Source organism: Lytechinus variegatus, chromosome 8 (genome assembly GCF_018143015.1).
Source record: "Lytechinus variegatus isolate NC3 chromosome 8, Lvar_3.0, whole genome shotgun sequence".
NCBI classification, from domain to species: Eukaryota; Metazoa; Echinodermata; class Echinoidea; order Temnopleuroida; family Toxopneustidae; genus Lytechinus; species Lytechinus variegatus.
In genome coordinates this window covers 8,205,184-8,268,468 of record NC_054747.1, presented here as the reverse complement: position 1 = coordinate 8,268,468, position 63,285 = coordinate 8,205,184, and the positions used below count along the sequence as shown (strand labels likewise).

General features: G+C 37.3%; 2 protein-coding genes across 2 annotated transcripts; both read right to left on the bottom strand.

The window, feature by feature from the left end:
* Window positions 1-32,001: 32,001 nt before the first annotated feature.
* LOC121420615 lies at window positions 32,002-49,871 on the bottom strand. Its single transcript, XM_041615278.1, has 7 exons — window positions 48,800-49,871; window positions 45,714-46,061; window positions 44,040-44,287; window positions 41,497-41,628; window positions 36,646-36,838; window positions 34,970-35,027; window positions 32,002-32,320 (listed from the first exon to the last, which is right to left on the bottom strand). The coding sequence occupies exons 1-7, from the start codon at window positions 49,788-49,790 to the stop codon at window positions 32,026-32,028; spliced, it is 2,265 nt and encodes a 754-aa protein (XP_041471212.1). The 5' UTR covers window positions 49,791-49,871; the 3' UTR covers window positions 32,002-32,025.
* A 5,308-nt stretch (window positions 49,872-55,179) lies between these two features.
* On the bottom strand, window positions 55,180-56,781 carry LOC121420614. The gene has a single exon (XM_041615277.1). It carries the CDS (start codon window positions 56,779-56,781, stop codon window positions 55,180-55,182), a length of 1,602 nt encoding a protein of 533 aa, XP_041471211.1.
* Between the last annotated feature and the right edge of the window lie 6,504 nt (window positions 56,782-63,285).

Here is a 63,285-nt window from a genome sequence, read left to right as displayed (position 1 = left end):
AAACCAGTGTAATATAGGCCTTTTAAAGACTTTAACATGTTTAAGATGACAAACATGACCGTACGCAGCCGGGGCCGCCGATCGAGAGGGCAAAATTCACCAAAAGTGTGCACGAAATCCTTCAATTTCATTCTAGAAAATGCAAAAGCTCTCCCATCACAAATCCCCTCGCTCTTACGTTTCTTCGAAAATTTAGGTCTTGCAGCCCCACCCACTCCCGGGATGTTGTTTTTTTATTTTTGCAAACGTCCATGAATAACAAAAGCTGGGATGAACCAGAGAACATAGCTGCCATCTCGATCTGATTAGTAACAGGTAATGGGAAGAAGTTTTGGAATCTAAAATACATAAGTGCTATATATGAGCTGAAATATTATCAGACAAAACGCCTTCCAATCATGCCAATGAAAAGGAATAGAGGAAATACGGGGCTGTGAAAATATCTTAAGATTTTTTTTTATAGTAGAGCACTACTGTAACGCTTATTTTTTTCTTTTATATTCTTTACATTTTTATTCATATCTCGGATAATATCTTCCGGTCAAGAAGACACTTTCACACTTTTGATTTTATTTTGTTCATGTCTAAACATTATCTCTAAGTTGCATTCGTGTGGGATTCACCATTTTTACAAATTATAAATTATAATCCTCTACACATGATTATTCTGAGTGTAATTTTCTGATAACATGTCTATATTGAGTTGAAAGGATCTTGGTATTTTCTTTAGGGCACTGAATTGTTATTATTTGTTTGGCGTCACCTGTGCCTGGGAGGCGAAAAGTGAACTGAATCACTGTGATCCACAGGTCTCTCCTCCCGATATAACTGATGGGGGGGGGGATGCAGGTGGACCTCGACACCGGGGTTTCCCCCTACTCTTATACGAATAGTGCAGTGGGTTCTTAACGTGCCAAGGTGGTGACTCTCCTCTACACGGGGCCTCCATTTAACGTCCTATCCGAGGGACGGAGTGTTTTCCATTGTAACATAGCCTGCATCTATGAAACATGGGAGAGACGTTTACACACAACGCACTGACTTCAGTCATCCGCCAAGGGTGGACTCGAACCTACGATCTTTGGTTCGACTTCGACGGGCAGACGCGTTACCGACTGAGCCAACACCGCTCTCTTGTTATCACTGTATTAACTCAATTTATATTTAGTTGAAAATGAAATAATTGAAATAAGTTTCTCGAGATGTTATGGTTTCTGGGCTTGACAGCTATGACATAGATTCCATATCTTACTCGAGTAATTAGTGTTCACGCGCGTTAGTTATATCGGGTCCGGTCTGAGCGTTTCTGGGCGACCGCGCGTTTGTTAGACGACACAGCCAGCATCATAGAATTATAAACCTAATCATTGGTGGACCACTATCAATTTGCCATTCGCTTTTAGTCTGAAATGTATTCATTAACAGGTTAAACGTTATCACACTGTAATAAGATGGAAAAGGGGCTTATCAAAGCTATGTTTCACAGAGGAACTGTTCGTCAAAAGACGCGAGGCTTACTATGATAATGTATTTGCCCCGTCAGGGGCAAAATTTTTTCATTTTTGACAATGGAAATGACAATTTTCAGGCAGAAAAGTGCCTTCATTTACTTTTGTCCTAAAATAATTTATCATTTTTCATCTTTCAGGGGGCACGTTGGGGGGGGGGGCAAAATCTCGTTTTGCCCCCCCAAAATTTTATTTGGGGGGGCAAGTGCCCCCCCCCTGCCCCCCCCCGCTTCCGGCGCCCTTGGGTTTAACATGTCTGTTCATTCCTACCCAACCCGCTCATCAGGAAACCTTCATCTCACCAACCCTAAGTTATTAATAACTCATAAATCAATTCGACTTTATGGTCCTGATATTTGGAACAACTTTCCAGACAATATTAAGTCATGTTCAACAATATACTCATTTAAAGCCACTATTAAAAGAAAAAACATTGAATCATATGCATCCCCCTCTTCAAGTTAATTATTCAACTGCCCTTTACTTCACTCGCACCTGCACCTGCATTGCACCCACTTGATCAATGAAGAAATAAATTGATGTACCATTTTACGAGGCCGCCATCATTTTCAAGCTTAACTGCTCACGATGGCGGTCTCCTGCATTCATTTAAACTGTTATTTTCTTTCGATTGAATATTGTTTCTTGTTGATATTAATTTTTCATTGCTTTATTATGACTATTGCTTTATTACTTTGTGAAACTTAATTGTATCACCTTGCTGTTATGTTGCATATATTATCTTGAATGCAGAAATAAATAAAATCAAATCAAAATTATTTCCTTTTTTTTTCATTATCTCCTCAATTCATTGTTTCCTCCTTTCTTTCATTCTTTATTTTATATTTTCACTTATTCTTCATTTCGTTTTTCCCCTCCCTTCTGTGCTTCCTCCCTTCCTGTTTTTCTTCTTTCTTTCATTCAAAGAGTGAAGGAAACGTGGCCTTTCTTCATTTTCTTCTTTCCTCCTCCTTTTTTCTTACTGTTGTTCTCTCCTTTATTTTGTCTTTCACACATTTATTCATCTTCCCTTCCTTTCTTTTTTTCTTTCTATATTCCATTTAAAGAATGACGGAAACCTTTTTTCTCTCTTTTATACTTTCTTTCATCCTTCTTTTATTCTAACTTTCTTTTATTCTATTTCATTTTCCTTCATTTTCCCCTTCAGTTTTATTCTTTATTTCTTCTCAATTCATCTCTTTTCTTTCTCTCCTTCGTTCTTTCGTTCATCCTCCCTTCAAATTCTTTATATTTCTCACAAGTCTAACACTGTGTATAGCCTTCTTTGTTGATTTTTGTCGATTGTCCCGTATTTCATTTTGTGAAATCTGGTCACCCTGACTGTACCACACATGGTGAAGCCAGTTTAAATGGAGGTGAGGCAAGTTTCAATGGAGGTTTTTTAAGAATAAACTGTACCACACATGGTGAAGCCAGTTTGAAAGGAGGTGAGGCAAGTTTCAATGGAGGTTTTTTTCAAAAGAATAAACTGTACTACACATTATGCTGAAGCCAGGTTAAATGGAGGTGAGGCAAGTTTCAATGGAGGTTTTTTTTAAGAATAAACTGTACCACACTTTATGGTGAAGCCAGTTTGAAAGGAGGTGAGGCAAGTTTCAATGGAGGTTTTTATAACTGTACTCTAAATTATGTTGAAGCCAATTTGAATGGAAGTGAGGCAAGTTTCAATGGAGGTGTTTTAAAAAGAATAAACTGTACCACACATTATGGTGAAGCCAGTTAAAATGGAGGTAAGGCAAGTTTCAATGGAGTCTCCACTTAATTCCTGCACCGTGATTTCGTTTTTTGTACGAGTACGTATAGGCATATTAAGTTTTTAAAGTTTAAAAAACCTCCATTGAAACTTGCCTCACCTCCTTTCAAACTGGCTTCACCATAATGTGTGGTACAGTTTATTCTTTTAAAAAAACCTCCATTGAAACTTGCCTCACCTCCTTTCAAACTGGCTTCAGCATAATGTGTGGTACAGTTTATTCTTTTTAAAAAACCTCCATTGAAACTTGCCTCACCTCCTTTCAAACTGGCTTTACCATAATGTGTGGTACAGTTTATTCTTTTTAAAAAACCTCCATTGAAACTTGCCTCACCTCCATTCAAATTGGCTTCACCATAATTTAGAGTACAGTTATAAAAACCTCCATTGAAACTTGCCTCACCTCCTTTTAAAGTGGCTTCACCATAATGTGTGGTACAGTTTATTCTTTGTAAAAAACTGATCGAGCTCCATTGAAACCTGCCTCACCTCCATTTAAATTGGCTTCAACATAATTTAGAGTACAGTTATAAAAACCTGCATTAAAACTTGCCTCACCTCCTTTCAAACTTGCGTCAGCATAATGTGTGGTACAGTTTATTCTTTTTAAAAAACCTCCATTGAAACTTGCCTCACCTCCTTTCAAACTGGCTTTACCATAATGTGTGGTACAGTTTATTCTTTTTAAAAAACCTCCATTGAAACTTGCCTCACCTCCATTCAAATTGGCTTCACCATAATTTAGAGTACAGTTATAAAAACCTCCATTGAAACTTGCCTCACCTCCTTTTAAAGTGGCTTCACCATAATGTGTGGTACAGTTTATTCTTTTTAAAAAACTGATCGAGCTCCATTGAAACCTGCCTCACCTCCATTTAAATTGGCTTCAACATAATTTAGAGTACAGTTATAAAAACCTGCATTAAAACTTGCCTCACCTCCTTTCAAACTGGCTTCACCATAATGTGTGGTACAGTTTATTCATTTAAAAAAACCTCCATTGAAACTTGCCTCACCTCCATTTAAACTGGCTTCACCATAATGTGTAGTACAGTTTATTCGAAAAAACCTCCATTGAAACCTTCATTACCTCCTTTCAAACTGGCTTCACCATAATGTGTGGTACAGTTTATTCTTAAAAAAAAACCTCCATTGAAACTTGCCTCACCTCCATTTAAACTCGCTTCACCATAATGTGTAGTACAGTTTATTCGAAAAAACCTCCATCGAAACCTGCCTCACCTCCTTTCAAACTGGCTTCACCATAATGTGTGGTACAGTTTTATTCTTTTGAAAAAAAACCTCCTTTTAAACTGGCTTCGCTACATTGTGTGGTACACAGTTTATTCTTTTTAAAAAACTGAGCTCCATTGAAACCTGCCTCACCTCCATTTAAATTGGCTTCAACATAATTTAGAGTACAGTTATAAAAACCTCCATTGAAACTTGCCTCACCTCCATTTAAATTGGCTTCACCATAATGTGTAGTACAGTTTATTCTTTTGAGAAAAACCTCCATTGAAACTTGCCTCACCTCCTTTTAAACTGGCTTCACCATAATGTGTGGTACAGTTTTATTCTTTTGAAAAAAAAACCTTTTAAACTGGCTTCGCCACATTGTGTGGTACACAGTTTATTCTTTTTAAAAAACTGAGCTCCATTGAAACCTGCCTAACCTCCATTTAAATTGGCTTCAACATAATTTAGAGTACAGTTATAAAAACCTCCATTGAAACTTGCCTCACCTCCTTTTAAACTGGCTTCAACATAATATGTGTGGTATACCCAGTTGTTGTGTATCCGGACGGGTTGTGTGTCCGGACGATCAATTTTTAGTACAAAATGTTCGGAAATATTATAAAGAACAAAATAGAAAATGATTACAAGTAATGGATTCATATTTTTAGTGTAGTCCACAGACAAAAAAGAAGGCTTCAAAAAGATAAAGTGTCCGGACACCCGACCCCCCATCCTACAGTTTATGAAAACCTCCATTGAAACTTGCCTCACCTCCTGGAGGGCGCTCTTTAATATGCCTGTAGGTTGTGCGAAAAACGAAATCACGTTGCAGGGACTGGAAAAGGGAGTCTCTGATCTCGTCTTCGCTGTTTTCGTTTTTACAAACGGAATCACGGAGCGGAGAGCGTGTTCTGGTTTTGTTTTTGATACATAAAAACACAAATATAAAATGAGAAATCAGAGAGAGCCCAAAACATTTCTGATTTCAATATTCTGTTTTTGGATAAAAGAAGCTACTTTTTTAGGCCTTGCCGACTGACTGTGTAGGGGTAATCAAGCATCACTGACCAATCTTAGGTTGCATTATTAAGGTCAAATGTCAATGTCAAAGAACATAGTATTGTATCATTTTAACTCTTTAAGCGGAATTGTTTTTTGTGAATGATTATGGTATAGTCGGTTTCAAAGTGATATAAAAAACAAAGGGATAGGGTTACGTTCTCATTTGTATGAAGTTGAACATATATCCAAAACCATCTAAAGTCATCCTGTAACCACATTATTGTCTAAAGGTTATTGTTGATATTACGTAAAAAGTTTCCCAAAACCATTTGAGTTTGTAACAGAGCTGATATCAGATATCTTTCTGAATGCATTTCAAATAAAGAGGAAACAACGTTTTTCAATCCACTGCATTCCAATGTGATTTTGTATTGAAAATGAACAAATGAAAGATATTGTCTAGTGATGCTGAGCAAAGTGCTCAAAGAATGTGTTAGGGTAACTGGTTGTTTTGTATAGTATTTTCCTAATAGACCTTCTGGTATTGACTTGTTTTGAGGTTTTCCCAACCTGAAATATTTATCAAATCACAGAGTATATATACATTTGCAGCAATGCTTGGTAGCACGCACCTGTTGGACAAAGTTCAGTAGTAGCTGTGATAAAAGACTGAGATAGATGAATAGAGAGGGGAAATGGGAGAGGAGTGAGAAAGAATGAAAGGGTTTGATGAAGTACAAGGAAATTGATTTTGAACAAAATATGTACATTGTGAAGAAAAAACTTCATGTTGAAAAAGAAAGTCTATCCAAGCAGAAAAACCAGATGAATAAAACAATAAAACGTTTGAGGAAAATTGCACAACTAAATGAAAGTTATGAAATTTTAATCATGAAGAACTAGAAAAATCACAAGACAAATTTCTGAATGAATGTACCACTAACCATTTATTTTGCATTCATACTGTAAAAATTAATCATTTGACCAATCACTTTCTCACGAAATCAGTGTTTTACTGCAACTACTGTAATTTAGCTTTAACACAAGCTAAATCCGTATAACCCCCAAATTCGATTACTCCATATGTTTTTTATTGATATTGTTTTGACGGTTTGCATATATCCTTAACCCAAAATGTTCTTTGTTTGAATCAAGGGAGTTGATATCTTTCTACCTTTTTTCAGCAACGTAGGATCCTCTGTTCGATCGGCCATCTCTGCTATGCAATTGGTGTTCTGCATAAAAATTTGAAATAGAAGTGTAGTGTTTGATTTTTGTTTTAATTTCTTTAATTTTACATCCTGGACATCTTTTTGATGTCTGTTGAAAGGGCTCAGAAATTGTTGTCGAAACATTATATTACTATGAGGACGGTCTCATATTTAATGTACATGACTGTACAAATGTGAATTTGAATTCAGTAATTAATTTTTTTTCACTTGACATGAACATTTTTATACTTAATATATACAATGATAATATCAAATAATTACACTCTAAAAAAAATGGTTACCCAGTATTGGGTAAAATGGAGACATGCATGTTGGTTGCTTAAAATATATTTAGTAAATTTTACCTAATAGTCAGGCAGCATATGTCATGATTTACCGGCTACTTCTACAAATTGGCTAAGTCTGATTTTTCACTTTTATGAGTTTGGTTACATCACAAGGATCAATTTTCAACTTGGTGACAAATTTCTAATGGTCATCTTGACCATGTGAGGGGTCAAAATGGGGTCAATAGGGGTCAATTTTTGGAATTGCCCCGATTGTGTCGAGTTATACATCGAATTGTTTGTCTGCTTATACTGAACAAAAAAGTGTACACAATTATATACTCTTGACCACCCATAAAAAAGTTATGACCGGAAATACCAAAAGGTCAACGAACTTTCGTTACATTGTATATATATATATATGGCAAATTACACTGAAGGTGTTAAGAAAGCTATTTTCCAGGGGGTTCTTTCTTTTCTTTTTCATGTTTGTACTTTTTTTATTTTCGATTTTAATAAGTTCACCTTCAGAGGTCCTTATCCAGAAGATATTAGGGTCAAGACAAGGTCAGGGAAAGGTCAAAAGGTCAACATGTAGCTAAAATACATTAAAAGCAACTAGAATCGTAGAAGTCTCATTTTTTATGGGTTCTTTATTTTGAAAAGTCTGTATCTATAACATTAAATAAATTAATATGCTTATTTAGGAACAAAATAGATAAACAGAGATAGACGTCGAATGCGTTTAGTGTGGTATCATGGTATTGCAGGAATACCTTGAAACAACTTGACAAACACTTATGCCCTTAAAATCTTATCATTTTCATGATGTAATAAGTGCAACCAGCTCTTTCCGAATTTCTCTTGTTTTAAGGAATTTAATTCAAGTTCAATTCATTTTCAATTTACTAGTCTTTGATATGTAAAGAACATTTCCCTCATTGCTTTGTCAGAATATTTCAATCAACTGAAATTATTGTATTGTAGTAGGGTATAAGTGTAATACTATGTTAATAGAATAAACATCGATTGACCAGTGCCCCATCTCCTAAGAAAGATGCATAACATTTCATCTGGATTAACTTAAGAATAATATTATGAGGTTTGGATTGAGGATGATATTATAAGTTGGGCTCCAATTGCTCCTTAATTGATTCAAAATGTGTGACGGTTATATTATATCTGACAAAGAGGCAACATCATGCAGGCATGCGTATTATAGAAGTGTATGTCAATTAGCTGATGTGATATATTCTGACCATTATTCGATCTCTGGAGCCAAGAAAGACTACACAATTCTGGTGTTGTGCTGTTCTGAACTAATCATCGGGGCCGCTTTTGCATATTGTAAAGAGAAATTTATAGCTTTCGTGCATACTTTTGGTTAATTATTATGTATCTTTCAGTAAAAAGAAATATGCAAGTTTTCACAATTTCTGGGGGCCGCTGCCACCTCCGCCCGCTGCGGCATGGCCGTGGTTTACTTCAATGAAATTTGATGTGATTATTCTTTCTGGCAACATCCAGGTAGTGCACAAATTAGGAGAAAAAAACGACAAAAGTACAATAGGCATCTATGCATATCACTATCATGAGAACAGGTATTAAGTTTAGATTCACGTTGTATGCTCTGGAAAAAAAACTTGATAAACATTTGATAAAATAGTAGGCTTAAAAGCCGTGTTAATGACAGCACAATCAGAAATATTGTGCAGTCCTCTTTGGCTCCAGAAATGGTCAGAATATAATAACATCAGCATAATGGACACTAACGACTACAATGAGCATGCCTGAAAAATGTTGCCTCTTTGTTAGAAATAATATAATCGTCACTCGTTCCAATTAATCAAGGAACAATTGGAGCCCAACTTATCATATCATCCTCAATCCTAACCTCATCTTATTCGTAAGTTAAGTCAAATAAGATGTTGGGCATCTTTCTTTGGAGTTTGGAGCACTGATCAATCGATGTGTTTATTAGCATAGTATTACACACAGGCGCGGATCCAGGATTTCGAAGGGAGGGGGGCCCAAATTCGACCTGATTTTGGCGCCCCTGTGTACTTTTCGGAAAAATGGCGGCCCCCATAGGCGGCGGAAGCGGGGGGGGACGTGTCCCCTCCTAAATTTTAGACGGGGGACGGTCCCCACTAAATTTGTTTATGATAAACTTTTTTTTTTTTTTTGCTGGGCAATTTGTTTTCCTTGTTCCCCTAAATTCACGTGGACTCCCCCTGAAACGTGTGTTGTCCCCCCCCCTAGGTTGATGGCCTTTTTTTTTTTTTTTGCTTTTTTGTTTAGCAACTCCTAAAATTTAGGTTGATAACCTTTTTGGGGGGCGCTTGTCCAATTTTGTACCTGTGTCCATCCCAAAAATTCAAGTGCACACCCCCTACATTTTTTGGCTTCCGCCGCCAATGGCGGCCCCTCCCTCCCCCCAGGCAATCATAAGTGCCTTAAATGCATGTTGAATTATCTTATTTCATAAACACATGAATCAGGGGCGGATTCAGCCTTCGCCAATAAAGGGGCCACATTTTCCCCGATCGGCCGCTCGAAGATGTTTTTTTTTCGTTTGTTTCTTTGAAGGGGGTAGTCCTATAAGTCACCTCTTAGCTTTATTCTCTAAATCAACATAAATGTATAATATCATAATCCTTATTTTATAATGACCGCGCGAAGCGCGAGCAATTTTTTTATGAAATTGTATGTATTTTTCCTAAAATTTGAACATTCTGAAAAAAGATGTGCCTGCAATACTGCGAACGCGAAGCGCGAGTATAATTTTTTGATATACGTTTTGAACTGATTGGAAAGGTAGGCCTACCAGTCCTGTTAAAGACTGCATACAGTTAGCCATGAAGACGTTAAAGATTTCAACAATCAAATAATGCGAGCGCGAAGCGCGAGCTGAAAATTTTTGACATTTCTACATAAAGAATGGAAAACTTTAATCAGTTTTTGTAATCATGAACAGGATAGCTATACAGTATAACTAAACAATTGATGCGAGCGGAAAAATTCTAGATTTAGACCTAGAACGGGACACTCTATTCATGTTTCCTAAATCATGAAAAAGATGAGTAATGCGAGCGCAAAGCGCGAGCAGAAAATGTTTGTTTACGTTTTGAACTGATCGAAAAGTGCCTTTTAAGGACTGCTTGCATTTAGACACGAAGACATTACATATTTCATTAATCAAATAATGCGAGCGCGAAGCGCGAGCTGAAAATTTTTGACATTTCTACATAAAGAAAGGAAAAATTAATAATCAGTTTTTGTAATCATGAACAGGATAGCTATACAGTATAACTAAACAATTGATGCGAGCGGAAAAATTCTAGATTTAGACCTAGAACGGGACACTCTATTCATGTTTCCTAAATCATGAAAAAGATGAGTAATGCGAGTGCAAAGCGCGAGCAGAAAATGTTTGTATACGTTTTGAACTGATCGAAAAGTGCCTTTTAAGGACTTGCTTGCATTTAGACATGAAGACATTACATATTTCATTAATCAAATAATGCGAGTGCGAAGCGCGAGCTGAAAATTTTTGACATTTCTACATAAAGAATGGAAAACTTTAATCAGTTTCTGTAATCATGAACAGGATAGCTATACAGTATAACTAAACAATTGATGCGAGCGCGAAGTGCGAGCGGAAAAATTCTAGATTTAGACCAAGAACGGGACACTCTATTCATGTTTCCTAAATCATGAAAAAGATGAGTAATGCGAGCGCAAAGCGCGAGCAGAAAATGTTTGTTTACGTTTTGAACTGATCGAAAAGTGCCTTTTAAGGACTGCTTGCATTTAGACATGAAGACATTACATATTTCATTAATCAAATAATGCGAGCGCGAAGCGCGAGCTGAAAATTTTTGACATTTCTACATAAAGAATGGAAAAATTAATAATCAGTTTTTGTAATCATGAACAGGATAACTATACAGTATAACTAAACAATTGATGCGAGCGCGAAGTGCGAGCGGAAAAATTGTAGTTTAAAACCTAGAACGGGACACTCTATTCATGTTTCCTAAATCATGAAAAAGATGAGTAATGCGAGTGCAAAGCGCGAGCAGAAAAGGTTTGTATATGAACTGATCGAAAAGTGCCTTTTAAGGACTGCTTGCATTTAGACATGAAGACATTACGTATTTCATCAATTAAACAATGCGAGCGCGAAGCGCGAGCTGAAAATTTTTGACATTTTTACATAAAGAATGGAAAACTTTAATACAATTTACTTAATTACAGAAAAAGCGATTCGAATCTGTACTGATTCCCAATATTTATCACACACAAATCCATTATTCCATAAACTAAAGACTCTAATGCAGTATTTGACATAAATACACTTCAAAGTTTACTACTTATGTTTAAGTACGTAAATAACATGCTCCCACCTACCTTCATTCCACAATTTTTATTCTCTGAATACATCTATTCATTCATACCCTACCCGTAACTTCAAATTTCCATTTAATCAACCCCAAACTGCTTATTGCGCAGAAATCCATAAGACACCATGGTCCAGATTTGTGTAACTCTCTACCAGCAGAGTCTGTAAAACAATCTTCGTCTCTTCACTCATTTAAGGCAAACGTTAAATCTATGTTATTATCAGAATATTTGAAGTAAAATTTTTGTGTCATATCCTTTTTATCGTGAATTTATTCCTCCTTCGATTTAGTCATTACCAATATCTTCATCATGACCACCATCATCTCCATGGCCATCATCATCATCATCATCATCATCATCATCAACATCATCATCATATCACCGTCACCCTCAGCTTTATCATCTTCATCTTCATACTATAATATTGCATGAATTCATGTTTCGTATTTGAAAATATATGCCAATTCTGCTTTATAAATGTATTAATTTAATTAGTATAAGTTTGGGATTGTCATTTTTTCAAGCAATCTGCTTATGATGACAATCTTCCTGCAAATTGTGAATATCATATAGTTAATAATTTTTGCCTGGAATTATTTTTTTAGTACTCATTATTTATGATTCATGCCAAAAGTGCTAACATATTATGTTTTTTATGTTGTGAAAAATGTATTATACGAATGTTATGGATGCAGAAGAAAACAATAAATCAAATCAATTGATGCGAGCGCGAAGTGCGAGCGGAAAAATTCTAGATTTAGACCTAGAACGGGACACTCTATTCATGTTTCCTAAATCATGAAAAAGATGAGTAAGAGGGGATCTTCCTACATTAATAATGCGAGCGCAAAGCGCAAGCAGAAAATGCTTGTACACGTTTTGAACTGATCGAAAAGTGCCTTTTAAGGACTGCTTGCATTTTGCCATGAAGACATTACATATTTCACAATCAAATAAATACGTGCGCGAAGCGAGAGCTCAAAATTTTTGACATTTCTACATAAAGAATGGAAAACTTTAATCAGTTTTTGTAATCATGAACAAGATAGCTATATGATGCGAGCGCGAAGTGCGTTTTGAACTGATCGAAAAGTGCCTTTTAAGGACTGCTTGCATTTAGCCATGAAGACATTACATATTTCACAATCAAATTATTATGCGAGCGCGAAGTGCGAGCGTAAAAAAATCGAGATTTCGACCTTGAACGGGAAACTCTATTCGTGTTTTGTAAATCATGAAAGGGATGAGAAAGGGGATCTTCCTAATACGAGCACAAAGGGCGAGCAGAATTTTTCGATATTGTGATCTGAAACTGGATAACTGAATGAAAATGCGCGCGCGTGTTTCAGATTTACACCTAGAATCTAGGCATTCTAAACAATCTTTTATCATGAAAATAAAAGCGAGCGCGAAGCGCGAGCTTAGAATATTTTATATTCCGATCTGATATTTCAAACACTTTGTAGGAAACTTGTAAGGTGGATATAAATCGCACTTGATAAAGAGCTGATATGTTTCATTATTACTTTAATTTTGAGACATAGGACCTTGACATCCTTAGGACATGTTATCATATGAATATGATGACTATATATCTTCCTATTCATCTTGCTAAGCGCGAGATAAAACAAAAGTGACAATTTAATTATTAAATTGATATCTTAGTATTATTGCTAATAATGACGGAGCGGAATCTGATGATATTATGGCCTGAACACTGAACATTTCAAGCACCTTTTTATTCATGAATAGGATGCATCATTAATTAGTTGATATATTTTTAACCATTAATGCGAGCGCAAATCGCGAGCAGAATTTTTTGATAAACTGTCATGAAAAGGGGATTTTAAGTAGTTTGTTATACAATCAATATTGAGACATACATAACCTGCCAATCAAAAATGCAAGCATAGCAGCGCTAGCTGATGCGTTTTGACAATCAGACCTGAAAAGGGATATTTTGAAAACTTTATGGAATACATGAAAATAATAGGTACCTGATAAATCAAATTCGCGAACGCGCAGCGCAATTGGAAAATGTTAATATTCAGACCATAAAACTATCATTTTTACAGATCACTTTTTAAAAATCAATATGTAAATCACAAAAATTAATGAAAGTTCGATTTCCAAGGAGAAATATGTTTTGTATACTGACTTCCAAACTTGATATTCAAGCTCCGTGTTGAACAAGATATTTTGATCACTTAACAGGCAATGCGAGCGCGAAGCGCGAGCGAAAATTTTATATAGTGACATAAAATATTTTTTCCAAGTCTTCCTCTCATCTTATTTTATTCATTCGTCTCCCTCCTTTCTTTTTTCTTTTTCTTCCTTTTTCTTTCTCCCCCCTTTTTTGCTCTACCAATAGGGGGTCCGGGCCCCTCGGGTCCCCACCTGGATCCGCCTATGCATGAAGAAGATGCAATTGAATAATGGTTTTATAATGATTTGTTCATGAATAAATGTAATATCACTTTAACAAATAATCGATGCGAGCGGGAAACTCGAGCGATTTCTATTTTAACCATTTGATGCTTTCAATTCGTTTAACTTCTCATCAGAGTAGGCCCTGCTAGAATTATGTGAGCGGGATCCAGGCGCGGATCCAGGATTTCTTAGGGGCCCTAATTTCAAGTCAAGTAATAATCGTTCCGAAATATTGACTCCCATTGCCGAATGGGTAATGTCTAGTTCCACAGAAACCTCTCTTGCATTGTAGGCATTCTTCGTTCTTGTGGGTACTCCCATTATTTTTTTCTTTTCTACTTTTTGCTTCAGGGGTTGAAAAATCTTATGGGGATGACGCCCCTGTATCGCCGCGTATGAAAACTGGTAGTGCAATAACTTAATTGTATATTCTGCATGAAAGAAAATTAATATTTTATTTTGGGTAAGATATTCTTGAAAAAGATATAAATTTACATGTTTTTTTATTATAAAGGTGAGGTAGATTCAGTAGTCAGCACTCAGCATTTACTAATTGGGAGTGCACTGCCTACTTTGATCTGTAAGTGTTTGGATATATTGTATAATCTTTTGTTATTCGCTTGAATTCCATTCAAAACATTGAGTTGTCTTGTCAATCCTAATCAGCAAACATTGGCTCTTCCGCTCTTGCAACAATCATATAAAGTATCAAAAGGTTATGCATCTTATAATCTTGCTCAAATTTTATATACTCCAAATAGATTTTCAAAAGAAACAAAATGCGTGTAAACGGTGTATATAAAAAGAATATAAGATACTAAAGATAAATTACTGTAAAAACATACTTTATTGTCAGTGTCTTTATAAATATGAAAACAATGCTCTTAAGTTCGCATCATTTTGGACGATAAGTTCTTATCTCTCTCTTTCATACAATACTAGTGAAACATGAATTCCAAGGTCCCATGTATCTTGTATACATCAACTATTTCAAGATGTAACAATAAATGTAAATGATAGCAATGCAGTTTAGACCTGAGTAAATCCACGTAATATTTTCAGTGGAATTCGTTTAAAAAAATAAAACGTGATTTCCCACTGTAGGTTAGAAAAGAAAAGGTGTCGTATCATCAACTGTATATAGCTGTCTTTTACGCATTACTACATGAAACAAAAAAATATAGGAACGATATAAACCATAGAGTTATTTCAGTTATTTGAGTATTTGACGATTCGTCAAAAAATAAAAAACGCATCCGAAACTTTCACCATTACAATGAAAGTATCATTTATTCTTTTACATATTGCACACTAAAAAATAAAGGTTCAAAATTGAACCCCGAAAGGTTCTTGCAAAATCAGCACCCAATGGGTTCAAAAATTGAACCCCTGATTTGGGGTTTAAAGATTGAACCCTGCGGTTGGGGTTCATTTTTGCACCCTGCGGGTTCAAAACTGCACCCCTAAATTTCAAATTGAACCCCTATGGGTGCAATTTTGAACCCGCAGGGTGCAAAAATGAACCCCAACCGCAGGGTTCAATTTTTTAACCCCAAATCAGGGGTTCAATTTTTTAACCCATAGGGTGCTGATTTTGCATCAACCCTTCGGGGTTCAATTCTGAACATTTATTTCTTAGTGCTTGCAAGTAAACTTCAAAATTTCTGTAAATAATATCTATCAATATGTCCATCAGTGTTGTAGTCAAGGCTCAAACCTCCAAGGCCAAGGCTTTAATACCCAAGACCAAGGCATCAATCCCCAAGGCCATGCCTAAAAACCTCAGGGCCAAGGCATTTCAAACTTTCAATATATGGAACAATGAGCCAACAACAAGGCGGCAGTTCGAATATCAGTTCGGCGCCCCTACATGTAGGTCGATCATCAATTTGCCCCCCCCCCCCCTTCGAACATCATTTTGGCATCCCTTCGAACTCAATTTGCCTTCCCTAGTTCGAATATCATCCCCCCTAGCTCGAGTATCAATTTTGCGCCCCCCTAGTTCGATCATTAATTTGGCCCCCCCTTCGAATATCATTTCGCCCCCCTAGCTCGAGTATTAGTTTTGCGCCCCCCTAGTTAGAACATCAATTCGGCGCCCCCTAGTTTGAGTATCATAGGCGCCCCCCTAGCTCGAACATCGATTCGGCCCCCCTCCCCAGATCGAGTATCAATTTGGCGCCCCCACTTCGAACATCATTTCGGCGCCCTCCTAGTTCGAATATCAGTTCGGCGCCCCTACATGTAGGTCGATCATTAATTTGGCCCCCCCCCCTTGAATATCATTTCGCCCCCCTAGCTCGAGTATTAATTTTGCGCCCCCCTAGTTAGAACATCAATTCGGCGCCCCCTAGTTTGAGTATCAATTTGGCGCCCCCTACCTCGAACATCGATTCGGCCCCCTTCCTAGTTCAAGTATCAATTTGGCGCCCCCACTTCGAACATCATTTCGGCGCCCTCCTAGTTCGAATATCAGTTCGGCGCCCCTACATGTAGGTCGATCATTAATTTGGCCCCCCCCCCTCGAATATCATTTCGCCCCCCTAGCTCGAGTATTAATTTTGCGCCCCCCTAGTTAGAACATCAATTCTGCGCCCCCTAGTTTGAGTATCAATTTGGCGCCCCCTACCTCAAACATCGATTCGGCCCCCTCCCTAGTTCAAGTATCAATTTGGCGCCCCCACTTCGAACATCATTTCGGCGCCCTCCTAGTTCGAATATCAGTTCGGCGCCCCTACATGTAGGTCGATCATTAATTTGGCCCCCCCCCCTAGCTCGAGTATTAATTTTGCGCCCCCTAGTTTGAGTATCAATTTGGCGCCCCCTACCTCGAACATCTATTCGGCCCCCCTCCCTAGTTCGAGTATCAATTTGGCGCCCCCACTTCCAACATCATTTCGGCGCCCTCCTAGTTCGAATATCAATTAGGCGCCCACACATGTAGGTCCAACATCAATTTGGCGCCCCTAGTTGAATATTAATTTGGCGCCCCTACATGTAGGTCGATCATCACTTCGGCCCCCCCCCCCGTTCGAACATCTATTCGGCCCCCAGTTCGAGCATCATTTTGGCATCCCTTCGAACATCATTTCGGCGCCCTCCTAGTTCGAATATCGATTCGGCGCCCCTACATGTAGGTCTAACATCAATTTGGCGCCCCTAGTTCGAATACCATTCCCCCCTAGCTCGAGTATCACTTTGACCCCCCCAGTTCCAACATCAATTTGGCGCCCCTACGTCGAACATTAATTCCCCCCCCCCCCCCGTTCAAACATCAATTCTGCCCCCAGTTCGAACAGCATTTTGACATTCCTTCGAACATCATTTCAGCGCCCTTTTGGTTCGAACATCATTTTCTTTCCTCCTCTTCCTCTTTTTTTTCTTCTCGTCCTTTCCCTCTTCGTCTCCCCTTTTCTTCTCTTCTTTCCCCTTTCTCTCTTTCTTTTTTCTTCTCTCCTTTCTTCCCTCTTCCTCTTTCTCCTTTTTCTCCTTTTCCTCTCTCTTTTCACCCTCTTCCTCTTTTTTTCTCCCCCTCCCCTCCTTTTCTTCTCTTCCTTCCCCTCTTCCTCTTTTTTCTCTTTCTTTCCCCTCTTCTTTTCTCCTTTTTTCTTCTTTTCTTTCCCCTCTTCTTTTTCTTCTTTTCTTTCCCCTCTCTTTTTTTCTTTCCTCCCTCTTCCCCTCTCTCCTTTTCTTTCCCCTCTTCCTCTTTTTCCCCCTCTCCCCCTCCCTTTTCTTCTCTTCCTTTCCCCTTTTCTTCCCCCTTCTCTCTCTTTTTTCCTCTTCTTTCTTCCCTCTTCCTCTCTTTCCTTTTTTTCTTTTTCCTCTCTCTTCCCCCTCTTCCTCTTTTTTTTCTTCTCCCTCCCCCTCCCTTTTTCTTCTCTTCCTTCCCCCTCTTCCTCTTTTTTCTCTTTCTTTCCCCTCTTTTTCTTTTTTTCTTTCCCTTCTTCTTTTCTTTCCCCTCTTTTTTTCTTCTCTTCTTTCCTCCCTCTCTCTCCCCCTTTCTTTTCTTCTCTTCCTCCTTTCTTTCCTCTTTTTCCTCTCTCTCCTTTTCTTCTCTTCCTTTCCCCTCTTCCCCTCTCTTTTTTTTTCTCCTTTTCCTTTCCCTCTCTTTTTCCTTCTCTTTCTTTCCCCTTTTCCTCTCTCTTTTCCTTCCCTTCCTTCCCCCTCTTCCCTTTTTCTTCTTTTCTTTCCCCCTTTCCTCTCTCTTTTTCCCCTCTTCTTCCTTCCCCCTCTTCCTCTCTCTCCCCCCTCTTCTTTTCCCCCTCTCCTCTCTCTCTTTTTCTTTTTTCTTTCCCCCTTTTCCTCTCTTTTTTTTTCCTTTCTTCTTTTTCTTCTTTTTTTCCCCTCTTCCCCTCTTTTTCTCTTTCTTTCCCTCTCTCTTTTTTTTTTCGCCGAAGGGGGGGGGGGCCGAGGCCCCCTCGGCCCCCCCCATGGATCCGCGCCTGATTACACATATACCCCAGTACATTACAATATTTTCTGTTGATTAAAATATTCTGTACAAAGCAAATGGATGAAATGTTTCTTTACATATCAAAGACCGGTAAATTTGAAATGAAAAGAACTTGAATTGAGTTCCTAAATCAAGCAACTCGAAAAGAGCTGGTTGCACTTATAACGTCACGAAGATGATACGATTTTTATAGGTTTTGTCAAGTCGTTTCAAGGTATTAAATCCTGCAATAAACCATGATACCACATTCAAACTATTTGACGTCTGTCACTGTTATTTATTTTGTTCCTAAATGAGCACATTTTACCCACTTTTTATCTAATGGATAATGTCTTCTTAGAGACTTTTCAAAATGAAGAACCTACTTCTAAATTCAAACCGCTTTTATAGTGTATTTTGGCTACCAATGAAAGTTTGTTGACCTCTTGACCTTTCCCTGACCTTGTCTTGACCCCTAATATCTTCTGGATAAAGACTTCTGAAGATGAACGTATTAAAAAAATAAAAAATAAAAAAATTACACACATGCAAAACAGAAAAAACGAAAATATTAGCTTTTTATCACCTTCAGTGCAATTTGCCATATAACATACAATGTAACGAAAGTTCGTTGACCTCTTGACATTTCCTGGCATAACTTTTTAATGGGAGGTCAAGAGTATACGGTTGTGTACACTTTTTTGTTCAGTATAGCCAGACAAACAATTTGATATATGGCTCAACACAATCGGGGCAATTCCAAAAATTGACCCCAATTGACCCAATTTTGACCCCTCACATGGTCAAGATGACCATTAGAAATTTGTCACCAAGTTGGAAGTTGTTCGTTATGATGTCACTAATCACATAAAAGTGAAAAATCAGACTTAGCCAATTTTTCGAAGTAGATGACATATGCTACCTGACTATAATGTTGCGTTAAAATAGCACAATATAGGATAAAATAAAAAAAGAAATATCCATCAAACATGCTTCTTCTCTTTCTACCCAATATTAAAGCTTTACTCAGCGTTTTAAGAGTCTATAACAATGTATCATAATTGAATTGAATTGAATTTATTTCCGTTAAAAACAGATAACAATACATATAAAATGATACATATAAATTGGTAAATAGAAAACGGGAGGATGGCCCTACTCAGCAGCATCAATCATGGTGCTGCTGGTCTACCGAGGGGTCCTCAAATAGCATAAAAGAAACTTACACAAAAATGAATTATACACAATGTAAAAATAACATACCAAAACAGTAAGAAATAAAACTAATCGGTCGTAATATTTTGCCCCCCCCCCCTTCCTACGTTAACACACCCTACATTTCAATGCATAATAGGAATTGAGCAACAGAGAATAATGTACAGTCAGACCCAATTTAAGATGTGGTTACTAACTACGTAATTAAATGAACTTTAAGAAAGAGAACATTTAGCATTACGTGGCCATTCATTAAAGTATGTCTTACCCCTGTATGAAAACATTCTTCAACAATATTCAGTCCGTGGTTTCGGGAGAGAAAGATTTTTATCAGAACGGAGAGAATATTTATGACTAGAAAACTGAAATATATTATTCAAGTAAGGCGCACTAAGACTATTCAGACTCTTATGCACCATTGAAATAGTATACGCCTTGATTTTAATGATTCCCAGTTTAAGGGTTGATGGACAGTATGGTTTGATATCTATTTATACGGATTAATTTTGAGTATTATTCTGCAAGCTCTATTTTGTAATTTTTGCAATTGTTAGGTACATTTCAAAGTTGATGAATCAAAGTTCAAAGAGTACAATGTTGCATACATAGCAAAGTACAACTGAGTTTATTTTCAAACTGATCAAATATTGTCCGAGTCTCCTTCATGCGTGATGAGACGTTTTATTGTTTTTCGCCACTGGCTGGGAGCAACGCGAAAATCCTTCCGTCAGCGGACCACGAAGCAAGGACCTTTTGACAGTTTTTTCACTTTGTGTATAAGCAATATATATCAATTAACCTATTACCACTCAGTTTTCATAGATTTTAAATTAATTAGAAAAATATATCAGCATATGAATATATATATATAAGTATGCCACTAAAGCAACTATCTTTAGAACTTCAAAACAGAAGTTTGTGAGCTTTATTATTTTATTTTTTTTTTAAATTTGAAATACGAGGTTCTAATATCATCCAAAGTATATGTGATCACCTACAAGAAAACGTCTTCAAAGGAGTTTATACGGTGTCCCTAGGCAGAGTTGTAACATAATTATGCTGAATTACTTACAGCAAAGTGATATAAGATCTGTGAACTGTACCTTCAATCTTTTGGATTTATGTGGTGTTGGGGTGTTCCCTGTCCTTACGTTTAGAGTGAGCACAACAATTTAAGGCTAATACCTCGGTCAAATTTGCTGTACGGCGGCCGTACGGCGAGGCGAAAACAGCCACTCCAACATTTGTTGTACCTAAGTGGTTTGTGTTACAAGTCATGTCTATCTATGCCAGTGACCAGTCTTGGTCATGGATCTTTTCCTTTTGTCCAGAGTTATGCAGTGCAGTTGGCTATTAGCACGTTTTTATTTGTGTGCATGTTTCTTAACTTACATAAATTGGTGTTAGGCAGCTTAGGCTCTCTTGCAAATTCTTAATTCTTATCCTGATTTAATGCTTAGACGGTTCAAAAAGTTTTCTTGTAAGGGTTTTGTTATAAGCAGGTGAATGCAACATTTAAGTAGTTTTGGTTTAGATTGCAATTCTTATAGTTGTCACTTAAAGCTTAGGAATCGAAGAGGCAAGACCTCTGAGTTCTCTCTAAGAGCAGCCGCAGCAGCTCCGCTTCTAGATCAAATACAATAGTTCTCAGTCATTGTTCCTTTTCATGTATGTTATTCTCTGACCTCTCGCATATCAGATTTTGTCATTTTACAGGAAGTTCTGGAACAGTATCCGTGACAAGACAGACAAGTTGTTTTGGTCTTCTAATTGTAGGTTTTTGCTCTGCTCTGTTTGAATAAAAATTTAAAAAACGGCTGTTTTCGATTCGCCGTAGGGGAAGTGTGACCGTAGCATCAGCTAATAACCCTTGCACTATACATATCTTTAAGATTGAATCATGAAATCATACACAGTTTTCATAAACCATAGAGTCTTTTAAATTATATCAAATATCCCTCAATTATGGATACCTATATCACCATGATCTTCTTTGCTTTCCAAAGTAAAACAAAGTTTTAATAGCAGCTTAATGGCCTGCCCCACTCGGCAAAACTGAAATGTATGAAAACTGACAATTTAATTTGAATAGGCAACTTTGGGACATGTGCATTTTTTGATTTTCGTGTTATATAAATCTGTTTAAATTCAGCGCAATATATAGTAAATGTTGTCCTCTTACCCAAGTTGATTGGCAGCAAAACTATTACAGTCTTCAGTCGGGAATGTTACCATTGCAGAACAGTGGCAAGGCCAACAAATGGCACTATAACAGCGTCTTACCAGACATAAACCTCATCAATTCCATTTACTGTTTCACTTCGCGATCAAAATGGCGCTCGGGAAAGTAGCGCCGGCTGCATTAATTAGGTACTCATGGTACTGGGTAATGGCAAGAACATGATTAGTGCACTCCGCACGTCACCACCCCGTGTACGAGGTTACAATGAATTACTATTGCACACAGTGAGAATGAAATATGAAAAGAAATGACAAGCACTGCTGCACTAATAAAAAAAATGCCATAAACATCGCTCTGACACAGGGACCATGCCTTGGTAATTCATCGAAAAAACTCAGCTCCAAGGTAAATAATACATTTGTTACAGTGAACATGGTGAATGAGTCCTACAACAGAGACCGTACTGCAGTATGTTGGGTTGGACACCAGTTAAAATGTACACACTGTAATAACTGATAGGGTGCTAAAACTGACACCAGTTTGATGTATCTATATAGGTCATACCATGAGGTGTCAAAATCATACCCTATACTTTCAACATAACACCAAGGAGGGTTAAAATAGCAACTTAAGGCGCTGTAATGAATTGTACTGAACTAAACGCACATGAATACATGTTTAACTAACACCGTAATTTAAGCACCGGATTAAAATGACTGATATTTACCTTTATATGGTGACACGGCAGTTGCTCCGGCGACTTTTGTCCCGGCTTTATTTCTTAGAAGATATAGGGTTTGGATTATGTATTTGCAATATGGTTTTGTTATAGGTTTAGGTTTAGAATATGGTATACATGTAGCGTAAAATCCAGGGGTGAAATTGGCCATTCCATTAGTGTTGAATGTACAGCGGAGTTATTGTCGTGGAACCCTCTATATACACCGGTCAACATGATAGTTTTTGCGTAGCACTAGTCCGAAAAGCGTCCAACAAGCCAAGCTTCTCAGCTGGTCTCTCTTTTCATTTCACCCCTTTCTTTTTTTAACGTACACAAGAATACACATGCTTTTAAGAATGTTAAGTATTATAAAATGATGAAATAAGTATCATAATTTCTTCATATAATTTACATTACCCAATTTTTGCAAATGTAAGGTCGTTAGTTTTGTTCATTTTTGTAATTGTATTTATGTATTTGTATTTATGTATTTTTGACTTGTACATGTATTTGAAAAATGGAAAGAAAAGAAATGAAATAAATCAATAAATCTAATTGTTGACAAAAAAAAAAAAAATAAAAAATGATAGATGTTTGATGGGTGGGTAATTATGGAGTTTTACCTCTTTAGGGGATTAATTTAAACTTCGATAACATGATATTGAGCATAGAATGACCATGCAGTTCCAAAATATAAAGTTCCTTTTCATTTCGAGGTAATCAAGAATTACTTCATGTTCTCATATCTTAGTTATCGTGTTGTTTGAGGCGATTGCAGTCGAACGAATGTAGACAAATTATTCAAAAAGAAAGTCTCTTAATATTTATGATGTGTATTATTTTTTCCATTGCATTAATTGGTTTCTTTTATTTACAGAATATACTAATCTTAATATCCATAAAATAATTACCCTTATTCACCGGATACATATTCACAATACCCGTTTTAAAGATCATTCCACGTATGTCTAGTTAAAACTAATAATGTAATGAAATGTGTACGACAATTTCCCTGTGATTTGGAACTCCATCCCTAGAGATGTAATTGAAAGCAAGTCTGTTAGGTCATTAAAAAAGATTGAACCAGTTTCCATTTCTTAAACATGTATATTTATTTTTTTCTTGGAGATTGACACCTTTTTTAGGTTGATTTTTCGGTCTCTGTTTTTAATTGTCGTTTATATATCACATTTAATTCTTTATCTTATTGTTTCTATATACCATGTCATGTTATCAATGCTCTGAGAACTGCGCTTACACAAGGCAACTTGGCTTTATTTATGCCGTTCCCCATTTCATTTTCATTTTTTACTCTTGCTTGTAAATAAATTGTTTCTCATAATTTGCTTAATTTTTTCTTGTCATGAGTTCTTTTTATCAAATACTTTGAGGGGGGTGATAGCAATATATACACATGGAAGGGCTATGCATACAGGGGTATACACACATCAACATGATATTATTTTTTATCACACTTGGCAGCTTGATGGTGACAGTGAATGCCTATGACTATTTTTAATGGTCGTTTTAATGGTTTAATTGTGACATAAACTAATGAGTTGGGATGATTTATTTTCAGTGGTTGGAGGACTACTGTATATACTTTTAAAAAATCGTGTTTCCTTTTTATAAAACCAAAATGTAATTTTTTTATAGGTGAAACGTATTCAACGAAAACATTTCTTACTGGTGAACATTAAACATGTAAACAAATGTTCATTAACATTTGAAATACTAACTTTATTGTTTACTATCCAATATCAAACCACAAATTTTGCAAATAAATCTGCAAGGAATTTTCCTCAATGAATAAATTATAATGTTCACAAAATGTAAAAGGAGGTGATGGATCCATTATCACATACATTATCATTATCTTTTCGTCATATTCTCTCCCATTGATCTCTCTCTCTCTCTCTCTCTCTCTCTCTCTCTCTCATCCTGCCCATATTCTATCTCCCTCCCAACCCCTTATTCTCTTGTTAGGAAAAAGGAAATAGTTTTCTTCTAGAAAAATGATGCTTCTGAGGGAGCGAATTCGCATAAAATGATTCCGTGTGAGCTCTCTCTCTCTCTCATGTTCTCCCATTCTATTTAGTTGGACATTATTCATATTTATCATTTGTTTCATTAAATCTCGAAGTACAACATATTTCACGCTGCATTCATTCACTCTGTTTATTTCCATATATGAAAGAAGGTTCAAAATACAGTAGTACAAAAAACTCGAACGTTCATAAGTATAACAGTTGTAGAAATACGTTATACATGTACATCCTAATAGTATAAACATAATAAATTACAATTCATACTCATATTAATATGAGCGTGAATAAACATTTAACCCCACAACAAAGCTTTTGGCATTAATACCACATCAAAGATGCAATAAAATTAGATGCATTGTAATTAATAAACATGTTGCCGAAGGTATGATACATGAAATACATACAAATAAAATGTGTTCATATCAGTATGAGTACGAATAAACTGTGCACAATATCAATATAACTTAAGAAATAACGTTAAGGCTACCGTATATCTATCATTAACCATTCCCAATTTTTGTTAACCACTCACAAACACACACTCAAACACAAAATAATAACAATCAAATGCATTTTCTTGATGTGCTTTTTAAAAGCCACTGGTAGTAATGTTAGGATTTTCCTTCAGAAGTTTCACAGGTTATGCACGTAAGGCAATATAAATCTAATCACGCGTGCGATCTCTATCAATCATACTTTAAAAAAGGAATTATTTCACGACTTTCTTATTTGTCCCCATTTCTGCTCAAAGAATAAAAAATAAAGACTTTAAAGCCTGATGAAATGACACTTTAACCCTACACCTCAACTGCGATGAAACATGTAACGTGTGCACTCATTCTATTTAAATCTTATTTGTTAATTCATTTACATTGTATTAAAAATTCATTTGCGCAAATAGCTATAATCTTGATGAATACAGATCAATAAATTACAAACAAAATGAATAAATGATTTTGAAAATCAATATGATCATGTGATTATAACGGGGACGTTCATATCCATACATTGTAGTAACGTACTTGAAAAGTGACCAACGCCTGAGGGGGCAGAATTTAAGAGATGCTTTTATCAGTACAGTGATTTTGCAAGGTACCAGTTGTGCAAAATAAAATCATTTGTCAATATACTACACACGTGATAATCATCATAGCCAATACAAATTATTATCAATGAATATCGCTACACAACATCATACTTTGACAAAGGTAACACGTTAGGGACGAGAGCAAAAATGTCACAGCACAGTTAATCTACATTGGGTTTTTCAGTTTACAAGTTTATATTTTCTTTATAAACCGCAACCTACTTTGTATGGCTGGTAAGCTATCTTCTCTTTCTGTTTGTGGTAACTCCCGTAGGAACTCGGCAGGACAGCATTTTTGCTGGTAAACACCAAGCTCGTATATAACCAATTACCTATGAAACATTTTACGTCTAGGTTAATCATTCATAGTGGCTGACGTTATAGATGACAGATATCACTCTCGGGCCTTTTTATGAAAGTGGAGACAATGGCAGAGCTTGAATTCGAACTCACAACCTTGCGGTTATGAGTCCAACGCTCCAACCACTGGACCACACGACCCGTGACAAGCATTGTGTCCCATACCGGAAGTCGAACCCGGGCCACGGCGAGCGGTGAGATCTTGATAGTTGATATCTAAGTAAATGACAAATAAATGTTCTTATACATAAAATCATATTGTGGGTACTTGTTGCCTTTTTACAAAAGTAGGGTATAGTAAAGCTATCATAAATTTTCAACTATAATATGTATATCCCATTTATGCAAAAGAGAATATAAGGTATAATCAATGCATTTATATCTATTAATATCAAAACCGATTTCAGTAGATAATGTGAAACTATTCCAGATTTGAATTCTTATCATGATGACAAGGGCCTCTTGCACCCATAATTCTCAATCTGAAATTGATTGAAAAAAATAATTAACTGAATCCCTAGAAGCCCAGTACAACTCATATCCACATTCCAATATGTGACTTAGATTTTTAGGAAGTTTTAGGTTTTTTGTAAAAAAAAACTTGCCGAGTCCCAACCGCGACCAAAAAAGCTCAAGATCTTCTTCCTGGAGGATATGCATTCGGAGCGTTCCATCAACATTTTATGTCCCACAAGTAGTCAGATCTGACATCTTTCCTTGATTCTGATTGGCTGAGAAGCACTGTTCCTATGCCAACTGTCGGGTTGGATAAAATGGTACTTGGTTGACAAAACACCCGCCCAATCCTTTCATGAAAAGCTCACCAGAGCTGACATGCAGTCAAATGGGTGAAAATATTTAACTAAATTCACTGAGCAAAATTTACATATTTACAAATTTACATCGTTCACATTTTTTTGTGAATTTTGAGATCTTCAGTATAAGCTATAAGTTTATCGAGGCAACGTCCCATGCCTCCCCATCGGCTGCGAATGGCCATGAATAGGTATTTACCTAAAGCATCGTTAAAATACAATTCTTGCGTTATCAATTTTTATATACCTTCTAAAAAAATCATTCAATTCAATTACAGATGGTATTTATTACGATTATCAAATATATTTATAGCTACCGCACATGAAACGAGCTGAAGCTAGATAATTTATGTTTACAGGCTTTTATAGGCACAATAAAATGACACAGTAAAAACATTATAAAAACCGCACATTTAAAAAGTTTAGGTAAAAAATCGTAAAATAAATAATTGAATATAACATGATATGAATCGTACGTTAAAACAAAAAGACGAACTGAAGGAGAGGAGACTGGCATTTTGCACACAATTTTGATGATGACAAAAGTGACTGTATGAGGGGAGAGGTGACCATAGTCTAAGCCTTTTCTAGTATAAGTATGTCAACCGGAAAAGGCAGTTGACTATTTTCAAATCTTGTGTTCTATTTTTTAAATTGTTGATGTTTTTAGAACGAAGTAAAATGTTGGTTTATTTTTTTTCGAGATAACCTTGTCTTACACAGAGGATGATTTGATTTTTCTGCATTCTTTTTACCCCTTGCCAATCTTCTCTCTTCAAGTGTTGGTTAATACATATTTGACATGCATTTGTGTGTATATATCCAAATGCCTAAGATAATTTTATAAATTCTCCGTGTATTCTTTGAATAACAACTGCTATGAAAGACTGGAGCACAAATATTGTAGAATGTATAACCTATATACATGTATATATATTGCCAACTAATCCCTCTTACGTGTTTCATATCATTATTCTAAAACAAGATTATATATACATTTATGAGTAGAATCATTATTCTGAAACAAGAACGTGAGATAATTTTTAAATAACAAAGAGAAATAAACATGAAAATATGACAAATAATGAAGAATACAAGGCTGAAAATGATATTTTGCTTTTTGAAAATAAAAGCATATTAAGTGAAGGAAATGCTTAGCTTTATGTACAGGTCGATCTTAGAATGTATTCTGAAATATTCCTACTAGACAATGCATAACTCAACAAGTTACTTATTCATTTAATAAGTTTCACTCACTTGGGTAACGTAGGAAAGCATGTTTATACATATTGACATATTTGAGACACAGCATCCAATTCACGCATAATAGAAATGATACGAAATATCTAAAACAAAACAAACATCTTAATTTTTGTGAAAGACTTGTGTTATTTCATTTCAACCGCTGTAAGTTAAAAAAAATAGAACCCCTTTGCCATTTTTGGGATAGAACATTAAGTTCTTTTAATGATGGTGAGGGGAGGGGTTGGCAATCACTGATGAACAATCTCAACGTGCATACATGTGACTCTTTATAGGGCATTGCAATGGAGGCAAATTGAAACTGAGGTCCCATCCGTAGACCAGCAATTGATACTGCTGAGTAGGGCAATCCTCCCACTTGTATTTGTCAATTTCACATGTATCATTGTATATTTATTTGTTTTTAACGATGAAAAAAAAACAATTTAAATTTAATTTTCAGGTGGATAAATTGATTTGAAGAAAAAAAAACACAGATTGCATTATAAGATTTGAAGTTTTACTATATATTATAACACTGACACTAAGTTTCAGGGCTTGCCTCTCATACAAGCATGCAGCTTTTCTTGGATTTTTTGACAAAGGCAGTTCGATCTATTGAGCAAAATTTGAATTTCCTCTCTTTTCTATTTTGTTATCAATTTTCATGATTGACATGCTTTGTGGTATATTTCACAATGTACAGAAAAATCAATAGATACAGTACAAAATATTAATTATGACAACATTCAATGCCTCTCTGCGTATCAAAATTTAGTACATATCCAATAAGAAAATAATACAAAATGTGTATTTCATCATTTGAAATACAGTACAGAAATCATGAATTAATGGGGTTCCAAGAATTTCATTAACATAATCAAATACATTATTATTACCACATGATTATTTCAATGGACTGCATTGACTATATAATACAATTCATTAAATGCAAATAAAAACCTTTCAATCAGCTGCGTCAATTAAAACAGGCCTGCCCTTACACACACTCACACACCTTCACATACCCCTACTCCCATAAACACAACGAATCAATATCAGTTGATCTTACACACACAGACACACACTCATCCGTGTACGTTCGCAAAGGCAGTTCGACCTTTTGATAAAGTTCAAATTTGTTCTCTATTCTATTTTGTTATCAATTGTCATGATTGGCATCCTTTGTGATATATTTCACTATGTACAGAAAATCAATAAATACAGTACAAAATATATATTACGACAACTTTCAATATCAAAATTTAGTACATATCTAAATAAGAAAATAAATATAAGTGTATTTCATTATTTAAAATATCATACATAAATCATGAATTAATGAGGTTCCACGAATTTCATTAACATTATCAAATACATGTTAATAAACTTCAGATCAGATTATTTCAATGAACTACATTGACCCTATGATACAATACATAAAATGCAAATAAAAACCTTGCAATCAGCTGCGTCAATTAAAATATGCACGCCTTTACACACACACACACACACCCTCACATACCCCTACTCCCATAAACACAACGAATCAATATCATTTGATCTTACACAAACAGACATACACTCATCTGTGTACGTTCGCAAAGGCAGTTCGACCTTTTGATAAAGTTCAAATTTGTTCTCTTTTCTATTTTGTTATCAATTTTCATGATTGGCATGCTTTGTGATATATTTCACTATGCACAGAAAATCAATAAATACAGTACAAAATATATATTACGATAACTTGCAATACCTCTCTGCGTATGAAATTTAGTACATATCCAATAGGAAAATAATACAAAATGTGTATTTCATCATTTGATATACAGTATAGAAATCACGAATTAATGAGGTTACAAGAATTTCAAATCCATTATTATTAATACATGGTTATTTCAATGAACTGCATTGACTCTATGATACAATTCATAAAATGCAAATAAAAACCTTGCAATCGTGTCAATTAAAATATGCCTGCCCTTACACACACACAAATACGCACCGCTACTCCCATAAACACAACGAATCAATAACATTTGATCTTACACACGCAGACACACACTCATCCGTGTACGTTCGCACACCCCTTCTCGGCTACAAACGTCATATTAAACTCACCCTCTTGTTTGTCTTTCTCTCATTCTATCTGTTTCTTTCCCTATGCTCGTAAGCTAATGAGCAAGATTTTCCTGCACAATCTCGTGAACCGTGAGACTTAAAATCTAAAAAAAATTAACCACTTTCTATTCAAACAAGTGGAATGCCTCTGGCCGTCTCACCTGCATCACGCGGTTCAATATAGCAGCAGTGCTGACTTTGAATACTACTCTAACTCGCACAAGATGTTCAGTGATACATGGTTACTCTTATGTCCACTTTTTATGAACGAGACCAATAAACTTACAGAGATATGATGGTTATTCAACAAAAAACCCCAACATGGCCAAAGTTCATTGACCATACATGACCTTTGACCTTGATCATGTGACCTGAAACTCGCACAGGATGTTCAGTGATACTTGATTACTCTTATGTACAAGTTTCATGAATAAAATCCATTAACTTTCATAGTTTTGATGGTAATTCAACAGATAAACCCAATTCGGCCAAAGTTCATTGACCTTTGACCTTCGTCATGTGACCTGAAACGCGCACAGGATGTTCAGTGATATTTGATTACTCATATGTCCAAGTTTAATGAACTAGACTAATAAACTTTCAAAGTTATGATGGTAATTCAACAGATACCCCCGATTCGGCCAAAGTTCATTGACCCTAAATGACCTTTGACCTTAATCATGAGACCTGAAACTTGCACAAAATATTCAGTGATGCTTGATTACTATTATGTCCAAGTTTCATGAATCATATCCATAAACTTTCAAAGTTATGATGGGAATTCAACAGATATCCCCAATTCGGCCAAAGTTCATTGACCCTAAATGACCTTTGACCTTGGTCATGTGACGTGAAACTCATGCAGGATATTCAGTGATACTTGATTGACCTTATGTCCAAGTTTCATGAACTAGGTCCATATATTTTCCAAGTTATGATGACATTTCAAAAACTTAACCTCAGGTTAAGATTTCGATGTTGATTCCTCCAACATGGTCTAAGTTCATTGACCCTAAATGACCTTTGACCTTGGTCATGTGACATGAAACTTTAATAGGATGTTCAGTAATACTTGATTAACCTTATGGCCAAGTTTCATGAACTAGGTCCATATACTTTCTAAGTTATGATGTCATTTCAAAAACTTAACCTCAGGTTAAGATTTGATGTTGACGCCGCCGCCGCCGTCGCCGCCGCCGTCGGAAAAGCGGCGCCTATAGTCTCACTCTGCTTCGCAGGTGAGACAATAAAACTGACTATTCTTGTACCATAGGAAAGGGCAAATGTTACTCTTATTGGTCGTTTTTTTTTATAAAATTATTTAATAAGTGATTTTCAGGCCTAAATAGATGACTCAAACTGAATTTTATTCCTCTGTATGTGGCACCTTTTAGATGGGTCAGCACGTAACTTTTCCATCACGATAATATAGGAGATTTCTGGAATTTTTGAGTAGCATAAAATCCAGAGTTTTGATTGGCTGAATAATGTTTTCAAAACAACACAGCGGGTAATTCGAAGAGATAACCACATCGTAAGTGTGATCTTGCAGATGTCCAATGTAGAAACGTCGGAATTTGCTTGGGTGTTTGGTCTCTATGACCAATCAGAGTGAAGTATTCTTGTTTTATTAGATGCGAAATGTACTTGGCCTATAAAAGGAGGCTGCTGACCCATCTAGAATAATTTTTCGTATAAAATCAATATCATATGAAAGCTTAGATCTTCAGCGTTATCATAATTTAAAGATAATTTGTGCTCAAACACAAATTAAGTGTAAAACAACAACTTCGGCTGCATGAAAATAATGCGAACCCCTCTAATCGTGAATATCACGAGGATAAAAGAAGCTACTTTTTGAGGACCTGCCAACTGACCCCCTCTATCCAATACTCCGTTTAACAACTTAGTTCATAGTTCACAAAACTCATGAGTTCCATTAAATCATTCTCTAAATAGTTCTTCAGCGAGACGGATTTGACCAGCCTTTTCTAGAGCAGTCCGTAAGGTTTTCCGGTCTTTATCATTTGTTTGCTTCTTACTCCAATCTCGGAGCATGGAAAGAGTTCCCATGTACGACACACCCGGTCCTTTGTTGTTTTCCTCAACGTAACGGTTGATATCCTCTGGTCCAAAGCCAAGAGCCTTTCCCAGATCATCAATGTATTCACGTGAGGTAATCTTTTTTGCAACAGTTTTAAGGATGTCATCAAAGTCCTTCTTTCGAGCAGGATTCATCCTAGATTATTTATTTGAAATGAATACAGAGTAAAATTCTTAAAAGACTGCTAATTTCTTCTATTACTGCCTTTCAACTCCCAAATTATTTCTAGTCATATCATTATATCATATATATATATCACATATGCTCCATTTTACTTCTTAAAAGTCAATTCAATCTGAGAAAAATGTTGATTTGAGTCAGTAAAGAAGAACAATAGAGCATGTGAGGGTGTGATGATGATTGAGCATGTGAGGGTGTGATGACGATTGAGCATGTGAGGGTGTGATGATGATTGAGCATGTGAGGGTGTGATGATGATTGAGCATGTGAGGGTGTGATGACGATTGAGCATGTGAGGGTGTGATGATGATTGAGCATGTGAGGGTTTGATGACGATTGAGCATGTGTGGGTGTAATGATGATTGAGCATGTGAGGGTTTGATGACGATTGAGCATGTGTGGGTGTAATGATGATTGAGCATGTGAGGGTTTGATGACGATTGAGCATGTGAGGGTGTGATGATGATTGAGCATGTGAGGGTGTGATGACGATTGAGCATGTGAGGGTGTGATGATGATTGAGCGTGTGAGGGTGTAATGATGATTGAGTGAATGTTTGTGTGATGATGACTGAGCATGTGTGGGTATCATGATGATTGAGCATGTGTGGGTGTGATGATGACTGAGCATGTGGGGATGTGATGATGATTGAGCATGTGAGGGTGCGATGATAATTGAGCATGTTTAGAAGTCATGATAATTGAGCATGTGGGGTGTGATGATGATTGAGCATGTGATGGTGTGATGATGATTAAGCATGTGAGGGTGTGATGATGATTGAGAGTGTGTGGGTGTGATGACAATTGAGCATGTGAGGGTGTGATGATGATTGAGCATGTGTGGGTGTGATGATGATTGAGAGTGTGTGGGTGTGATGATGATTGAGCATGTGTAGGATTTGATGGAGATTGAGCATGTGAGGATGATTTAGCATGTGAGGGTGTGATGATGATTGAGCATGTGAGGGTGTGATGATGTTTGAGTGTGTGTGGGTGTGATGATGATTGAGCATGTGAGGGTGTGATAATGATTGAGCATGTGAGGGTGTGATAATGATTGAGCATGTGAGTGTGTGATGATGATTGAACGTGTGAGTATGTGATGATGATTGAGTGTGTGTGGGTGTGATGATGATTGAGCATGTGAGGGTGTGATAATGATTGAGCATGTGAGTGTGTGATGATGATTAAGCGTGTGTGGGTGGGATGATGATTGAGAGTGTGTGGGTGTGATGATGATTGAGCATGTGAGGAAGTGATGATTTAGCATGTTTGGGTGTGATGATGATTGAGTATGTGTGGGTGTGATATGACCAAGCGTGTGTGGGATGTGATTATGGAGCGTGTGTGAGGTTTTAATGGTTTGTGGGGTGTGATTATGATAGAGTGTGGGATGTGATTACGATTGACTTTGTGTGAGGTGCTAATGGTGTGTGAGAGTGTGGGGTGCGATAATGCCGAGGTGTGTGTGATCGGTGTTTGAGCATATGAGGGTTGATGCTCGAGCATGTGTAGGTGTGACTGATAGAGGGTGTGAGCGTGCTTATAGGGTGATGATAATTTAGCGTGTGTATTCGATGGCATCCGAGAACCTGTTGGCCCGAAATAAAATCCAACATGTGCGCGCTCACTCGGCTTGGGCGTACGTACGGAATAGTACGATACGGCGGCGGAGAATATGATTCAATTGAAATCGTCTAGAACTAGACTAAATGTGATGCTGACTGAGGGTGTCAGTTTCAGGAGTGGAACTGCTCACGACTTCAAGGAGAGTTGTCCCGCGCTTGAACGAGCTCCGCCGAGCCATGCCGAGTTGTCGCGAGTTATCCCGAGTGTCATGGTGAGCTTTATGCGAGTTATCGCGAGTGCCTCATTTTGGCAACTCGCTATAACTCGCCAAAGTGGAAAGTGTGAAATTGATTGATGATTACCGGATGATTACGCGTGTGGGATGTGATTGCTTAGCGTGTTGATGAAAGCTCGCGTGAGATGAGGAGATGACTGAACGTGTGTGGGTGTGATAATGATTAAGTGTGTGTGAGTGTGATGATAATGGAGTTTGTGTAGTCTAATGTAATAATGGTCTGACGGTGTAGTAATGATCGAGAGTGTGTGGAATGCGATGACGGTTGAGCGTTTGCGAGATGTGTTGTTATTGATGGGGTGTGCTGGTGACTGAGTGTGAGCCGAGTAGGATGTTGCCTTTAAACAAGGCCTTGTGTCTGTTGTGATATTTATATCACATACCTACCGACTGGAAAAAAAAAGAATATTCGCAAAACGACGAGTTAGTACGAGGATCTCGAGTTCAGTCACTAACGTCGCTCGCTCTCGCGCTCACTCGTGTATCGCCAATTCTCGTCGTCTGCCGCTAGTCTCGTCTCAGACATGTCAATGATGTCAGAGCCACCGCTTAAAGACGAATGGACCAACTTGCAAGGTTAGGTATGATGCTAAATGAGGTGTGTTATTGTGATTCTACTGAGGTATTTTTTTATATTAGGTACAAATTATTATAAAAGGTGAAATGAAATGTAATAACATCATGGAAAAAGTGTTGGATATGATGGTATAAATATAGCAGAAATAAATGACCACAACTTACTCTGGGGATTTTTCTTTTTGTTGGCATGGTGTTTGACCAGTAGCACCTTCTAGTTGTTCTAAAAAAAATAAAGAGAGAAGCAGCCAGGGAAAAAAAAACATTAATTAAAGATCAAGTCCAATCCAAAAAACATTGATTTGAATAAACAGAGAAACATCTAACTAGCATAACGCCGAAAATTCCATCAAGATCGGATGGAAATTAAGAAAGTTATGATATTTAAAAGTGTCAGTTACTTTTTCACAAAAAAGTGATATGCACGATTTAGTGACATGCAAATGGGACAGTCGATAATATCCTTCACTCACTTTTTTTTTTGCTTGAATTATACAATATTTTTATTTTTTACAGATTTGACAATAAGGACCAACTTGACTAAACCATATTTCATTAAAAAATGCAAATTTCACCTGTTGAGGGAGGAGTTAATCATTGTTGCACTTGACAATTAGGAGGAAATGAGAACACGTCATAGTCATAAAATAAAATACAAAATAAATAGTGAGAGGAAGACGTTATGATTCTCATTTGCATACCGACCAGGATGTGAGATAACTGTTTTGTGAAACTAGGCAAAAAGTATTGTTTAAATGTCAGAACTTTCTCATTTTACATCTGATTTTGATAAAATTTTCAATTTTATGCTTGTTGGATATTTCTCTTTTTATTCAAATAAACTTTTTGTTGGGGTGGATTTGTCCTTTAAATCTATTTTCACACAGATTTCAATGTAATATTGAATTCTATTTACCTTTCTCATTATTGTAAGACACGATATTTCACATTAACTTTTAACCGAATTATTGACATCTTTACTTGGAAGAGTGAAATATCCCCGGGGGGGGGGACTCAGTATATATAATGCATAGTGGGTATGTGCCGCGGAGGGGACCCCCGTTTTTACACTCAAATTTCCGTTCCAAGGCATAGCATTTTGGTCTTATTTAGAAAAAGAACAAAGGAAGCCGCTCCAAAGCATAGCATTTTCTTCTTATCGAGAAAAAAGAAGAAAGAAATCCGCTCCAAAGCTTCGCATATTTTCCATTACGCCGTTCGAGCCGTATTGATCTGCTACAATTAGGCGCAATTTTGGTGAAAAGAGGCCGCAGAGCGCTGTCCGACCATCGCATCTGCGTTAGCGCACACGCCGCCCGTCCGGCCGGGCTAGCTGAATGCACGTTTGCCCGTTCCATAGGGATGAATACGCACTCACACACAGGCGACTCGTTCCAAGGACCCCCGTTTTCACAAACATTTGTAGTTCCGAAGCCCGTTCCGAGGACCCTCCTTTTTACAATAAGCCCGCCCCAAGGCCCCCGTTTTCTGTCTCGCCCGCGGCACATCCCCACTACTTTTTTGGTCGAGTGCCCCCCCCCCCCACCCGGGTAAAACCATGGAAATGCGCCTATTCAGTTGTGAAGTATGAAGCCAAAATACTATGAGAAATTACCAGAGTATTAAGGATTGTTTTTCACTGCTATACTGTCATTGCAGGCCATTCTTTTTAAAGTTTAGAAAATGGATGAAAATTAAAAAAAAGTATAAGCATATAAGCTTTCGAAGCAATCAAAACCTAGGTCACTGGGTTGAGATCAAGTGATTTAATTATCTTGGAGCAATTAAGGATTCGATGGGCTTGGAAATTTAGAATGCTCACTCATATTTGTAGCGATTACCTGTATCTAGTTGCGAGGACTTTTCTACTTTTTGAGGAATGGGAAAGTCTAATGGGAATAAACACTTGACCTCCAGTTTCTTGGTTTGTCCTGCTCTAAGTGATACTGCAACATTGTCTGGCTGATTACTGAAATCCAGCTCAAAGGGTTCACAAATCCTGGTTCCACTTGTCAGTCTATCGAATGATACAACCTGGAGAGTGTAGTATTGGCATTGCTGGTATTATTACGATTGATTTTTTGTCTAGAAATTTAACAATACACAATGTGGTTCAGCTATCTGCTTCTATTACAGAGACAGAATCAGCGTTTTCAAGCGTCGTTTCAGAACGCCGATAGCAAACATATTCTTGGGGTGTTGTTTATGCTTTCTATTTCAGAGGCGAAATCGCAACCTAAAGCTGGCTTCGCATCGTAATTTTCGTTGAGCAGGAAACCGAGGTCAAATTGGGTGCGCCCTTTTCGATTTTTTTTCTCGAGTGTAGTGATGGTCGACTATTATTTCAAGTTTTTTTCTTTCATCACTTTAATCAATATTCAAAATCAAACAAAGGAACATAGGTTAATACATGACCTAGGGAGCTCCCGCCCGCAAAGGGGGCGAGAGCCAAGGAGCTCACCGTGTATTCACCCATACCCACGGGAATAGGGTAGATTATGGTCAAAATATCTAGCAAAATAAATTGCGAAAACAGAAATGATGCACTTACCACGATTATATGGATGAAGGTCTATCGTGTGGCAGTATCCTGACATCGAGGCACAGACTGGAATCTCAAAAATACGAAAAGTTCTGTCGCGATACCTCTCCTAATTCTTTCAAAATTCATAACAAAATGGCCGATCGAGACTGGGGTTTTAAGGCGAGAACTTTTCGTGTTTTTTTTTTTTTTTTTGAGGTTCCATTCTGTGCCTCGATGTCAGGATACTGCCACACGATAGACCTTCATCCATATAATCGTGGTAAGTGCTTAATTTCTGTTTTCACAATTTATTTTGCTAGATATTTTGACCATAATCTACCCTATTCCCATGGGTATGGGTGAATAGACGGTGAGCTCCTTGGCTCCCTGGGTTAGTTAATACATAATAAAATGGAAATTAGCCCAGGAAACAAACTAATGAATTACATACAGAGCAAGATATGTTAATTACAGATAAAACGAATCACAACATTTCAAAAAGCAAGATCAAGATCAAGTTTTGAGCAGAGAATGATATATACATATATACTTATATATATATATATATGTGTGTGTGTGTGTGTGTGTGTAAAGCTTATATACACTATATATATATATATATATATATATATATATATATATATATATATATATATATATATACACACACACACACAGCAAAGAAGTAAGTCCCCCTTGAACAAACATCAATAATTTCCGAACCAATGCGAGTTTTTGATATATTCTACATGAGCGTGTAGGTAATTTTATAAGCTACCCTCTGAGTAAATGTTATAGACGTATTTTTCGTCATGCTTCAGTGAGCACGTCGGAAGGCAAAAATATCACTTTTCAAAAGTCACAAGGCAAATACCATGATTTTGATTCCATTTTATAGGAACTGATTCCACATTCTCATCATGAAAAATAGTCAGAAGGCTTGTAAAAGGTACTTTCTAAAAGATGATACAACTTTTGGGGCTAAATTTCACGGTTGAATAAACGCAAGTATTAATTTGCTATAATTGGATTTTTACACATTTTTATCAATAAAAATTATCAAATATGATAACAATTATTTCTGGGAAGAGTATCTTCAACAATATTCATTGTTTCACGGTTCACTGAACATTTAATGAAAACGAAAAATACGAGTTTCAAATATCAAAGGCAAGTATTGTGTCATTTTGGTAACTGATCTTTTATCAATTTTTTTCGTTATGTTTATGAGCAATTAACATGCTTCAATGATTCAAAGGCGTTTAATTATACATTCACGCTTGAATGAACATGTGGAATGTGATTAGCTCTTCTCTACGTTATTACAAAAAATGCATTTTGTAACTATGGATATCTGTCACAAACCTAATTGCATGGTTCATTTGATTTGATTTTTATGAAAATCCCGATGTTTAATGCATCAGTGAGCAAACAATATTCGAAAATTATGCAAATAAGAAGAAAGTTCAAGGCCTTGGCCCCAATGTGCCGTATGAAATTGTTATTTTGGTGTGCGCGCCTTTTGGATAGTTTTACTCTTAAGTAATGTGCGAAGTTTCATGAAATAACTGTTGGCAGAAGTAACAAAAACCGTCCATGAAACAAGCCCTTATTTAACATTTGTTAAAATTTTGACTTCCTCTCTCATAGACTTGTGTACATTATGGGTGCATTTGTTTAAGAATACGTAACCCCTTATTAAATAAGGTGGAACTTTTTTTCAAGGCTGTCTTTAGCAATGTCATTTGGCAGTAATGTTTATCAACCTATGGGCAGAATACTTTGCAAAAATGAAATCGATCTGTTTGTTCATGTATGAGTGAGCACGCATCAAAGTTGGAAAATGGGTATTTTCAATGTCATAGACTCATTTTAAAGGGTAATAAGTTGAATATTGGGGGTAAATTCGGTTTCAAATGTGACTTTAATTGCTGTTGTTTTTATCATCCATCACTTCCATCACCACACACTTTTCGAACTTTTCGCATTTTCACGGTTGAGCGAGCACATTCGAAATCTTAGGAATGAATACTCTTTATACAGCAAAAATGTATTCTTTTCCTAACAAAATCTCATGATCAGTTTCATTTATGGACAAATCAGGGGTGGATGCAGAATTCAAAAATGGGGGAGGGGCCTATAATCAGGGTAGCCACCAACATTTTAAAATTTTAATAAGACCTAACAAGTTGTAGAGGATACTACCAAAACCCCCTATGAAGATATGTCACAATACAGGAGCCGCGGAACGGTTTTCAAAGTGTGGGGAGGGGCTGAGCCAAAAGTGGGGGGGGGCTGACCATGCGAAAAATCACAATCGTATGGTCAATTTTACATCTTTGTACATGATTTTGGAAAAAAGTGGGGGGCCCCTCTGTTTCTGCAGCCCCTGCAATATTGGGGTCACTCAACCATGAACAAACGATATTAAAATTGTGTGTGTAGTGGCTAAATGATGGATAGTAAAACAGCAATAACACCATAAAATTCACCTAAAAACAACTTTGTATTTGCAAAAATCTGAAAAACGACTCTTGTGACTTTCAAAAATTGTCATTTTTAATTCAATCTTTAATTATTCATGCATGACTCAACCGATCAATCTCACTTTTTTCCAGGAGTTGCTCAATGAGTGTCGAAAACTACCTACGAAATATCATTTCTAAAAATAATTCCATTCAAAAGTAACAGCAATTTGATTTAGGGTGGACTTACTTTTTTGTTGTGTATATATAATTAGTCGTGTACAATTTACATAATAGAAAACCTTTAAACTAATTGTAATTTGTAGTTTGGGTATAATTATATAGTTCAATGTAAAATGGCAAGATATTGAATCATGGATAAAAAGTGAGAGAGACAGAGATAAGAAACGAGTATATAAAGCAAACCAAAAAAGAAGAAAAACGGTCCCGTCTGAAAAAAAGAAAAAAAATGAGAGGACAATTCAGAGCAAGTCTCATCAGAATCGGCGACGAGATAAGCAAGCCATAGAAGCCCAAAGAGTTCCGCTGCACTCCCCATGGGGACCTACAAGACCGGCCAACGCGCTCCAGAACCACAGACCCCGCCGACAACTCCCACCCGCTCCGCACACAAGCCCTCGAATCGTCCCCACTATCCCTCAAATTGGGGAAAAAAACATCAGAAAATCTGTGAACAAAAACAAATGGAGAGCCGCCCACAAAGTCAGCTATTCCGGAGCACGTTCGCCAATCCAAGGACCCCCACAGGGAGCACAACGAGACCCTCCAAATCTCCACAGCTCGCTCATCCCATAACCGACTGCTACAAAACAGGCCCCAGACCACCCCTCCCACTCCATTCCCTCAGGAGTTTATTCAGCTGATAGGTATATAAGGTTTGATGCTCCCAATATGTAGGCATGATAACAGTGGTCAAGAAAATGTGTTGCTGCCGGGTCATATCTTGTACGGAAGGCCCAGAGGATTTTTCATGAAAATCAATTACTTTCATATTTTTGCAAAAACAATGGAAAAAAATACGCGTTTCACAATGATGTAGATAGTAGAAATCGATTGCAATCGTTTTCTGGGGAAAATATAAATATATAATATAAGAATTTATGCCAAAATTTCCATGTTTTTAGGCAAAATTTGCATGTGCATTAATATCTTTTTGTTTTGTCATTAGTATCAACAATAATAGCAAAAATATCAGCATTCTACACGAAAGAGGATATATTGACGAGAACGGATGATATGCTTCATGACAGTATCAATGTCCTAACTTGCTTAGATATAGGGAAAATACTTCCAAATGTATTCCCCGATATTGCGATAAAATGACACCCAAAAGCAACCTCCGTTACTAGTCACACTAGTGATATCGACTAAAATGCGCTCGCTGGCTTACCTTTCAAAAGAGTACAATAGACTCAATGTTTTGCCTCGCCTTTGCTGGTGTGACTAGCACGCATAAATGCATGTAATGATAGAAAAGTGTATATAACATATATGGGTATGAGGGCAAAAGGCGTTTTTTTTTTACACATTAAAGCAACTTTTATATTAAAAAATAAAATGATCCAGAAAAAAATCACTACTCAAGCTTTACTAGAAATGGTCCACCCCAATGAAAATTATCAAACTTTTTCTCGATTCAACACTGTGTCACTCTCTGTCTAATATCCCATAACTGAACTTACAGCAATTTCTCCAATCTTCTTATTCTTGACATAACATCCCATTTCAAGATCAACTTCTGCGTTCTGGATAAAGACATTTTGTTCGATATGAGCAGGGGTGAATCCCAATTCCTCCTCATCCTCTCTCACCACCTGTTACCAAAGAAAACAAAACAGGATAATACCCGATTAAAAACAGTATTAGATGAAATATATGTATGACTGATATGACGTGAATAAAGATACCTGATTTCTCTTGATCAGGTTTTGTGCATACAAACTCATGGCAATGATTTGTAACACATTAAAAGTAATTTAGGAGTGAAAAGGTTCATGTTTACGTGTTCTGTATTTTTAAAAAAGTCAAAGAATCATACGGTTAGGATATCAAATACTTCAATGAAGGAATACATTATCCCTATAACAAGGTAATCCAAATATGATAATAAAGCTTATATTTAAAAACCTATGAACATGTAGCTGACAAAGGCGAAACATTTAATAATCACCCCGGGAAAATTTGTGCAAAAACTGACACCATAAACTGTCACCCCTTCACAAATTTCCGGCTAATTTAGGCGACAATTTGAGGAGGGGACCCCACAAAGTGTCGCCCCATTTCACTTGACACTTAACTTGCTTGTCTTTATAAACACACAAAAAAACCACATACAAAATAGGTCATGCAGAGTTCGTAGGAAACTGAGTATGCTTCTCTTGGTGTGTGTATGTGTGGTAACAACACTGAGTGAAACTGATGGTGGTATATCGCGTTTGAGACGGATTTTGGACTACTTTGAAACGGTTTGAGACAATTTTGAAACTTGTCGCAGAGACGTCTTCTAGGGCCCCACTACCATTCATATATCCCAGAAATCAGTTTTGTTCTCTATATTAGCATCCCCCACAGGTAAATTGCCGGTTGGTCTAAACCCTATTTGACTAACGGCCGTTTAGCCCCATCCTATACAAAGTCATGGTCAAATTCCTTTTCGTCCACAACCAGTTTCCCTTTTGGTCTATTTGTCATTTTGCCTATTTACCATTCTGTCTAATTTCCATTTGGTCTGTTTGTTATTTTTATTGATTTCCATATGAAAAATATAATATATACATGCTCAATTTAACATAACGTACAGATCACATGGAGGATGGCCCATTTCAGCGGTGTTAATAAAATACCACTGTTCTTCCATGGGGTCCTTTACATTTGGTCTAATATGTAATTAGTCTAACACCACTTGGTCAATTCCTATCAGTATTAAAGTGGAAGTTAGACCAAACTGTTGCTAGAGCAAATGGGTTTAGCTCATATGGTATTAGACGATCACAGAGTTTGACCTAGTGCTACTGCTAGACCAAGTGGATATACATGTAACCCCCCCCCCAAAAAAAAAAAAAAAAAAAATATAATAATAATAATAATAATAAATAAAATGAAATAAATAAATAAAAGTAAAAAAAAATGATTTAATTAATAGAATAAATAAATAAATAAATAATAATGATATACGCACATATATACACACGCACACCCGCACACACATACAACAACAAAACACTTACCGCTAACACAATGCACACAGCTTTACCACAAACAGCGACATACACCCGCACATACATTACACACCAGACTGGTGGTCGAAGACAACTTGTGCAATGGGCGACAATATGTGCTTCTAGGTAACTTTTGCCGACACAAATTGACACAATATGATAAAAAAAAATTGAGACCGGCACGTGCAGCAAACACTGTCGCGAGGCGACAATGTATGCACGGGTGACATTTTGTGATGTCAGGTTTTGCAAAATTGTCGCTGGGTGACAATATGTGGTAGAGTGACAATTTGTGATGCAACGGACGTACATTACTCACGCCACGCGTAATTTTTTTTCAAGTACTTTTCGAACTAACTTATCTGACGAATATTATTTCATATTAATTTTCACACTTTTCAGTAGCGGACCGTGACCCGGACGAGACAAAGCATTGGGGGGCACTGCATTGTCTGTGAACAATGCTGTGCCCCCCCCCCCCCCCAATGCTTGTCTCCTCCGGGTCACGGTCCGCCACTGCTTTTGTTATTAAACCGCCCAGAAAGAACTGACGCTTACACAGAAACCTATTTTTGCGAGATCTACCACGAAAACGACCCATGAAAATAACTTATTCCCATGATTAATTTTATTAAATAAATCAAACTTAAAACGGTTTTGTGCAAAGACAGGTACGGGATTGTTCCCTAGGTGAGCAGTGGTGTACACAATCTTTACACGGAGCCAATAAAGAAAGAGAAAGTTAAATGTCTCCGCCAAAGAGAGAAGCCTACCCTAAAAATTATCCCTGCTCCAACCACCCCCCCGTCCCCCTGGATGGAACCATCCTGTCGTTATGGCATTTTATATCAGGAAATTAATCAAGAGTTTGGATTTGCCTTTCTTTTGCAATCTTTATGAAATAAAATGCATAAACGGACATAAATACACGGAGGTCTTCACCAGACCTAAACTGGTTTCTTATAAAGAATTGAAGACAGTCTAAGAAGAAGGTGAAAATGATGAACCTTTTTGTTCCCTTTCACATCGTCATAAAGGTGTGCATGTAAGATGATGGGTTTCTTAGCTAGGGGCAGGTTCTTCTGTTTAAATGGCCAACAGCACATCTTCTTTCCGCGGAAGAAAAAGCTCTTGATCCCGATCTTAATCTTCGCCCATGAAAAATGATCCATCTTGAGTTCGAGCACGTCCTTCATAATGTTACAACTGGGTATTCCAAACCTTGAGAGTACTTTCCGTTCTTTAAAAACTGCATCTGCATTGGAAAATAATGTAATGTTTAAGAAATATTATGTAGAGCTTCATTCCAAAATGTGCTAAATCCACTTCCAAAATTGATTTTCTGAAATATAATTCTTAGACCTTCGAATCAAATGCAACATATCACATTTGAAAAAAAGGAAAGGTTGGTAAAAAAATGATTGCAAATATGAGTTTTGTTCCAAAAGGAGCTTAGTCCACTGTAAGGTCATTTAAAATTTGTTATTTTTCCTATTTTACATTAAGTTATGAATTCAAAATTGTAGGTACATGTTGTGGATACAAGTTCACACCATCAAAGCAGATTTTGATGAAGATAACAGATTTTTATAATTTTCATGAATATCATTTAATTTACCTTCTTTTCAAATTAGAAATTTAAAAGTCACCGTCCTTAGAAAAGAGAAAAAATATCAGTTTTGTTTTAATTTTGTAATTTTCAGTGGATAAACATCACAAAATACGTGAAATGTACTCTGCTTACACATATATATGCATTTCGTGTTCAGTTGTCAATATCAAACATGTTTAAATTGGCTCATAGCGCACACAACTTTTTAAGGAATTACTTCCTACGGTACCCATTTACCTCACCTGGGTTGAGTGCAGCACATTGTGTATCAGTTTCTTGCCGAAGGAAATTACGCCATGGTTGGGATTCGAACCCACGACCCTTTGTTTCAAAGTACGAAGACTAATCCACTGGGCCACAACGCTCCACAGTGTATATGAAAGCTAGAAAGTGCCACCCAGATATTCGGACAATCATCACATCATGTCTACACCATCCCATGACATGATCTTGGATCTCGTCATGTCAACATCCAACAGGAGAGATGATCGTATGACATGACCTCGTATTTTTCGTGTCTACAACTTGCAGAAGATATGGTCACATGCCATGATCTCGTATCCATTCGTGTCTACATCCTGCAGAAGATAAGGTCACATGCCATGACCTTGCAACTCGTCATGTCTACATACTGGGGGAGAAGAGATGATCAGATGAGAAAATCCTCGATCCATTAACCTGGCATGTTATTATCTCCTCAATAAAATTGAAAACGATAACTAAGGTGATGGCATCTGATCGTCTCTTTTAGAAGATGTAGACATGTCAATTGCACCAGGAGGTATCTCAAGATCCGATATCTTGTCATCTGATTATCCGTTTTCAAGGATGTACACATGACAAGGCATAAGAACAAAACATTTCATCATCTATCATAAAGGATGTCGACATGAGGAGATCTAAGATCACGTTTTGTCCCTTTTACAGGATGTAGATCAGAAGAGATCTTTTCATCTGACAATTTATCCCAAAGGATGTAGGTAATTATCTGAACATCTGGGTGACATATTTACCCTCCATAAAACACATATAAAACAATAAGGTAAGCCGTGCACGTTAAAGATCTTACGAGGTGAGTATTCCCCCTCTCCCGAGTACAAGACTGCCTTTAAACCGGAGTACTGTGTTGCAACAGCGCAATGAGGTATTGTATAAGTCACCGGTGACCTCAGTACTAAGTCATCAGGAGCTATGCATTGTACACCAAAGCAGACTGACATCTCTTCTTCGGTGTCACCAAGATTAGGAGTATCGGTCAGGACACGCAGAGAGATTTCCTGTGGCTCTTTGCTGTCGATTGCACCAGGAGGTATCTCAAGTTCAATCCCAAAGGACTCTAGCAGCAGTCTACCACCATCAGCTCCAACTCTCTTGCAGCACTCCTTCTTGGTCGTTTCGACATCTCCTTCATCAGGTACTGAAAATTATTTAAAATATTTATATTGCATTTCTTTATTGCAAAACTTTAACTTCAAAATTCTAATAAGTTATTGTCGCTCAATACTGCCATGACTGGGGGACATTCTGAAATATCGATTGTAAATGATAAGAGAAACATGGTACTTCAACAAGAATTTTCCAACTTTGGCATTTTTTTTAACATCTATTTCCCAATTGGTCCAATGTATTGTTTAAAATCAAATTATAAAACAAGTGGAGCGCCTCTGGCAATCTCACCTTCATTACGTGTTTCAATATAACAGCAGTGCTGACTTTGAAAACTACTACGAAATAATAATTTACAAAAACACCATTAATATAATGAAACAATACTATGTTCATTGAAAATAAATCATGTTTGACCTTGATCATGCGACCTAAGACTTGTTAGTGATACTTGATTACCCCTATATCCACATTTTATCAATCATATCTAGAAACTTTGAAAGATAGTATCAATAATAACCTTTTATTTACCAAGGGTAGCCACTTCAATCATAAGACTGCTCTTCCAGCGGGCCCTGCATGATATAATATGGTATTACTACCCTTCTCCAGTCTAAATGCTGAGCGCCAAGCAAGAAGGCAAAAGGTCTAATTTTTGGAATAAGTCTTTGGTATGACTCGGCCGAGGATCGAACCCACGACCTCCCGTTTATGAGACGGACGCTCTACCACTGAGCCAACATGCCCTGTATATGACAGCAATCTAATGGCCAACGTTGAGATGTTCAGAGATGTTCAGTGATACTCGATTGCTTTTATGTCCATTTTTTTTAACTCGATCCATACACTTTCAAAGTTATGATGGTAATTCAACAAAAATCCCCACCATGGCCAAAGTCCATTGACCTTTGACCTTGGTCATGTGACCTGAAACTCGCATAGGATGTTCAGTGATACTTGATTACTCTTATGTCCAAGTTTTATGAGCTACACCAATAAACTTTCAAAGTTATGATGGTAATTAAACAAATATCTCAAACTTAGCCAAAGTTAATTGACCTTTAACCTTGATCATGTGACCTGGACCTCGCGCAGGATGTTCAGTGATACTTTATCACTCTCATGTCCAATTTTCATGAATCAGATCCATAAACTTTTAAAGTTATGATAGTAATTTAACAGATACCCCCAACTTGGCCAAAGTTCATTGACCCTAAATGACCTTTGACCTTGATCATGTGACTTGAAACTCCGCAGGATGTTTATTAATACTTGATTAACTGTATGTTTAGTTTCATGTACTAGGTCCATATATATTATCTAAGTTATGATGATATTTCAAAAACTTAACCTTATGTTAAGATTTTGATGTTGATCCCACCAACATGGTCTAAGATCATTGACCCTAAATGACCTTTTGATCTTAATCATGTGACTTGAAACTCCGGCAGGATGTTTATTAATACTTGATTAATCTTATGTTTCATAAACTGAGAGGTAAGACAAAAAACGCTCTAGTGGAATAACATGCTAACACTAAAAGGGGGAAAAATCCACAATTATCTATTTTCTTCCTTCTTTATCTTTCGTGCTGTAAACAATACACAATTATGTTCGTCCAGAAATCCTCAATGACATGCAAACTAGTAAGCATGTCTCAATACCAAACAAATCCTTGTTGTGTACCACAAGAAAATTATTTCCTGATTACTACTCCTACAGAACCTGATTCATTGGTCAGGCCTCCTTGGTTCACGTCAAATTCCTCTTCTTTTTCTTGCCACGAGGTTTCTTCTTCTCCTACAGGGTTCTGTGAGCCTGTATCTTCATGAAATTCAACCTTTTCCTCAGCAAGTTCATCTGTATATAAAAAAGGTTAGTTTAAATGAACACTATTTTCATTTCAACTAGTTACTTATACTGATAATGAATTTCGTTTATTTCTGATATTCGTTAAGTGCGCGCAATATTTATTAATCATTATATCTACATGTCTTTCAACTATTTTTTCTTAAACAAGTGCACACCTATTTTCAAAAATGCATAAAGCATTTTCATTTATTTGAATGCAGGATAAAAGAGCATAGGTGTCGAACCCCGGACTTTCCATGTATAACCAGGCGCCTCAGACCACTCGGCCACGTCACCTCCACACAATGAATCATCTATTCAAACAAGGGAAGATATCAACGAAACATCGGAATCATGGTACTTATGAGCAAATATCAGAAAGTGCACGGGAGATTAAATTAAATATTCGCAATTTGCATGAGGAATTTTTTGCAAATCGTGGAGCGTTGTGGCCCAGTGGATTATTCTCCAGACTTTGAAACAGAGGGTCGTGGGTTCGAATCCCAACCATGGCGTAATTTCCTTCAGCAGGAAATTGATACACAATGTGCTGCACTCAACTCAGGTGAGGTAAATGGGTACCTGGCAGGAATTTATTCCTTGAAACGCAGCGCGCGTAACAACTGCACTGCTAAAGCCAGGGCAATTATGCTGCATATACTGCAGAGTGCTCAAAGACTTCTGACAAAGTAAGTGTTAAGCGCTATATAAGCAAGTATAATTATTATTATAAAAGAAATCCATGCAGCCCTGCAGAAGAAAATTGCCAATAACCCCAATATGCCTATTGTAAGATTTAACTCTTTTTCTATACATATTATCAAACCTTGTAAATATTAATGATTTCCATGAAGGTAAATTTGAATAAATCACTATTTATCTGGTAATCATGATGAAGAACAATCATTATCAACCCACCTATGTCAGATGTCTTGAGTGATCGAGAGGAGGCCTTGTCCAACTTGGAAGGTATCCCTGCACCCTCCTGTGATTCTACAGATGATTCCTGACTCATCTGATTTTCAGTCACTTTGACATTAGGATACAACTCCGAAAGCTTGTTCCTGTCAGATTCGGAAAGTGGATTTTCTGAACCAACGAACCTGATTTCCCGCAGTGTACCAAGTTCCTTCGGGCTTTGCAGGGACTTACTTTGAGACTGACCGAAATCATTCTTGCAACCGACAAGTGCAAGTACCTTAACCTCTTTAAGTTCACGAGTTGTAAGATCAATTAAGTCAGTTATGGGTACAGCCGCTGATGCACCTTTAATGTGCAACCAACAATCTGAAGATGTTCGGGACCATACAGCACTCCTTATTACTACATCTCCCAGCAGTACACTTCCTACTTTGACAAATTCCAAACTAGGACTCATCACACGACATTCTCGTAGTAAGTTTGTAATCATCTGAAGTGCATAGTGTTCTTCGTGCCCACGTAATTCAAGATGGATATCAGTCAGGTTAGGTAATTTACATTCTCTAATGGCTGTACTTGGCTTCTCCCATATGAGAGTTCTATCGCTTGTGACGGTGAGGGATTCAATGTTTTGACAGTAAGAAAAAAGCAACAGAAAGAGGTTGCCAAGAGTATCGAGGTTATGTCCCATACGTATTTCAAATCTTCTCAATGAAGGCAGCGAGATGCCAGAGTGGTGTCTGGAAGTGAATTCAAATGGTGGTGCTCTTTCACGAACCAGCACAAGACTCTTTGCATTTGGAAAACACCTACTGACGGTCTGTAATGAGTCACGGAGTGGTGCAAACCCTGAGAGAAGGTAAACGGAGAGGACAGATCTCATTGGAATGAAAGGTTGTGATCTGTCCCGAAGAAAAAACGGATCTTCGTCAGAGCCAATGGCAATATGTTCCACTTTTTGACACAATGGAGCCAGTGCAGAGATCATTTCTGGGAGACATAGTGGTAATCCATCTTCAAAGCGTATCCAAGCTCCATCGTCATCGATATTCCAAGATATGGGCTCATGATATTCTTTTCCATACATAATAACAGAGACATCTGCTGAAAAGAAATTCATGAATAGGCTTTATGAAGAGTATCTCATTTGAGCTAAGACAAATGGTTTACGTGAAATTAAGAAATATGCTAATGCTTTAGTTTCTGGCATTGATATCATCACACAGACGGGTAAGCAGGGTACTATAACATAGACTGAAACATGTTTCAATGTAATATAAAAGCTCTGCTCAATAACTAACTTTCACTTCCTTCCGGTAGCAGAATATTTCATTAAGGAGTTCGGAAGTTGTTTATTTTTTTTGTTCTTGTGTGCTAAGTCAGCTGCAAAGGGTTACATAATTCAACAAACGATCCAAATTTCATTTATTCTGAAAGTGCCTCTTAATATGTTGTTTGTACTATATTTTCGATATATACACAACAAAAAAAGTAATTCCCCCCTAAATCAAATTGCTGTTACTTTTGAACCGAATTAGTTTGAGATATGATATTTCATAGGTGGTTTTCTTAATTCATTACGCAACTTCTGGGGAAAAATGAGATCGATCGGTTCAGTCATGCATGAGTAATTAAAGATTGAATTAAAAATGACCATGACAGGATTCGTCTTTCAGTTTGTTCAAATACAAAGTTGGGCAGATGTTTTCAGGTGAATTTTATGGTGTTACTATCCATTGTTCTTTACTACCCATCATTCAACTACTTCAGACCAGATTTTGATATCGTATGTTCATGGTTGAGTGAGCACAATGTATTGCAGGGCTGCGGGGAGGGGTGGTCTTCAGCCCAAACTTTTTTCCAAATGCATGTACAAAAATGTAAAAATGACCATACGATTGTGAAAAGAATACATTTATGCAGTATAAAGAGAATTCATTCCTAAGTTTTCCATTGTGCTCGTTCAACCATAAAGATGTTTAAAGTTCGGAAAGTGTGTGGTGATAGAAATGATGGATGATAAAACAACAGCAATTGAAGTCACATTTGAAACCGAATTTCCCCCAACAATCACTTAATTACCCTTTAAAAGGCGTCTATGATATTGAAAATACCCATTTTCCCACTTTGATGCGTGCTCACTCATCCATGAATAAACAAATCGATTTCATTATTGCACAGAATTTTGCCCATAGGTTGATAAACATTACTGCCAAACGACATTGCTAAAGACAGCCTTGAAAAAAAGTTCCACAATATTGAATAAGGGGTTACTTATTCGTTAACATATGCCCCCATAATGTACACAAGTCTATGAGAGAGGAAGTCAAAATTTTGAAATGAGGGTTTGTTTCATGGACGATTTTTGTTACTTCTGCCAACAGTTATTTCATGAAACTTCGCACATGGCTTCAGAATCATAACACTATCCAAGAGGTGCGCACACCAAAATAACCATTCGATACCGCACAGAGTGGGGCCAAGGCCTTGAACTTTCTTCTCATTTGCATAATTTTCGAGTATTTTGTGCTCATTGATGGATTAAACATCGGGATTTTCATAAAAATCAAATCAAAGGAACTATGCAAGGAGGTCTGTGACAGATATCCATAGTTACAAATTGCATTTTTTTTCCAATAACGTAAAAAACAGCTAATCACATTCCACATGTTCATTCAAGCGTGAATGTTTAATTAAACGCCTTTGAATCATTGAAGCATGTTAATTGGTCATGAACACAACGAAAAAGTAGAGAAAAGATCATTTTCAGTTACCAAAATGAAACAGTACTTGCCTATGATATTTTAAAATCGTATTTTTTGTTTTCAATAAATGTTCATTGAACCGTGAAACGATGAATACTGTTGAAGAAACTCTTTCCAAAAATAACTGTTATCATATTATATTATTCATGGTTTATTTATTCCAAAAACAATACACATTCGGCAGCCAATGACTGAAAAAAAATGTGTTTACAAATGGTTCACATATATATATATATATATATATATACATATAAAAAAGATACAAATTTAAAAAATGTTACATGTATTAGACCTCATAGACTTAAAATTTTGATATGATGACAATGTAGGGTCCGTTGAAAGTAGTGAATAGATTAATCATAATTTGCCACAAATCGTTCAAAAGGAAATGCCAATTAAAAACCAGTGCAATAAATACAAAATTCAGTAATCAATACAAAGTTGAAGTATTATATATTAAATTTTTGCGCAAGTAAACGAGTTATTAATGCAATTTTGAACAGATTAGTCAATATTAAAGTATAAAAATTCATTATAATCTAGTAATATAAATACAAAATTAAACAGACAATAAATAGAATGGGGAAATATTCTCAAATTTATATTCACACCTGAACCCATTACACCCAGAGGAATTATATGTCAGTATATTACATGTAGATATTGTTATATGAATATTACTTGCATTGAAATGTCTCATTAAAAGTTTCACGAAAATCGTCATTAAGTGTCATTCGGGATGATAACAATTAAACATTGGGCTTTATATCATTGTTAAGCAGGCGGACGACAGATGGAATGCAAGATTGATAATACCTAGCAGTCCTACATTTGAGTTCCTGTAGTAGGTGAGAGTTCCGTAACTGCCTTCCAGACACAAACTGACGAGATTGGGGGAGAAAGATCACGCGAAAAGGAAAGAAGAATACCCTCTCGGCGGGATCTAAGCGATTCAAGATTAGGCTGGTCCAGAGCCCAGCTGTAGGAATGATATCCACCAAGAATGATCCTACAAACTCGCACCCTTTCAATGTCATCAGACTGGCGAGCAGGTATGGATGAAGACCAAACAGGTGATGCATACTCTAATACCGGTCTGATGTACGTAGTATAGGTAGCAACCAAGTCAGATGTTTCGATTCTGCACCTCTTTAGGCGATATAAGATAAACAGTCGCCTGCTAGCTTTGGATATCACAGTGGCAACATTCATATCCCATTTGAGGTCAGATTGAAGAATTACTTCCAATAATGTCAAGCTAAACAGCGGCTAATTTAGCATCAGCAATCTGGAGAGTCGTAAACTGTGCCTGTTTGGAGAATGATATGTTCATAACTGAACATTTGGACGGGTTAGGTTTCATGTCATTTGATTCACACCAGTGGACGAGTTGATCAAGCTGAGATTGAAGAATGGATGGTTCACTTACACGACGAATTTCGGCCAAACTGAGATCATCAACATATTTCCACCTATTGTAGCAATCTGACATGGCGTCGTTGATCATGGTAAGAAATAGCACTGGCCCCAATTTTGTACCCTGAGGAACACCGCATGTAACTCCCAGGTCACATGATATGGAAGAACCAACTTTGACAGCTTGTTTACGTCCATCAAGGAAACCACAAATAACTGGCACAAGTGCAGGTTTTACACCATAGTCAATCAGTTTTCTCACCACGATGTTGTGATTGACATGATCAAACGCCTTGGAGAAATCAATGGCGCACAAGGATGCACAGTGACCCGGCTTGTCGAAGCTCTTCCCGATAGAGTCCAGAAGACTAATCAAGTAATGTGTGGTGGAACTGCCAGTAACATTTCCAAATTGCTTCTTGTCAATCACAGGAGAGAGGTCACGACTGATCCATTTTGAGATGAAAGTCTCCAACACTCTTGAAAATACTGCAGTAATGGAGATAGGCCGCAGGTCTGACAGTTGCGAAACTTGTTGTTTCTTTGGAATGGGGGTAATCACTGCTCTTTTCCAACAGGAAGGGTAGCTACCAGTTCGAAGAATAACATTGAATATATTCGAAAGTGGCTCCGCTAACTCCAACGCGAATTCCTTGATAAGTTTAATAGGGATATCCCCCGTCATGATTGCCTTGGAAGCATCCAAATTGCGCAAGATATTGAATACTTCATGTGCATAGATCGTAGGTGGTCTTGAAGAAGAAGGTAGGTAGGATGGTAAGGAACCAAGATTTAATGATGGAAGCTGGCTACAAACCCCAGCGAAGTGCTCATTGACCCTAGCAGCTTTCTGTGAGTTATTGTGGCCAAAGCAGGTTGGTAATTTAAGCGAGGCTTTGCTGACCCCAGCCATGCTTCAGATTTGACGATGCCATCGGGAAGGTTCACTCTTCTTCTTCTTCCGGGTGTAGTACAGACCTCTGGGTAGAGTATTTTCGTACTTTGTGCATTGCTGAAAAACTAGTGTGCCATGCTGCATTGCCAAACCTCAGTAATATGCTTATGAGGTTAAAGGTGTATGTACATACTAGGTAAAAGGTAAAAGTGCTCCTTGTGCAAGTAAAAACTAACTCCTTTTCCATCTAAGCCTGGAGCAGCGTTATCCCGTCCAGCTGCCTCTTAAACTGTTCCAGAGAAGAAGCAGATGTTACACTGGCAGGAAGCTGGTTCCAATGGCGTACAACACTAGGAAAGAAGGAGTTCTGAAACCCAGAGGTCCTACACAATTGTTGTCGATATTGAGTATGTCGTCGTCCAGATGATCGTAGTGCTGGGTAAAGGTAAGGTGGTTCAGGTGGGATGGCAATCAGTCCATGAAGAATACGGTAGAGCATGATCACTTTCAGATGAGCTCTTCTTTCAGCGAGAGACTGCCATTTCAATGAGTGAAGCATTTCAGTGACACTATGTCTGGGATGGTAGTCTCCAAGTGTAAACCGGGCAGCACGCCTCTGAACCATTTCAAGTTTTGAGATGTAGTCTTGGTAGTGAGGATCCCAGGCTGTTGCTGCATATGTCCTGTATGCCTGGTCCTTGATTTTCTTAGGGCAGCCATACAGGTTTCTCTGGAGGAATCCTCGTGTACTGTTTGCTTTTTTACATGTACTGTCAATATGCGTCTTCCAGCTGAGCTTTGAGTTGATGTGTACTCCGAGGTACTTGGCATTGACAACAGCTGGAAGTTCAACTCCATGTAGAAAATAAGGTGATTTGATGACATTTTTCACCTTATTGGTCACTCTCAGAATTTCACATTTCGATGGATTGAAAGACATCTGCCACTTGGCTTCCCAATCTTGCAGGTTAGTGAGATCTTCTTGGAGTGCGTCTGCGTCAGATTGCGAGCTGATGTGTCGGTAGAGAAGACAGTCGTAATCCATCAGGTCCTGGTGCCTTGTATGGGTTGATCTTGGACAACAGTTTCCAGACTCCTTCAGAACCAATTTCAATGTTGCAGATCTTCGGGTGTGGACTAGCTCCCATGTCAGGAATGTTGTCTATGTCTTCTTTTGTAAAGACTGAGGAGAACTGATCGTTCAGGACAGCAGCCTTTGTTTTGCTGTCACATCGGAAGACGCCATCTTTCAAGAGTGGTGATACTCCAGAGTTGTCACACCGCTTATTCTTAATGAATGTTCAAAATCTCTTGCCTCCACTGGGACCTTCTCCACATATCAGATCTGAGATGTAGGTCTGGTAGGTTTTACGACATTCCTTTTGCATGGTTTTCTTAAGTTCCTTGTAATTACGGTGTTCTGTGTTGTCAAACTCGGCTGCTGCAGCTCTCGATCTCCTGAATGATCTTTTCTTCTTTCTGGAGAGACGTTTCAATTCTGTCGTGATCCAGGGTTGGCTAAATCTGCATGAGGTCATCTTCGATGGTACATCTTCCTCCAGTACAGATAAGATCTTACTTTTGATCTCTGTCCACTGACTTTCGACCGGGGTATCTAGAGAAGTCTGGTCCAAGTAGCTATCAGCAAAGCTTGCCATTGTTTCTCTGATGGTGTCCATGTTTGCCTTCTTCCAAAGATAGACCTTCCTCTTGATTGGTCTCTGTATCTTCGCTCTTATATCAGCAACCGTGAGGACCATATCATGATCACTGATACCTGGTAAGGGGATGCATTTCCTGATTAGTGATGGACGATTTGTGAGGAAGACATCTAGGATTGATTGGCCTCTCGTTGGAAAGTCTACTATTTGGCTGAGGCATACGTCTTGAAAGGTTGCAAGGAATGCTGAGTTAACGCCAAGGTTGTACTGATGGCCCGTCACAGTCTCAGTCTGCCAGTTAATGTCTGGCAAATTAAGATCACCAGAGATCCAGATGGCCGAGGATGGGTTGTTTCTTACAACGCCACTGATAGCACTGCATATTTCCTCAGCACTGGCTACGTTGTTATCAGGGGGACGGTAGAGACAGATAACTATCAGCTTGTGACCACCAGCGATTTTTATTTCAGCAGCCACAATTTCCTTGTTGGTATCAATGGACACTTCTGATACGATAATATCTGATTTGGTTGCAATAAGTACACCTCCGTACCCATCATTTCTGTCTTTCCGGATGGCCGGTAAGTTGTAACCCGGCGGGAGGATTTCAGAGCTAAGGATGTCTGGCCGTAACCAAGTCTCACTGCCAACAATGATGTCTGGGTTGCAGGATTCAACCGCTTCCCAGAAGGCTTCCTTCTTGTTACGGATGCTCTGAAAATTTACAGTAAGGACTTTAAAGGACTTACAGTTATTTTTCTTGGATCTCCTTGCTCTTTGTGGTGATGAGGTCCTGGGTGGTGAATCTAAATCTTCGATTGTTCCAATCGAGATGAACGATGAAGTATCTGAACATGTGCTGGATTCAGTTTGGCCATCCGGAAGATCAGAGAGAACAGCAAAGCTGTTCTGACTCTCAGAAGTATATGAGTCCAGCAAGGAAGATGAAGTGTTGGGTTGATCACATTTTGCGCAGAACCAGGTAACATTGCTGTTATTGAGACTGTTGTATGTGGCAGTTGACATTCCCATGCAATCTGTATGGTACCAAACATTGCACGAGTCACATGCAACGGCTGTCCTTGTCTTTGACCATCTTACTGCCTTCGCACGCACTCCACATGGATACTTTGGTGTGTACGGTCCAGGGTGGAGCTCGATGTCATGGGTGAGGAGAAGTACACCAAGATACAGAAGAACCGACTTACTACTAATTCTGCTTACAAAGGTTACAGCATGCATGTTTCCTTTTGGAAAGAGTTAGTGTTTACACTTGAAGTCATTCCGGCAGGTAGGTTTCCCAAAGATGTAACATGGCTTCCTACGGTCAGGCTTGAGGCTGGGAACCATGTTGTCATTGGGAGCTGTTCCCAGGAAGGATGCTTGAGATGTGATTTCAAGGATTGATTTTTTGTATGTATACAGTTCACAACAAGGACTGGGAGAAGTAGAAGGGCAGCAAATATTTTAGGGTTACCCATATTAACTTTAGGTGTTATTAATCTAGACCAGTCGATAAATGCATGTAGTATACTCACAAACATTAGCATACAAACAAGAATATAATAGTATGTTATGTGTAGTCACTGTAGATCTATACTTATCAATGGCCTGTCATCAAGCAAGTTTCATGTTGCATGTGCAGTCACATGGGTTCCACTATTCTTGCATAGGCCTACAATAATACAAGTGCAGGGTTCTATCCAAGTAACACAAAGCTTGTATTGTGTAGGAGGCAGGGTTTCAAAGAGTTGTAGGCTAATCCCTTGACAATGGAACAATAAGCATCTGAGGAACTGCAATGACCAGGCAGATAGTGACTTTACACCACTATCTCTGTACACCAAATCTGGTGTCTGGGACCACACTGAGCCTTGTGTAGTTAAGCAGCTTCCATAGTGAAACTCTAAGTTGGAAATTTCCAGCTTTGGTCTTAAAAAAAAGTCTCTAAATTCACTCTGTGAAGTCTCTGATGACCAGTGGGCAGATCACTAGTGATGGATGGATGAGGAGATAATTTTGGACCCCCAAAAGTAGAAATTAATGAGGAGCTCGCCAATGCAGCAGGCACACAGTACAGCACGCAATGTTGTGTCTTCCTTAGCTCTTGAACACTCCGAACATAGAACGATTCTTTGCACTTTGATCTCACCATTACCAGAATCATAGGCCCGTTGTCGCTTACTGATAAGATCCTTGATGCGGTGTGTAATCCATGGTTTGTCAGATGACTTTCGACGAGAGATGACTATTGGGAAGTGCTTGTAGTAAGCCTGGGTGAGCACGTCTTGAAAGGCGTCTACCATTTCATCGGCAGTATCGATCGACTGTAACCAATCAAAATTGTAGTTGATTATCCATCTCCCAAAAGATCGAATGTTGGATTCACGAAGAGGGCGTCCAAAACTCTTGATGACATTAGATGAAGAGAGTTGAGACTACCCAATCATCAATACAGTAGTATGATCTGATGTTGCTATAGGAGCCTTGATAACAGGTTCACTATAATGCTCTGGATGATCTGTAAATATCATATTTAAAATGCGATCATTCCTTGTGGGTTGCTTGACCATCTGTGATAAACTCAAGTGTGTGACAAACTCTTCAACTTGTAGATCGTTAAAGTCTCCCATGATCATAATTGATGAATCAGGATGAGTGGTTCTAATATGATCCCCATAATGATCAGATGGTTGATAATATCATCATGGTGTTGTGTACGAGGTGGTGAGTACACCACACAAACAAAGAGAACGACATTTCCTCTGACGTAAGCATGCAGATTAACTTTAATCCAAATTATTTCAAGATTAGGCGGGACAAGGTCAAGTTCATAGGTTTCAGGTTCTAGATCATCTCTTGCTCTTGCATAGAGAGCTATGCCCCCACCCCGTTGTGCAGTTCTGTCCCTATGAAACAGATTGAAATCTTGGATAGCATTGGCTGAAGCTGGATTCGAATAACTAAACCAAGATTCGGTTACACCGATTATATCAGCATTGTAATGACTGATAGTTGCACACAATTCATCAAACTTTCTGTTCATAGATCGTACATTAGTCAACATGATCTATGGGTAGTTCTTTTACATCTTGTGTCAACTACTCGTTGCACAAACCTCAAATTAGCATTTGATCTCAAGGGAATGTTCCTTATTTGATTTTTCCTGTATGAGATCCATGATTTGATCGGGCGATGAACACGACGCCCCGCACGCTTACCCCGTTTTTGTCTGGTGATTCCCAACTCTTTACTGATTATACGTACGTGTTCTAAAGGCTTCATTGTTGTATTACGTAACGAGAGGAGCTGCTCGCGGGTGTAGTGAAGCTGTGTATTCACTGATGGATCCAAGTTCATCGGCTTTTGAGAAGAGGCCGGCGTATAGGGCTTGATGGTCCATGGCTCCATGCCTTTAGCAGTACATGTAATGGACGATGACCATCCAAAAAGTAAGATCACAAAATATATTAACAAGACGTACCAGCTCATTTCCAAATTTGTCCTATTGCTTCTTTGGTATCAAAGTCCAACTCATATCATCGAAATAATGAATATCACAGTATCAAACGCCAATAAAAATATGATAAAATCAGAGGTAAAACGGAGATACTAGGCTGCAACTCAAATAGTGCCCTCATTCTATCATTTTTATTGATAGAAACGTGTAAAATATCCAATTATAGCAAATTTGGACGTGTGTTTATTCAACCGTGAAATTTAGCCAAAAAGTTGTATTGTCTTTTAGAAAGAACTTTTTATTAGCCTTCTGACATTTTTCATGATGAGAATGTGCAATAAGTTCCAATAAAATGGAATCAAAGTCGTGATATTTGGCTTGTGACTTTTGAAAAGTGACATTTTTGCCTTCTGATGGTGCTCACTGAAGCATGACGTAAAATACGTCCATAATATTCAATGACAAAAAGAAGCTGCTGTAAACTGCGTATCTAAAAAAAAAGAGCCAATGGAGTAAATAAGAGTCAAAAGGGGCCTAAGCTTTTGATCCTAGCAGAATCTTCTTCGGAAGCCAAATGACCAGAGGGTCATTTTCATGTACTCAGAGCGTAGCTTATAAGACGCTCATGTAAAAATATATTAAAACTCGCATTGGTTTGGAAATTATTGATGTTTGTTTAAGGGGGGACTTACTTTTTTTGTTGTGTATACATGATCAATATACAAAGTCACTTTCGAATGTTCCACTAAATAGTGGAATGGTATTTTCATTTTCCACCGGATTCAATTTCCAGGGCTTGACTGAAAATCGCAACCCATGGGAGGATTTTCATAATGAAGCTAATGTATACTTTACCATATGACCTTGTGTGCTAATCCGTTCAAAAATAATAATGCCATTAGAGAACAACACAAAATCCATAATCATTTTCCGTGTACAATTATCAACTTGCACAATGAAATACTTTCATAAAAAACATACATGGTTGGGCTGTATAATTATAATACTTTATATGAACTTCTTTTTGCACTTTGAGTCCAGTCCGATATTAATCCACTTACCATTATGTTCAGGTTTTAGGTAGCGATCGGTGTTTCCATGTATTTTATACTCCAACCATCCAAAATGATCAAAAACATGTAGTCTCTGTGTGTCGGAAAGGGCGTCTTTCAACTCGCTTGGCTGTTGAAATAGATAATATGAAATTTAAATCACACACGCAAAATCGTACTCTTTAAATACGATCCTACCCAAACTTTATGAAATATAGGCCCTCCAGGATTACTAAACAAGGAACAAATTCCTCCCTCCATGTTTTTATCTAAAAACAGAAAGGCGATATTGAACAGAACGCTCTTGATAGGCAAAGCTCACAGACAAGCAGCCCATACACCAAGTTATCTGACTTCGGAAATCAATTTTAACCTAATAAGGACATTAGATTTTATATTGGCAGCCACCTAATTTACAAAACTGTTCTACCAATGAACTTTGCGTGATATATTGTTATGATCACCCTGCTGCACTTTAAATTCTTAGCACCAACCTTAAAAGGTGAAGGTATCATCCCTTTGGTATCATTCGATCAGTTAAAGATTAAACCCACTGCCTCCTATTCTTGCGTCATTGATGAAATAGGCGCTCTAGCATTGTGCCCTCATGCCCACGGTGGCCGGTTCAGGTCACGTACACACTACTAACTATTCCCCCATTCACTTGTGTGTTAAAACGAAATTTGGGAAAAAATAACAAAACTAATTGTTAATAATGAAACCATCCGAACCTTTATCATTTTGTAGTTCACCCAATATGCTTCAAAAATTGTGACATGTTTTTCTGCATTTTTTGCGCTATAAGGGCTAAAAATCAGACTATGGGCAAACTTGGTTACGTTGCATTTACAGTGCTCACTGGATTTCCTGGGCCACTAATAAAGTTCGCATAAAATCCACCAGGGACAAATTACTGGTCTCCCGTGGGAATGAACAGATCCAGTAGTGGTGTTTTTCATGCAGATGTGCATCGTGATTTTATATGGATATTTGCAAATAGGAGGCATTTGGTTTTGTCGGTGAAGTGGGCACTCTAGCAATGTGTCCTGATGCCCATGGTGCCCTGTTCAGGTCACACACTAATCTTTCCCCATAGTCTTGTGTGTTAAAAATTAGATTTAAAAAAAACGTCAACAATGACAAAATCTAAACATCATTTGATCACTCACCCAATATCCTTTAGATATTTTCACCCCGAAGGCGTTAATGCTTTTTCATGGTTTGAATTAAGAGAAATGTAATTAAGTATCACTAATATCAAACGTACAAACTTTATTTCTATCGGTGCCTGGCCTCGTAGGTTTACATCTATCCGCTCTTTGACCTAAAAATCAAATTGCAAATATGCTTGTGAAAATTATTGGGAATTTCTGATCTGATACAAAATAATAGTAATCAATACATTCAATTCAATTCATTAATTCAAATCAATTCAGTATTATTTAAACAACAAAGACAAAACTGGCAGTCATAGACTGAATTGTACATGTTTTACACAATGCTAATATATAAATATAGTTAAGATGGGCAATAAATATACAATTTTAATCACAATATGTGCTGTTAAGAATAATTAAAATTGATAAAACATGATAAATAGCACAATATTGCACAATTATCACACAAATTGCAGACTTGGTCACCATGTAATGTGTTTAATAACCTTGTCAGACTAGGAAGAAAGCATATCTGATTTTTTTTTTACATGGAATCACCTTATATTTATTTATATGTCGCTAATTGAAAGCGTTTGTTTTCAGTGGAGGTAACATTTTTTTTTAATTCTAATTTCAAAGCGAAATGTGTGCTAAGTTTTTCTCTTTGACTTTAAAGTTATATCAAATTTAAAGATAAATTCCGGTTGTGGTAACGATCTTAAAATGACTTTTGACATAATCCAATATAATGACCACCCCAGTGTCTGTTTATATGAATAAAAAATATTTGCCGAAGGATTCTGGAAGAAATTGTGAGAAATAAGCAAAATAAGCGCGGATTCGGGCACTTCCATTGGGTCTTTATTCCAGCAATATAATATACACTGTCCCACGTGTGCCTATCTGTATTGGCGAACTTCAGTGTGATTGTTTTTCAGCTTAGATTTCATGATTTCACAAAGTTCAGTTTATGTACATGTAACTATACCAGATCTAGATCGACGATGATATAGTAATACTTAACCTTGGTTTTATAGACGTTCTCACGAAATCAGTGTTTTAGAGCCATGTCATATGATACATACTGTGCTCCTAATACTATCTTGCATGCCCTTTTCTGGACAGTTTCCATAACGTTTATTTGTTTCAAAGTCAATGAGAGAAGCAGCGAAAAGAGGTACTCGAACACTATAACATGGAATTGGTCTTACCTACCCTTTATACACTGTTTAATTCTGGTAGACATGGTAGATTTTCTGTTGCTTTTTTCATCATTTGAATATTATTGTAATTCTTAGGATTTTTCACTGCAGTTACACATTGTAATGGGGTGTTATTTATATAGATCGATTGTAGTCGAAGGTGTAATGATGTTATGGGAAAAAAATAAACCAAGCAAGGCCTATGTCGCTGATTGAAAGCGTTTGTTTTCAATGGAGGTAACAGTTTTTTCCCTCTAATGTTGATAAAAAAATTGTAAAAAATATTATTTTGTAAAAAATGAATGCTAATTTAGCACATTATGCTTAAGACAACGGGGAGATATGCTTACAGTGTGTCCCAAAGAAAATACTGATCATATACGTCAATTTGTTCATTTTATTAAATTCTAAGTTCAAATACATTTCATTTTTCCATAGTAGTAAAATCGACCTGAATACATATGATTTATTACAAAACAAACTATTAGAGTAAAGACAAAATACGGAAATGGGATGGAACTTGTTACTTAGTACAAGCATAAATAATTCGGTCAGCAACCATGATTGCATATAAAGGCTAGAAAAGCCATTAAAAATGAGACTTGTTTAAAAGGAATCTTATTCATTATTACTTTGGATAAAACAAACAAAACAGTGTGGATGCTGTTAGGATCTAAAACATAAACCGTAACACATCGTTGATTTCAGAACTTTTTTTTATAGTTTCATGAATTTATTACATTTTATTTATTGACAGGGGATGGTATCTGAAAGAAAGTATTTTTTACCTCATTGCGAAAATTTCATTCTGTTTGTGGTAGAACGTGCATGGTTTCTTTACATTTAATATTTCAATATCAATTAATCAAATATTG

Bases quoted from the DNA above. Each gene is read 5' to 3' on its own strand.
- LOC121420615 (XM_041615278.1), bottom strand. From the start codon at position 49,790: ATGATCTCTGCACTGGCTCCATTGTGTCAAAAAGTGGAACATATTGCC. The intron at 44,288-45,713 runs GTAAGATCTTTA...TTTCCAATGCAG, and splicing joins AGAGGGGGAATACTCACCTC to ATGCAGTTTTTAAAGAACGG. The intron at 32,321-34,969 runs GTAAGTTGTGGT...TAAATAATCTAG, and splicing joins CAAAAAGAAAAATCCCCAGA to GATGAATCCTGCTCGAAAGA.
- LOC121420614 (XM_041615277.1), bottom strand. From the start codon at position 56,781: ATGCATGCTGTAACCTTTGTAAGCAGAATTAGTAGTAAGTCGGTTCTT.